This window comes from Anguilla rostrata, chromosome 18, assembly GCF_018555375.3.
Source record: "Anguilla rostrata isolate EN2019 chromosome 18, ASM1855537v3, whole genome shotgun sequence".
NCBI lineage: Eukaryota > Metazoa > Chordata > Actinopteri > Anguilliformes > Anguillidae > Anguilla > Anguilla rostrata.
The window spans coordinates 17,846,434-17,918,522 of NC_057950.1; the positions used below are offsets into that span (position 1 = coordinate 17,846,434).

Genomic DNA, 72,089 nt, shown 5'->3' on the forward strand with positions numbered 1-72,089 from the left:
CATGTGCTGCACGTATTGTGGTGAAATCATTAAACGTGCACTGACATGGATTATTTACACTTGATTACATCACAGTAACAATAAGGCAACCAGGCCGTTTCTGTCAGTTCATCCGCGCTGAAAGCAACAAGCAAAGCCAAGTCAACCCACATCTATCTTCATAAGTGAATGTAAATTATTTATATCATATAAGTAATATAAGACCTCGCAACAAATCCTGTATATTGTATGTAAGATTTCCATCCATATTTTACCTTCCGACATATAATGGAATTACAGCGCATGGCCCTACACTGTGACAGAGCGAATGATTCATTTTTATATTTGCGCGCGCCTTCATCGCTAATTATACCGTTCGCCGCGCAGTAAGTGTACACATCAATCGTAATCGATCGCCACTGATTGATGATAAATATTTTGAGCTAGTATGCCTTCATCTACGTCAAAGGCTGTTTAAAAAACATTAGAAGAAAAATACTTCAATAGTTTAATATGTGTGCTGTCACTGAGCCAGTTATAGATGGATCCGTTTTATAAAGTATTTTTTTTATTGTGAAGTCAGATGAAAGGTGTGCAGCGCGTTTGGTACACATTAAAATGTCTTTACTAGTTAAATCTAACATCTGTGGCTGCTTTTCGGCTACGTCAGTCTCCATCTCCAACTGTTGGAGGGTCCGACAGCGTGCGCACAGAGCGTCGTCAGAAAGGCAGCTTACAGTGGTGCCCGAAGTCTCCCCTCGCAGTGCCAGAGAACGCGGTGGGCTTGTCTCCACAACCATTTGTTTTTGAAGACAGATGTGCACGGACCAACTGCTTTAGCTGGAGCTCCTTGGATACACTGGGGTTGAAGTACGGGCAACAATCGTCCACATTATTTAAGTACGGGCAATAATCGTCCACATTATTTATTTATTTATTTTGCTAAGCTGAACTCCATATAACGGATCCGCTGCTTACCGCACTTTCGAGTCATATGGGTAATACTAGCACCCACGACGGATGAAATCTTTATGAAATGCTCCCTGGTACGCATAGTCACGGGTAAGTAAATGTCTGCGTGATTTTAACTTTAGTGCGCCTTAGGAGCACCGCATATGCGTTGCTAGCGCGTGCACATCTGTAAGTGCGTTTCAAAAACCCAACTCTGCTTGTCAGCGTGTACAGTGGAATATAGAAAGAACTATCGCGTGCGAGTCAGCGTAAGCAAACCAAAATCGTTTAAAGGTTATGTAAAAAAAAATCCATCTGAACATTGTATTGCGCAGTGCATATACTTTAACATCGGTTCGTAAGTTACACTATAGCCTTTTAACAGACTACAAATAAGTATCTGTATCTAGGTCTCCTTTGAATTGTTAATTGTGGCTATTACATTTCGTAAAGTTAAAGGTATGTGACACGACAGAGATATAAAATTCCATAGAGATGATACACATAGAAAAACAGTAAGGCTTGGCTCTCTTTCATACTTTAATATAAACTGAATTTAATCTCTTTAGAATTGTATTACAGTTGCATATTAATGTTACTTGGACCTGGACTATGTAGTGGCTTTTCATTCTGTGCTCACTTCAGTGGTTGGGCTAAATGGGGGGGGGGGGGGGAAGGGGGAGGCAGTTGTGGCTTTGAAATGGCATGGCTGGATGGGCAAGAGCGAACACACAGATGACAGGTGAAGGTTATAGTTACATACTGCACAAACAGCCAAGTAAGACTCGAGGTGTTAGGTAGGTAGATTGATTATGTGGTCAACCTTGAATGTTTAATCCATTCATCCATACATTACTTTATGTGATGTATATTTCACTGGCCTTTGACCAGGCAAAACATAGGCGGGTGGGGCCCTGTACTGGGTAAAATTTATAACTTACATTTATAAATTGCAAGATTTTTCCCTGAGCACAAATTAAACAGAATATCTTTCCAAAATACGAAAAAGGACAGCCCGTTTAGATTGTAACCCTGCATGTCCAGAGAGTCTAGAGCCACATAATGACTGTCCTCATGTGGTTTCATTTCACAGTAATTACCAGGAAACACATGGTGGATTTATTGGGTTGTGCCCATAAGACCTGTAAGCAGTGAATGTGGACCTGTGGTTCTGCCAGATGGGTCAGGAGGTTGTTCATTTGGATAAAGCTGTGAACACAGCTGGCAGCATCACACCTATTCAGTGTGAGGCACTGATTTGGCAAAAAGTCAGGTACAAAGCAGGTTAGATTGTATGGATCTATGTCTACGGTTTAACAGTCTTACTTGGCTTATCTTATGAGAGGTGAATGCCCCAGATCCCCTCCCTCCACCACACACACGCACACAAACCGCACACACACGTACACACACACACACATTCACGCACACACATGCACACACGCTGACACACACATGCACGTATGAACGCATGCACACACGCATGCATGCGTGCACACAGGAATGTATGTGCAAACACACAAGTGCACATATGTATGTATGCACAGGTACAGAATACACACATTCATGTACATATATTCCCACCCACTCACAAGCATACATACCACTGCCATCGTGACAGCCAAACTATGAAAAAGGACCCCTTTAGAGAAAGGCAGAAATGGCTACAAGTGCGAAAGGAATTCTGGGTAATAAGATCTGGGCGTGGCAGTTTAAACCTGTGCACAGTGGGGCAGCTGGACCGCAGATTCACCCCCCAATCAAGCGTGACATTAAAAGTAGGTGCACAGGCTAAAGCGAACAGGATTAACATAAATGGATTTGGGAAACGAGGGAGAGTGCAGTTGCCACTATCAGAAACCCAGCACCACCCTGCTTGCAATTTTTGGAGTAAAGAATGTGAGCGATTGAAAGAGAAAAGGATTGTGAAAGTCAAGCGGGTTGCGGGTGATGGAATAGGTGAGTCTACGCAAACTGGCATGTTCGTAAGTGGGGCGGGGTGTGCACACCCTCGTACGGCTCCCGTCCGCTCAGCACACTTCTCACTCCCGTATTCACAGGGCGTGTATCCACATTTTCTCCGGAGCTGCTGTACGCAGTTGTGTGTAACTTCACTGCACGTAAACTACACTGTATATAGAGCATTGTAGAAGGTTTCTGTTTATGATGATGAAACACAGCAAACTGTTATTTGGAGTTTGGGTGTTAAACTGTGAATGGGAGAGTACATTTAAATCAAGTTGGCATTCCAGTGTGCTGACTCTGGTAGTTGTGTAGGTGCAGAGTTCTTGGCATGTCAAAATATTATGGCCGTCTGTAAGGTTGGAATGCAAATGTGCAGAATTGTGTTAATAAACACCAAACCAACCCCCCACCCCTTCTCTCCCTTGCTCTCCCTCTGGCGATCTCTCTCTCTCTCTCTCTCTCTCTCTCTCTCTCTCTCTATCACACACACACACAAACTCATACATCTATTATTTTTTTATTTATATGTAATATGTGTGGCATGCTATGCCATGACATTGCAACCAATAGGGTGATAACTTCTCCAGACTTAATAGCATAATAATGATTAATAATTAATCGACACTCGCTTGCTTTGCTGTAGGGAGCTGCAGGCTATAATTCTCTTTTGTAAGCAGTCTTAGGAATTAATTACAGAGAATGAGGATACCATTAAATCATCATTTCTGTTTTAGCATTAACTGAAATAATGAATTGGAATGACCTACACTATTCGGCTTCACCTTTAGCTGTTAATTAACAAATATACTATATGTGGACAATGTACGCCTGTTTAAGGTTAAAGTAGTGACAGAGAAGCAGAGAAGGGCAACTGTTAGGGTAGTAGCCAGTTAACTATAGTGATGAACGATCAGCTTAAAACTACATTAAAAGTCAGGAAATGTGGGCCAACAGTCAGGTAATGGTCAAGCCCGCACCCAGGTAATGCATTGGTGAATTGCCTGGGAAGAATCCAGGGAGTTCACCTGTAGTGAGTGAGGGAGCCGCCAGGTGAAGAGCTGGGGTAACTACCAGGTGAAGAAGGAGTAGGGCCGTTTCACAGTTCCACCATCGGGATCAGAGAGCGGGGCGCACACTCATCTGCATTAATGAATAAGCCCAAGCCCCTGAACCGTGGCGATGAATCAGCCGTCAGCCGAGGGAGCGCTCTGACAGGACGTCGGGGCCCGGGATGCGTAGCGGCGGGAGACGCAGGGGCGCTCGCGTTCCCGCCAGGGGATGTCCTTTTTGTGCCTGGCTGAAAATCAGGAGAGAACGAAGCTCAAGCAGAAGGGCCATAAGGAGAAATGACAGGGCGGTGACTAATTCCTGAGCTGTGGAGCAAAAGGGCAGCAGATGAACTCACATGTCATGTGTCTGGAAATCTCGTTATTTTAAAAAAGGAAAATATATATATGTATATACATTTTATTTATTTATATATAAAATATAAATATATATATTATGTTTCAGCCATTATAGAGTAATAATCCTGAGAATGTTGTGGAGAAAACAATCTGTCAGGCTTTTTTCTGCTGCATTTGATCATTCTGTCAGCGTCAGCCCCTCCCTTAACCCCCCCATCCCCCCCCCCGTCCCCCAACTAACACGCATCTGCACAGCTGCAAAGAAAAGATTACCCAACATGTTTCAAGAAAACAAGTAAAATGATGAGACAAAGAGAAAGAGAAAGGGAGGGAGGAAAATTTGTCATTGAATCTCGAAATTGAAGTGGCCATGTTTTGTGGCGAGGGGATTAAAGTGCTGTTTTACTTGACCTTTGGCGGGACCCTGTTAAGATCTTGTTGCAAAGAAAATGAGGTTTCATGTGCTTTGTGTGTGTCCATGCATGTATGCATGTGTATGTGTGTGTGCTTGTGCGTGTGTGTGTGCGTGGGTGTGCATGCATGTGCGTGTGTTTTTGTGCGTACAATATGTGTATCTGTTGATGTTTTACAGAAACACTCCCCCCTGGCGTGTATTTTAGGTGGCCGATTGGTGATGGGTGGGAGTGGCCTGTGGCTGTCTGGGGGCGGGATTAGCACATGGAGCTGTATCTCAGGGGCAGACGTGGTAATCCGTGGATCTGTGGGTGGAGTTCTCAAGAGGAATTGATCCACACTCCTCAACAGAGATTACAGTATCAAAATCCACTATAGAGGAAGAAAAGACGAGATGGAGGACTGATGGGCGGATGTTTGTTTATGTTATGGGTTGCTATTTTTGCCCCTATCTCATTCCTTCTCAATTGGATTTATTCATCTGTTTGTTTGTTTGTTTTTCTGTTTGTTTAGCTAGTTCCTTTTGCCCGTTGGCGGAGTCTAATAATTTGCCTCCAGTCAATAGAATAGTCTAACATTCAACCATATCTGCAACTGCGCTAGAATGCTAATTGATTTGATGAAAACTGCAGGTGACGCCATCCATTGCTCAATACCGTATCATTGAGTAATGTGGGCCAGGGGATTTGGAAGGTCCAGGGTCAGTTCGATTTGAGTAATTTGTTTTATAAAACTTAACCCCGACAGCCCAACTCCTTGACCCCAATGTGCCACAGTGTATCAGCTACATATGTCAAAACAGGACAGAAAATGTCCTCATTGAGTCATATATCATTCCTTTCCAGTGGATTCACAATTGCTTTCCCAATGGGATCATGGAGTCTGGAGAAATCACATTACCAAGGTTACTGGAAGCATGCGTGCATAGTTTCACCTGGGACTGCTCTGAGGTCTCAGCAATTTTTTAAAATAGACATTCAGATGACATCTGCACCAGTGATTTTCCAATATTACATGACATCAGCTGTGTATCCTTCAGTAATGAGAAGAACTGCATACTTTCAATACTTCCTAACAAATTATTGCAATCATTTTGTTTGGCTGGGCTAGCTAGCTGAATATCCTCACGTAATGTGTGGTATCTGTCCCACCCCGGCAACCTCAGGCAGTTTTGGAAGAGCACAGACTTGTACAGGTGTCCTTTGAAACACATGCAGGCAGCCACCTGTTCTTTTACGGTCTGAAATATACCAGTTCAGTGTGCAGAAAAATTAATATTTTTGCCAATTAATAGAGTTGGGTGTTACTGAGCTCCCCCTTCTCTGAAAAGCACTTTACAAAATGATATAAATGCAATAAATAATAATAATAATAATAATAATTATTATTATAAGGATATTTAAAATTCTGACTCCGGGTGAAAATGAAATAACTTTTCAGTTTAAAACACACTAAATTCAACTTAAGCACACATTGTATTTTATTTTAATTAAAGTTGGCACTCAGTATTCTGATTTGAAAGACGTGCTGCTCTTGGAATACATCAACTCCCCCGGCCCTCGCCGTGCTTTCATATTGCAATCTCATTTCACAGTTTCACCAGGCTAATCAGATACTTGGAAATGATTATCACCCAAATCTTGTGCTTTTTAATTCTTTTTTTAAATTCCCTGTTCATAGGATCCATGGTTTTTATGTGAGTTGGCTGAAAACATGTCTCTAGGTCTAATGAATATCTATTCCAATGAGCTTAGTACACAAGAAAACAGCAATCCTGTTTTCCATACTGTAATACACTTAAACCCAGTCAGTGATGTGAAGTGGGAGACATTTATTCTGACCTGGGAGCAAGTTTATCTTATGAGAATCAGCTCCTGTATGGAGTCATGACCGGCATTCCAGCGATCTGGAAATAAGTCCATTTCCTGTGTTTGCAAACCTAATGACCCCGGACTCTGATGAACCCTTTGGGATTTAGAGGATTCACCCACTTGTCTGTTTTCATCTTATCAGAGTAGGACTACAGAGGGAGGCGGAGAGAAAGTGAGCAAGCAGGGGAGAGGGAGGGAAGCATTTTCTTTGATTGCTTTTTCCTTAACGCGGTGATTACCAGTTGGCCAGAGTTTCACTGGATATTACAGAGGAGCGGGTGTGTGTGCAAGGAGTGGGTGTGCGTGTGCAGGCACGCGTTTGTGTGTGTGTGTGTGTGTTTACATGTGTTAGCAGACTGATGGGAAAATGGAATCTTTCTGAAGGGAGGCAGTAAATGATTATAAAAACACTTAATGTAAAAAAATAAAACAATGGTATATAAATAGTTCAGGAGGCTGTGACCATCTGTGATACCCTGTAGCCAATTTATCTCTCAAAATAGAACTCGAGTAGGCCCAGTTAGGAAGAAACGTCCATCAGTGGAGACACATTCACTGCTCTTCGTACGATTCACAAGAAGCCGATGCTGAGTCTCTCAGTAATGGGCATTGATTTGTCTTTGTTGCTAATTGGACACATTTCACCCATGTTAGACACAGTGTTGAGTTTTCTGTCTGGTTTCCCTGTTTCAGATAGACACCCTCAGTCCCGACAACTGCTCCTGCAGCCATGTGCACATTGGCCTCACCAGGGACTGCATTTGCGGTCCTTGTCTTCCTCAGCGGGTAAGAGATACCTTAAAATCCTTATGGGCTTTATACGAGAGTTTATGGAGCTAATGTTAAATTTTATATGGTTTATGCTGAAATGTATGGGGTTTATGTGACACTTTATTGGGGTTATGCTAAACTTTATGCCATTCATACAAAAGCCTATGGGGTTTGTGCTTGTCATGGTTTGGGGTGTAGTGGCCGTCTTTGGCTCTTGCCTCTTTAATTGACGCACCTGTTCTGCGTTCATGCCACTTTTGGCTTAATTTGGATCACCTGCTCCCACCTATATAAGCTCCGGCTGACTTTCAGTCAGGGCTTCTGTGTAAACTCACGTTTTCATAGAGCCGGTAAGGTAAAGAAAAAACCTTCAAGAGAGTTTATCTTAGTATTTAGACTTTGTTCAAAATATTCTACAACGGTCTCTTTATTAAGGTTTGTATAGGTCTGTTTTTAGGGCACAAAGTTGCCGGCAGACCACCTTAGACTTTCTGTTTTTGGTGGTGACTCTTTTCAGCCTTTTTGCCTTTTGGGCTGTTTGTTTTTGAGAGTTCACCTCCTCGCTTTTGCGCTGTTACATTACAGCCTTTCAGTTTTTTCTTTATTTTCCGCCCTTGGGGTTTTCTCAGGGTTGTTTTCTGTTAGCTGTACTCGGCTGGACCATTTGTCCTAGGAGTATTGCTTGCTTTAGGCTACTCCCTTCTTCAATTTTCTTTCTTTTTGGGCCCGTGGTTCCGGGAGATTTCCCGTGGGACCTTTCTGTTGAGTTTGCTGTCCATTCCTCAGTCTTCCTAGACCTTGTGGCTAGCTCACCTGTGTGAGTAGCTTTTAGTTCCCTATTCGGTCGCATCTGGTTCTCTAACATCCCGCGCCCTCGCAGTGCTTTGGTTTATGGGGCGTATGCTAAAAATAAATGTAACTTTATTGGGCTTACGCTAAACTGTATGGTGTTCATGCTAAATTTTATGGAGTTTATGCTAAACTTTTTTATGCTAAGGCTTATGTGGTTTATGCAAAAGTTCATTGGGTTTATGCTAGACCTTATTGGCTATGCTAAAGTTAGGTACGGAAGGTGCAGCTGAATCCAGCTGTTGTGTGGATGCCTTTTCCCCTGTTCTTGGAATATCAGACAGTAACATATGGAGACTTTATTATTCTTCTCTCCCTTTAACTGAGTGGCCAGCTTGTGGAGAGCCACAGGGTTTGTTGCTTTCATTGTTACTCAACATTTAATTGATTAATGAAAGCAGCTGTCACACTGTTAAATCTAATGACTTGCTTTCTTGGGCCTAAATTGTTTGCCCGTTTTAAAGTGAGTGTCAAAAACCAGCAAACTTCGGCTGTGAGTCTCCCAGGCCAGGCCTGGGGTACCATGGCTTCGAGAGACTGCACAGTTCATGGTGTCGTGCTGGTTGATGCAGCAGACCTGTTTTTCATGGGTTTAAATTTCACACTAAGGTACCCCCCAGGTTCTCCATAAGAAATGAGTATGCATATCCAGCTCACTGAATGCACAGCATGAGCTCATCTAATGAACCGCTGCACAGATAGGGTACTGCACGTCTGCCGCCGATAGTTATGAGATTTTTAATATGATGAAGTATCCTGAGGGCGCTAAACCCTGGTCCTCCTGATCTGTGCTGAGCAGGAGGTGCTGTGTGGATCTGAAAGCAGAGCCATCTGCCTTTGTGCCGGGCCCAGGGGGAAGGGGAACAGGGGAGGGGCCAGGGACCCAGAGCATTCTGGAGCCCTGCCATCCACACCTGGAGCATCAAGGAGAGCTTACATAATCACCTCACGGTGTCCCGACCATCGGGGGTGCTGCTGGTTGGGAATGGTGAGGATCGGAGGAATCTGAGAGTGTATCCTTGTGTGACTATTTCATGGTTTCAGTTTAGCGTTCTGTGTTTATTGCGTGCATCATTTAAAACCATGCTTTATCGTTCTGATGCAGTATATAATGAGATTATGATTGAGAAGACTAATTAGAAAATTCTTGATTGAATTAATTATCTGACACATGGATGTCTGTACTGTGAAAATCAGTACACCATGTCAGCCATGTGTAGCCATAAGTCATTTGTCATAAATCATTTTTAGTGGGTGTGTATGTTTTGGTGGTCTGAGCTTACAGCTGAAAGGGTCTGTCCCTGACTGTGTTCCTGGCAGAAAAGGGAGGCATGGGCATGCTGTGGAGCGGGCCTGCTCTTCACAAACACTGCCTCATTTCACGGAGGGGGAATTCTGGGGGGAATTTGTCTGATACATGCTATCCCGTTCTCGCCTGGAAGATCAAATAAGGCCTCTCGCCAGTGTAAATTGCCTTTGTCTGTTCTTTTGTTGATATGACCAGGCTGAGGGGCAGATTTTCCACATTTCTAATTGACTAAAGCTGCATGGCTGAAGTTGCGGCCCTCTTTCCAACAGCCAGGCCAAAGCTGCTTCTACTTGCAGATACGAAAAAACACCAAACAAAGCAATTAAGGTTTGAGTGTTCACCGCTGCTTTTCTGTGTGAACAACTGCGGTCAAGTGGGTTTGTTACGGGTTGTTAATACGTTGCGTGTTTGGTCTGAGATACATGCGTAGGTTTAAAACATGATTTGGAAGCAATATTAACGTTAGAGTACTATTCAAAGCAAAGGTTCACATTTGTGGGAGTATTTTTGGGTCATTGATATTGTAAAAGATATAACATTGCCAAAACAAAATACTTAAAGGAATCTATGAAACTGTTAGCTAATAAACTAGAGAATTAGGCCTCCTGCTTCATGATTTTGGAAATGAGCAAAGCTGGAAGCTAAGGATATGCACAGCCATCTTGCAACACCCAGAGCGAATTGTGTTTGTCTACAGTGGATTTCTTTATTGAATAATCTTCTCAGTAAGAGGCTCATTTTATGGCTTATTGCACAGGAGCCATTTTCTTCCTGTGATGGTCACATCCGCACAGGATTATACAGGCTCTTGAAACAGTAAACATAAGATGGGATAAGAGTTAATCCTTGAAGGCTGTCAGCTGTTTGTGAATGACAGCGTGCCACCGAAGGTGTGCGGATGTGGAAATGAAAACGTCAGACGTGCGTTCCTGTTTCCATCCTCAGTGTGCTTGATCTCCCTTATCCCTACTGTGGAGAGAGCCTGAATGGGTGACCTCATTGTGGCTTAAGCCGAAGGCAATGCCCCATTTGCTGCTGGCAACTCAAGTCAAGTTCTTTTTGCCTGTTTTCAGGCTCCCAGTAAATGGAAATTGCATATAAACAGCGGGGTAGCTTTCACTGTTAAGATTTGTTTTTTTGTTTGGCTTTTTTGTCTCCATAAAGCGTGCAGTGCAGAGGTGCATTGCAGCTACGCTGTCTTCCTCCGGATGCTTTGTTGAGCCAAAATGTGCCTGTGAAATCCCTGCGTTATAAAAAGAGTATTTGCTGTGAGCGCTTTTTTTTTGCTAGTGATACTTTTGTCATAAGGATTTAGCTACTTTAAAAAGACAAATCACTGTGAGATGTAACAGTTTTTTATATATGTAATCTCTTCATGACATTTTTATTATATTCGTTATTATAAGAATCATAAGATTATGAGTATTGAAAATTCATTGATTCGTTATGTTTCTTATCCAGTGAATCTGTGCACTGTACTTGGATCTTCTATCAATTATTTAATGTTTATATAGCTGGGCTATTTATTCAAGAAATTCTGCCTGTACCACACCTGATGCTCAATATGCACGCGGTTCTGTCTCCTGTTCCTCGAGCCTACTCTCCTACATTTGAGTAATCGTTCTGTCTCATGTTACTGAGCACATGATAACATAATTTTAGTGAATTAATATCAATGGAAGCTTGTATATATTTGGTTGGTATGTATGAACAGATGAGTACAGTGCAGTGTACTCCAGGCAGAGTTAAGGCAAGGGATCGCAAACCTTTTTAGGGAAAAACCTCTAGCCCTCCTGAATTGACCACGCAGTGGCTGATATCCCCTGACCTCAGTGAACTGTCTGTTTAATGCTTGTTACTTTTGCGTAACACCTGCTACAGGCTGAAATGTGGTTGCTATGTAGCACACAAGAACATCTAAATCTTGATGACATTATTGTTCTGTGTCTTATTTGACTTTGATGTTTAGCGCAATCCACATATTTACTATTACAGAGGGTATATTGGTAAATGTATGCAATTATCCTGTATAAATCATGTATAATAAATGTATAATGTATAAATCTGTTGGCACTTTCCCCTCTGGGTGTTTCACTGTTACTCGAGAAGAATGAATGGCAGCTCTTCCAGGAGTCCAGTTAATTATTTGTTCCATTCTTAGTCCGCAGTACATTCGTTGAACCTGCCACGCGACATGGGATTGCCATGGAGACGGAAGTGTCTCCTACCTTACCCAAAATCAAGCTGGCATATTGACCGGCTGCATCCTCACCGGTCATATCTGTTCTATTTACAGCGACGCTCAAACCAAGGCTTTCTCTGCGTAACCATGGCAATGCATACTTAAATTTGCTTTCTAACTGAACCGAAGAGGGAACAACTTTCATTTGAGCTCATTACTTAACTTCATTTGCATTATTTTAAAGGAAATTAAGGCAAAATATGAAGGCTATTATCTTTTTTTGACATGAATTTCTGCATAAATGATCAGCAAAGTTTTATCTAGTAGGGCCTTTGGGAATGGTAAACTCAACATAACAGAGAATATTGCATGAAACTGAAGCAGAGGGGGGCGATAATGTCTACATGTACTTATGATAATGATGACAATATTTTGGCTGTTTGAGCTCCCCACAAATGGTATATCAGGTTTTAATTTTTTAACCATAAAGACCTTTATGGCTGCAGAGCCTTCTTGATAGATAGCATCAGCTCTGGATCACTTTAAAATAAAAAAATAACAAATCCATCTGCACCCTTCTGTCTTCCAGATAACTGATCATTTTGAATGCATGGCTTGACAGGCTGTCAACACTGCTTTGGGAAAGGCATAGTGGTGAGCCAGGCTGTGGAGAAGCCAATTCTTTCATTACGCTGGAAGATGGACGCTGTGCTAGGTCATACAAATTGTAAAGTGTGAACACAGTCCCCATTAGACATGGGGGGGCGAATGATGGTTTTATGGACCATAGAGATTCGATCATGGTTGTCCTTAAATGTTGGATGGATGTTCACAAATCAAAGCACTGTTGAGATGTTTAACAATTCAACATGATAGCAGTCTGTCAATTAAAATAGGGGGGAAATTTGGGGAAATTTCTTCTGAGGTTGCTGAATGCTGCCTTTTTTCAAGCATACTTTCAGTTTCAGATAGGACTAGAAGGCTAATTTCCTGCTGCCATTTGTGTTATCTAGGTGACAGTGTAGCACAATGGGCAGGGAACTGGGTTTGTAACATAAAGATGGCTGGTTTGATTTCCAGGTAGGACACTACCAACATTACTCCAGTATATATTTGGCTGCAAAAATTATACTCTGTAAAAATACAAAAGTTGGGTAAGTTGCTCTGGATAAGAGTATCTACCAAATGCCAGTAATGTTAATGATACATTAGAACTCAAGGCACGTTTTTGGTCGCCATTAGGAGCTGTCTGCATGATCAGAGGCATCCTTGGCTGAACCCGTCTGGAAGGCTTATTGCACGTCCTTTCAGCTGCTCTGGCCTGCCGTCCCAGAGGCGCTCTTTAACATGTGGCTGCGAAGATCTGGCTGATCATGATCTAACAACTCCGACTCCGCGGCTGCAGCGCACGCGCGTGCCTGGCTCTGTCCATGTCTCCTTGGATGTGCGCGCTATTCGCAATGTGCCTTGCGTGGTCGGCATGCACGATACCCATGGTTACTGCGGACATTTCAAAGAGAAATATATGAATTTTCAGTTCCAGATGTGTGGTAACTGGTCATGTTTGGTCAATGTTCATAAACATATTGATGGGTATGCAAGGCCCTTGTTAAATCATGGGCTTGTTTAAATAACCAAAATGTTTTGTTCTTCGATGAGACTGTGATCATAATCAGTGTTCAAGTCAGCAATCAGCAGTCACATTTCTGTTCCAACTGAATGTGTTCACCAATAATGATAATACTTCAATGCTGTTAATTACATGTTTCAGACCATTTAGACTGGTGAAGTTGAAACCAGACTTCAGGTCTATATACATTATATATACATTACATATACATATTATGTTCCTGTTTCTGCTCCTGTTTTTTTTTTCCTTCTTGGATACTGCCCTTCTGCCTATAGGTGGCACTGCAGAGGGAAATTAAGGGTTTATGACGAACACCTGTCTACCTGCATTCCAGGGGATAAAACAGCCCAACCACACCAGCAAGGCTCTCTTCTTTACTGATCTAGCACACCAGATTGCTGGTGTGTATATTTTGACAATGTTTGATACCTTTTAAGTTCTAGCCTTTGATTTTCTTTTGGGTGTGTGTTGTTGCTTTGTACAGGCAGTGTTCATTTTATTCTTTTTGTTCATTTTTTCTTTTCTAGTGACCTTTTTAGATTTTAGATTTTGTGTGAGAGTAGTTATCCTGTGGGAAGAAAAATAACTACTAGTGTTTGATTAGAGTAGTCGTCTTCTATAGACCCCACTTTGGTCTGGCTTTTGTCCTGTCCACTTCCACATCCAACACCTGTTTATTTGTATGTATTTCGTGATTTTGGTTTGTTTTGTTGTTTTGTGTCTGCCATTTTGTAACAAGCTTTGTTTGGATTAAACTTGCAGGGCTTTCAGCCCTGTGTTTCATTGTCCCCCAGTTAATATAAAGCAGGTGGATTTTGGGACGTAAGAACACGTAGCACTCTAAGTTAGACATCGCCTCCTTTTTAAAAACATCCCTGAAATGGCTGACTTTGCACCCTGTGTCAGAAGTGTTGAGTGTGTGTCCCAGTGTGATTAGTGAGAGAGCTCTGAGCTCGGAGGAAACTACGCTTTAATGTGTGACACACTTAAAGGAGCGCAGAGGGGGTTTGTTTTGCCAGGGGAATTAAATATGGCATTACGAGCGACAGGCTTGGGGAACGTGAGCTGCTCTGCAAGCGATAAGACGGGTGCTGGAATCTGGGGGATCTTCGGAGATATGATTCACGAAAGACTGCAGCTTATTCTGCGGGAGGGTGCTGGGGGTGGGGAGGGGAGGGGGTTGTGATGATCCGTGGACATTTACAGCAGCTCATCGAAACGAGTTTAATTATGTCGGTGCGGGAAGGGAGCTAAATCCCTGTTTCCTCAGCTGGAGTGAATATCCGGAGGGGGGGGGGAGAACGACAGAGTTTCCCTCAGATCTCCCCTTCCTCTCTGAGCCCGTGCCGGCATGCCTCTTTCCCCAGAGTGGCAGTTTCCCAACCGCTGTAGGGGGAAGAGGAGGGGGGTGAGGCAGCAGGATGGTATGGTGATGAGCGGCAGGATGATTTGAGGGTGCCGGAGCAGAGCGGAGAGAGGGGGAACAGCGTGGATCTCTGCAGGGGGAAACGGCACACAGTAATCTCTTCTGATATGTGTGCCACATCCCTGCAGAGAGAGAGAGAGAGAGAGAGAATGCGTACATACTGTATATGGAGAGAGGGCTCCAGACTATCTCCTTCACAGAAACCAAACCTGAAATTTATTCTTAAGTCTCCACCTTGGGAGAAACTAACCCTTACCATGTGCACAATAATGCTGTGCTGCTGCCAACTGTAAAGCACCCTGCCCCCCCCCCCAAAAAAAAAAAAACACAATTAAAATTTTCCTTCATTAGCTTTCTATTAAATTAGCACTTCAAACACATCTACTGCTTGTTTAAATGTTGATAAATGCCTATTATTGCCCTATTTAAAGAGGTAAAACCATAATAACCATAATAAATTAGTGTGACAATTACATTTGTATGAGAATCTGAAATGGCCCAAAATAATGATGCAGATGCTTCACATAGTTATATTTGCCATGTAAATACAGTGCTGGTGCTATGCTGTATGTTTCAGTTTGGTTTTCAGTCTTCCCAGCATATCACGCAAAGAACAGAACACCTTTAAATGCTGGAATGAACACAGTACAGGGTAACGGCATGTGATTGGTGAATGTGACCTCCTATAATTGTGCAACTCTTACCATATAGGGAGTGTACTGAACCTTTTTTTAAACTGTGAGACAGAGCATATTATTCCACGTTTTAGAATAATTCTGGCAGCCATTTCTATTGTAGGTGGGCGGCCCTACCTGCTGCTGGTCGACAGGGCCAATGAAACTGAGCTTTCAGAGAGGAACGTGCTCAAAGGCCAATGAAAACTGGCCGGCTTCTCTGTTTATAATCTACTTTTACAGGAAAAAAAACACTTCACTGTAGTCCGATCCGTTCTGGTCCAGTTCATAGAACCATCTTATGTCCTTGACATCCTCACTCAGTTAGGAAGAGCGTAGAAGGGCATGTGCTCTCCTCTGAAGTAACTGCTGCCAGTCCCCGTTTATTTTCACTCTGCAGTCCACCAGCTGAGCTATGTGGACACTGTGTGGGAGAAGTGCACTTCCTGTAAAGGCTGCTGCCACCCAGTTGATAGTGAGCACTGTCTCTTGGATCGTACTGCTTTCCTCCCAGGGAAACGTTGCGGCCAATCACGTGCCTCTCTGCAGTGCTGCCAGTCACAATCGCCGCTCATCATGGCAGCTCACTGCCTAACCGGTCAGCGGCAGACGGCGGGATGTCATGCAGTGTGGCCCGTTCCTTTGCTGACAAGCAGAGCGTTGGAATAAAATTAAATGCGATCCATTACGTCATCAGAATAAATTCCTGGCGACATCGGTGAGTCTCTATAATGCTCCATTCACTGATAACAAGTGCTTCAGTAAGGTTGTGATCCACTTTAGTTGATGGGTAGAACATATATCCCGAATCCTTATTTCAGTGAGAGAGAGAGAGAAAGAGAGTGAGAGGAGAGAAATTATGTGATTTTGATTACTGCCGTGGAAATTGCTTGAGTGGTGATTTTGTTCCAAGTTCTCAGTTCTAATTTGGGGGGAGGATAGGGGGTTGTGTGTACATTAAATTCATCTGTTCTCCCAAGTGTCTGAAAACGATGAATATGTTTCAGCTGCTTGGACAGGGAAACAAGCGAGGGAAATTAGCACATTAAGAAGTGTTAGTTAGGATACACACGGTGTCAGACATTCACATAGATCTGACAAATTATTATAAAAATGTACCTAATTGGCCTGTTTCCGATAATTTTATGGGAGGGAAGATGAACTGCAAATGTTCCTTTGATCTGAACAGCACGTGCTCATTTCTGTCAGCTGTGGCTGGTAACGGGTCGTTACAGGGTGTTGAGAAGCTGGGTCAGTTTCCAGGAATCGGTTCCAAAGTAATGGACATTTGGTTTTATCCCTCTTCATCCTCCTGTTGGCCAGTTTGAACCTCTGTAACAGTAATCATTTCTCAAGATGGTTGCATTTATAAAGTGAGCAAGCTTGCAAAACCACATCCTTGTACTGAGTATCAGATTCACTGGTTATGTTACTGTACAGTCTCCCTCACATCATTTAAAGATTGACACATTGCACATGGGGTGCAATGGTATAAACATCCTTCTCCACTTTAAAATGCTGCCAATGCATTGAAAGTGGAGAAATGCTACCTCCCAGGTCCTCTTGCTTGGTATGGCTAGCGCACCATCCGTTGGATTTGTGTTTGCAGTCACTTCATGGGTGCCATGTTGAACCTCCTCCACTAGTGCAATGTGACTGCTTTCACTTCCTCACCTATTGTGCTCCTGTTCTGGAGACTGTCGTGTCGAGAGGCTCCTTGGTCTCCTCTATAGTCGCCTGTGTGTGGCCTGCCAAATATTCCACATTAGCAGCGGAATGTCATTAAATCTGCAGACAGTGTGGTTTCTTGGTTTTCTGATGTATCCGATGTCCTTCTGGTCACAGTCAAATAAGACAGCTGGAATTTTTTTCACTTCTGCTAATAGGTCCTATGCCTGAGGGAATATCCTGGCTCATGCTATCAATGTACATTCCTTCATCATCTCTATCAGGGTATGGTTTTATCCATTTCATGATGACATGTGATTTCCTATGCGGCAGCTGCAACACTCATAATTGTCTTTACAAAAAAAAAGTTTGGTTGCACTTTCCTTTCCAGTTTTTCTTTCTGAAAACTCAAGAGGAAACTCGGTGGAAGAATCTTTATGATGACTCGTGTGATGTCTCACGAAATGTGATCTTTTGAGCCGAGCAGCGGGACCACCATGTGACAGGCAGGCGCCTTTACGTCTGCTGCTGGGTATGAAGAACTCATCCTCCCACTCTGTCAAAAACCTGTCTCCATTAGAACGCTGCCTCATAGCATGGCGACAGCGAGCACAGGATCATGTAGTGTGTGTGCTCATAGCAGTCATGACCATTACTGACTAGATATGTTGGTGGCGTGGCAGGGGGGGATGTCTAGTATGCACTGCATGATTGGAAAAGTAGTTTTATTATCAGTGATACTGACAGTGATGCAGATGTCCGCTTGTTAGTTCAACAAACAAATAATAATTTTTATTGACCTTTTAAGAGCCACAGCTCACAGTCAAAGAGCCATGCGCTGGAGATGAGTACAGCAATATGAGTACCTCTGCTGTATATCTACAGTGTCCTCAAAATGATTCATGGCCTTGATAGAGATGCACCAAGAAGGGTGCATAAAATGAACAGTACATGTATGGAGCTATATTGTAAGGGGGGTATTTATAAAAGTTTATGCAAAAACAATATGGTGGTGGCACTTTGGTGTTATCAGGTAGTTTTGCATGTACTGGGGTTGGAGGGGTTAATGTCAGTGGAATCATGGACTCCAACAAGTGCCAAGGCCAAGGGGAAGAGCTTCCTCTTCAGCCCTTGAGGATTCTGTGGATGACCCCGGATGCGAGCGTGGGTGCGGACACACAGGCAGCAGTAAGCAGGGAGGGTGAAGTGATCTTGGCTTGACGGCACATTTTCGGTGTCGGAAGGCGGCTTCAGGACTCAGTGTGAGCCACGCGCTCGGGGGACTCCTGCTTCAGGAAAAGGGATCACAGAGTTCCACAATGCATAATGCAAAGTGGGAAAGCAAAATGAAGGAGGTGGAGAGACAACTAAAAGAATGAATTATATGAGACAACTGGGGTAAAACTTAGTGAAAACTCAGCATGTTCCCAGGCTTGCTTTGTATTCTCATGCAGCATTTCATTAAGCTCCAACTCTGGCCTGGAGGGCTGTAGTTATTTTTTGGAGCAGTGGGTTTTTTTATCCCTCAAAGCTCAGCCGTCGCAGGATCAGGGGTAAACCTTCGATTTCTGTCACTCAGGTATTCGATATCAGTCAAAACCTCCTGGTCTGTCTCCATGTAGAAGAAACAATACATCCACGAATACAGCCTAATACTGTCCCATAATGCACTCTCTGTTTTTTTTCTCACATGTTCTCTTGCCCTGTGTGAATAGCAAGGCTTGTATTACACAAAGTATCTGTCCCTTCAGATGGAAGCACATTAAAGTAGTTCAGATTTAGAACAGTACCTTGCTCAAGGGTGCACCACCTGGGTCCCACTGCTCTTGTGAACTCTGACTCCACATTGAGGAAATAGGCCCCTGCCTAACATTGACAGCATTTCAATATTTAGTGGAGGGGGAAGTGCCTCAGAGGATAAGCAGTCGTGGTGTAAATTGGTGAGCCGTAGTATTTACTAGGTACAGTATAGCCTACACCTGACCTGGTGAAAACATGACTACACCATGGCAATTTTGTTAAATAGAGCCACTATGCCTTTTTTCCCCTTCTGAGCCTGAGGTTTTATTGATTTTTCTCTTATAGTTGCGAACGCGCTCGTAAATTCAGTGGAGGTACAGTGCCTCCACTATTAATAACTGGGGGAAACCCTGCATTTAGCACCTGTGTTGAATACTGAGCAGAAACAGTTGACCTGTTACAGTTCTGCACAATTATTTAGATTTTGCTCATGATTGTTTTTGGAGACAGCAACGTCACGTGTTTTTAGTGTGGCAGTGATTTAGAGAGGGCTAGCCTGGTCAGCGATGGCTTTCCCCTGTGAGCATGGAAGAAGGCTGCGGTTGTGCTTGTGGTTGTGTTTGGTGCTGTGTCCACTGGGTTGCCAGGTTCTATAATCAGCATTGTGGTGGTGACGCGCTGTGGCAGGCGAGCTTCTCCATCTGTGGACTGGAGGACGGCAGCACTCATGCTACACATTTACCAAGGCACTGTGGTGCTTAGCACATGAATAAACAACTACACACAAACACAGACGCACACACACACACACACACACACACACACGCGCGTGCGCGTGCGCGCACTCGCACACACACACACACACACACACGCACGCTGCTTTGGTCCTAAACGTTCCCACTCTAATTTCCTTGCGATCAAAGCCCTGGAACAGACTCAGTTGTGACAGTAAAACACAGGGACCTTCTTGCTGAATAACTTGATGTCAGGTCTTGTTCTTTTTATTTTTACTTTTTTTTACTGAATTTATTTATTTATTTTTCTCCTTGCTGTGGAGCTGGGGGAAAGCATTAAATTAGCAAGGTAAACTGTTAATTGAAGTCCCCAAAACTCTTTGTGGTGTCACATGAAAGATACACCAAGGCATGTGTCCATGGGCTGGCCTATGTACTCTCTACTCGTGGAGGGTGTGGATGGCAGCAGGGTGGGGTAGAGAGGGTCAGCCCAGTATCATCCCTACTATGGAGTCATTTCCCTGCATATACACTGTAATACTATTCATGGGTGGCACAGTGGTAGAGTGGGTAGCATTGCCACCTCATAGCAAGAAGGTTTGAATCCGAGTCTGGGCCTTTCTGTATAGAGTTTTCATGTTCTTACTGTGTCCACGTGGGTTTCCTCTGGTTTCCCCCGAAAGTCCAAAGACATGCAGGTAGGCTAATTGGAGGCTCTAAATTGATGTGAGTGAATGGTGCATGTACCCTGCGATAGATTGGCGGCCTGTCCAGGGTGTAATCTGGCTTCTCACCCAATGCACGCTGGGATAGGCTCCAGCACCCCCCCGTGACCCTGCCCAGGACAGTGGGTATAGATAATGGATGGATAGAAGACTATACATGCAGTGCGTCATTGAAGGCTTCTGCTTGTCTGTAGCTCTCCGTCAGCACTGTTCACGCATCTCCCACCCTCTGGGGCCAGTTTCTCCTTTTATGTGGAACCTCCTTTTGAAAGCTCAGAATGTTCCGGCGGCTTGAGTTTGCAGAGACTCTGTGAATAGCACATTTGGCTCTTATGGGAATCGTTGGTAGTAAATGCTACCACTTGCCTTTGAATACTCAACCCCTTTAGTGGTAAACCCAGTATAAATCCAGATAAGAAATACAGACACCAAGGAAAATCAGAAACGGATGTGATAAGCGTGAAACTGCATAAAAGAAAAAAATAAATGAAAAGTCCAGGAATTTTAAAAAATGCTGATGGAGCATTTAAATGCGTTCTGTCCAAGAGTATCAGAGTTATCCAATTACATCTCTCTTTCATTCAAAGTTGTTTGAGCGGTTTAATCTGGGTTCACACGCCTTATCGCTATGTAACCGACTCTGGCTTCATTGTTCTGCCTCTCCGCAGACGTGTGGTCGGAAGGTCGGTAATTGGAATTAGAAATATCAGATCGGAAGTGCTGCATGAGTGCACCATTTTATTCTGCTTCTAAATCATTTCTCTCTTTCCTGCCTTCCCTTCCTACCCCCCCCAAAAAAAAAACTCTGCAGGATTATGAAAGACTTTCTGCTGTTGGCTGAAGTACAGGGCGAGATTCTCCCCCCCACCATTCAGAAGCTGATGAAAGGATACAACAAATACCTGCGCCCTTTCTTTGACAGTAAGAAGACATGCGTCCATCAGTATCACAACTACACAATGAGCTAAATTACTCTAATGGATGTATGCATGCGAGTGAGACAATTCACACTCACACCAGAGATACTATTATTATTACACCACAATTTTAGATTAGCAAGTAAAAAATGCACATTTGATTAAAATGCACATGCTCAGCTTTTATGGTTTCTCAACATTTTGGTTTCATCATATAGAAATTTCAGCACTTTTTATACATATAAATGGGTTTTCAGGGCACCATAACGAGTTCTGGAAAAAGGTCTTGTGGAACAGAGGAGACCAAGATTCACTTGGATCGGAGTATGGGGCACAAAGGGAACTGCTCAATATTGAAAGCATCCCCCTTATCTCTGAAACAGCCACAGATACTGGCTCACTTTTCTTCATTGATATAACTGCTGATAGCTGCAGCCAACTGAATTCTGAAGTGTACAGAAGCCTCTTATTTGGTCAAATTCAAGCAAATGCCTCCAAACACATTGGCTGGCACTTCATCCTACCGCAAGACCATGATCCAAATATATTGCTAAAGGAACAAAGGAGTTTTTCAAAGCCAAACCCTGGAAAATTCATGACTGGCAAAGTCATAGTGGTGTTTATGTTTCTAAGTACTCATATGGGAATTTAAAATATAGCACCTGCTTTTTGGATGTGGTTTGTAAATATCTGTATAGGTGTTCATTTAGAATAGTTCTGTTTTTTAGAGTGATCGCATGTCATTTTTGTTACAAGAAGATAGTGGTAGGATAGTATTTATCGATCGGCAGTGGAAAACATATTGCAGCAGTATTATGGAGAATAAAAGCTTAACTTGGTGCAGCATTTGTGTTTAAATACATTGCAGGGTCCATAGCCTTGTATTGACTCTTGGTTATAAATGGCAAAAACAATGCAGCTCAGAGCGATGAGTCTGCTCCTGTTTCAGGAAGGCAGGGCAAGCGTGGCTTAAGATTTCTCCTGGTTTGGCCATATGAATTTTCCTATGCTACAGGTTGCATGCTAATAAAGCTGCCTGTTTAAGTGATATGTGCACAGAACGGTTAACGGTCCCCTTAATGGCTGTTAATTACTGCAGATTCACTGCCCCTCACTGAACGTGTAGATGGAATGAACCGGAAGAATCACATCTGGATATAGTGTATATAACACGGGCAGGGACCCACCCTCAGACTCCTTTAAGGAACTAAGCAGAGTGTGTGCAGATTCATTTCTGTTTACTCTGTTACTGTGCCCTGTTGTTTGGGCGTAGACATTTTATTGTCCAGTGATCAAATAAGCTGTAGATCTCTGGGAAATGAAGGCACAGGCGACACGCTGCCAGGTGAATGTGAACCCGTATTTTAAATGGGCGTTGAGTTGTCCTGTCCTGTGAACGCCAGAAGATACACTGGAATAGATGTCCCGTGCAATCCAGTATGATAATAAATGTGCACATTAACTGAAGGTAGTTTTTAATCTTCCTGTAATTACACATTAATCTGATACTGTGCCCAGTTTGTGCCCACAGTCAGCAAGCACTGAATCTGTCCCCATGGTGAAGTAATCAGTAGATTGCTGAACGGTGCCGTGAGGTTCAATTAAGGCATAGGTGATAAACTGCCCACTGATGTGCATTATTCAGCTAATTAATTCCATGATTGCCAAATCAGAAAGAAACAAACTCTCAAATAAGCAGCTCGAGGGAAACTGTCAGTGATGAAGGGCAGATTTAAGCTTCTGTTGGGGGTGATTTTCTTAGTCTGGTCAAGTGTCTATGAGGAGCAACTGATCTTCAGCGAGTGACAGAGAGAGAGAAAGAGAGAGAGAGTGAGAGTGTGTTTGTGTGTGTGTTTGTGTGTGTGTGTGCATGCACACGTGTGTCATTGATATGTTGAGGGGCCCATGTTTTACTCCGTTTCTCCAACAGACGGACCGGTCACGGTCGGCATGAGTCTGGACATCGCCAGCATCGACACAATATCAGAAATCAACATGGTAGGACACAGTGGCCGGCCCAGTCTTGCAGTGCTGTGAGATGCATGCTAGCACTGATAGCATTAGCGTGCTAACATCAGCTTCATGTGCTTTTTTCCAATGTAAAACATTTTTACTTAACTGGGTCAACCTGTAGTGCCATCTGGATTTTCGAATGTGATGAGGGGGTAGCATATTTAAACCAAAATGTCTATGCAAACTGTGACCTAAATATAGAAAGCCAGCGTCAGCTTCACATAGCGGGAGGTCCAACCTCTGCCCTTTGTATCAGATTAGCTGTGCAATGAAATTAGAACCAAACACCAATATTGGTGATAGTGTTAGTACTATAATCATGGTTTCACACTAAACATGACATTGGCTCAAGGTTAATATTTAGAGATTACAACCAAACTTAACAGTTGGTTTCATGTCATTAGGTGGGATATACTGCTTTCTGTGCATTTCTGTAGGTCTGTGGTTCATTGCTTTGTGTGTTTTTACAGGAATACACATTGTTGTGTGGTGTGTGGGCCTGCGCTGTGTCAGATGCACTGACTGGTGTGCCCATCCAGTATTAAATGCTGCAAACCGTTTGTTGTGCCTTCATGAAGGACTACACTGCCACTATCTTCCTGAGGCAGCGGTGGACGGACGAGCGTCTGTGTTTCGACGGCAACAAGAGCCTGAGCCTGGATGGCCGGCTGGTGGAGCTGCTCTGGGTGCCGGATACTTTCATTGTGGACTCGAAGAAGTCCTTCCTCCACGACATCACCGTGGAGAACAGATTGATCCGGATCTTTCCAAACGGGACTGTTCTGTATGCCCTGAGGTACGTGCCCGTGCCAGAGTGTGCATGCGTGTCCCTGCCATGTGCTCATTTGTGCGTGCATATAATGTGTGTCCATCTGTGCATGCGAGTGTCTGTGTGTGTGTGTGTGTCTGTGTCCATTGGTGTATGTACATATTATGTGTCTTGGTCTGTGCACATATTTGTGCCTGTGCATTTATGTACTATGTGTGTGTGTGTGTGTGTATTTGGGTGGGGGGAGGGGGTGAGTGGGGTACAGGGGGGGTTTAGGCCAGTCACAGAGATGGGAGAAGAAGGGGTGGGTGGAAGGAGGGGTATCAGATGGAGAGAGCGGAACTGGAGGGGATGATGGAGAAAGGAGAGCAGCGCTCAGAGAGGGCAGCTGGCGGGAATCTCCCTGGAGACGGAAATGAGATCTACTCACAGGGAAAAACTAGGACGCTCCGGTGAGGTACAGTAAACCATATGTAACCAGTGACTCCCTCTTCACTGTCTCTACTGTAGGATCACAACCACAGTGGCCTGCAACATGGACCTGACCAAGTACCCTATGGACAAGCAGACCTGCACACTGCAACTGGAGAGCTGTAAGACCTCTGTACATGTCTTTGATGAAATGAGATGAGACGTGAAGAACTGGAGTTTAAGTGTCACTGTGGACTGCCCTTTCTCTGGGTCAGTGGGGTGGGAGGTGATAAGTGATGTAACAGCACAGGAACACAATGTAACATGATGTGTGCTTTTCTATGATTGGTGAGAGGGCTAATAGGTCACCCATTCAGATATCAGTATCCTCATTGATTGACTCAAAATGAGGGTGAGTCATGCAAATATCCATGTGGTAATTTAGCCGAATTAGCTGATGACCCGATTGGCTTCTCTGTGGATGGCCCCAGTGGGGTCCATTGTGTGTGTGTGTGTGTGTGTGTGTGTGTGTGTGTGTGTGTGTGTGTGCGTGTATAGGACTGTATGTTTATTTGTGCATGGGTACATATATGTTTGTGCATACACATGTATTTGTGCATGCATGCACATGTATGTGCGCGTGTACAGTATGTATGCCTGTTGACATGTCTGACTATTCATTTTGTCATTGTGCATGAGACCCTTGCGTGTCATGCAGATTTATGGAGGCCAGGTGCACATCTACGTGAAATCTGCCCCCTCGTTTCCTGCCTTTGCCCCTTTAATTCCTTCATCCCGCCCTATCTGCCCCCTGATTCCCCCGCTGGTTGGTTTTCCCTCTGACCGCGCTGTAGCTCGTTATGTAAGGACAGCCCATGTAGAGCAGGAGGCGGGGCTCTGGGAGAGCGCGGGGCGCTCGGTATGTGCTGCTCCACGGAGCCAGCCCACAGTGAGATCCCTACTGAACCTGTATGCCCTTTCCAAACTCCCCTCACCCTCCTTCCCCTGCGCTGGGAAAGCGCTGTGAATGTGGTGATTTTAACCAGCCTAGGGTGCCAGATTCAGCACTCCTGCACCTCCGCCTCGCCGCAGAGCCGACTGGAACAGGCCACGCTCAGACGCTGTTCCTTTGATGAAGTGCCATGGAAAGTGTGCGGCTTTTTAAGCCAATGTTTGCAGAGCACGGGCGAATAAAAACGCCGGTGAAATATTTATTTGACACTTACAAGACTGAGGAAGCCAAGCCGTAAAAAATGGAATTGTTACACAGTACTTGTGTGTGTGTGTGCCTGTGTGTGCGAGTGCGTGTGCGTGTGTGTGTGTGTGGGATGGTGCTGCTGTAGGGGGTGTGGATGGAGAAATGCAGGTTCTGTGAGAGTGTCAGAAGTTTAGCTCGGGAGTTCCTGCAGGCTTTTAAATCTCTGCTGTTTAGTTGTCAGAACATTTTTGTTCCCCCAAGTTGCCCCACTCCAGAGCTCTTCACAGAGAGCCAGCGGAGGCAGAAAAGCCTGGGGTCTGTGCAAACTTTATAACTCATTTTCACGACCTCGCATGTTTTTTTCCCACTAACTCACCGTCAGCAGTTTACACAATGCATTTGCAATGTTGCAGTCCCATGCTCAGGGAAATTATTTATGTTCTCTCTGGTGTGGTGACCAGGAAGTGCAGGAAATAGGAAATTATAGAGAGTCACAATTTACTTTCTCTCGTCCCTTGTGCAATACAAGGAATCAATAATGCATGCCTCATGTGTGTTCTGTCCTAAGGGGGAAAGAGAGGGAGGAAGGGATGGAGAGAGGGACAGAGAGAGAGAGAGAGCAATCTGAGTGAAAAGGTTTCATGTGGTTGGCTGGCATCTGACAGCCTGTGAGATCTGTGAACCTTTGATTCTGCAGCACCCTCTTGGGGCTAAAAGCTGAAAATGCACCTCAATAATCTTTCTATTACAGAGCGCTGTGAAACGGATGAATATGCATGAAGCAACCTAATATCTGAAGTAAAACTTGTTGTGGGATGATTTGAGAATGCAAGGTCGAACCCCAATCCCAAAACACTGGACAGATACGTTTTGATAATTAATACCGGAATCATAATATACTTAATTTACCCTGCTCAAGAGGCCTGCAAGAATGGTTCCCAGTGCACTCGTGATCCAGGCCACGAATAAAAACTCACATTTTCTGTTGACTCAAACATCCCTTTAACTGTCCCCCCTGAGGAACCTGACATTAACTGTGCGCTGATTTATTTTATCATGCCTGCAGGGGGATATAATATAAATGATGTGATGTTCTACTGGACCAGAGGAAATGACTCGGTGAGCGGCCTGGACACGCTGCGCTTGGCCCAGTACACAGTGGAGGACCACTACACCTCTGTCTCTGAGGCCATCTATGAGACAGGTACAGGCTGCTGTCGCATCGCAGGTTACCCACAAGTACTGCGGAACCGTGACAGCCAATAGGATTCTACAAGCACTGGGGTGCTTTCCACTTTTACATTAATTGCCAACCTATTCCTTTAAGTTGCCGTTGATCGTCAATGTACTAATTACAATAGTTGATATTGCAGTAATACCTAATATTAACACCTAATCTTTTAATGTTTTTTTTAATTTTCTTTTATTTTTAAGTCAAGCTAATCATTTAAACAGCAGACAAATCAGCATGTGAATTCCTGCTGTGACACGAGTCATTATATATTAACCCCAAACTGATATTCCACTTTAATATAGCAGAGTGATTGTACGCCCCACAGGACACTACCCCAAGCTGATATTCCACTTTGAGCTGAAGAGGAGCATCCTGTATTTTATCTTGGAGACGTACGTTCCGTCCAGCCTGCTGGTGGTGCTGTCTTGGGTCTCCTTCTGGATCAGTCAATCTTCTGTCCCGGCCCGCATCTGCATAGGTACTGTACCCCATCTTACAGGTGCCCCATCCTGTGTGTATCCCATTACACCACAGGTATCAGAATCCGGGCCTGGAGGGCCGCAGTGTCTTCTGGTTTTAGATGTGCTTAAGCTTCTGTGGGTAGTGTTCATTTAACACTAGAAAGGCTGTGTTTTCTACTACCTTAAACCACCAAGGGGTGGCAGGCTGATCCAGCATTACAGCATTGATTTCAGAACCCACAGTGACCTCCTTTCATAAAGATTTTGAAACATGTTGCAAATCTATTTTCTTGAAAGAAAGGACATGCCTGTATCAATCTTGGTTTTGTTACAGTATATAGGTATGGGACAATACGCCAAGGCGTATTACAGGCAAATTGAGAAAAGTGCTGAAATGTGCAAAACAAGCGAAAATGGAGAAAGTATGTAGAGAAATACAGCAGGGACTGTACACAAATCAGTTGCGTTTCACGCAGTTGTCTTTAGCCTCATTCCGACTGCATTTGCCGACCTGGCACCGTGCTTTCATGCGTGGCTGCATTGGCAGCTGCTGCTTCTGTCTTTGACTTCATGTCATTTTCACGCAGCTCGCATGCCAGGTCCATGATGAGGTCATTCATCACTAATTGCAGTGCTTCCTCTGGTCCCATTCGCTTGCATGATTTTGCCATCCTGTCGTCTATTTAGAGTTAATCTGAAGTCACCATTTCAGTGAAAAATGTATGTCGGAGGAGTTATATCTCCACGGAGTTATAAACCCACAATTTCTAAGGATACAATGTCCGCAATTATTGATCCCCACGCTGAAGTCGATAGCACTTGGCCCAGTGATTCATATCAAAGTGTTGGTCATTCAGTTGCTGAATAGCATGCCGGAGGAGAGAGAAACCCATTCACACCTGGGTATCAGCACCTGTTACCTATTGTCTGTCAGGGGGTTTTGTGAAGAAAATGGCACAAAAAGCCTGTATTTCTTTAATCAGTTGATTTTTTTGGAATTCTAACAACACAGTTATTTTAAGCCCAGCTATTCGGGAAAAGTCGTGGAAGGAGGAGGGTATTGCATTTGTGGTGTTGGAGTAATTCGGATTGTTCAAATGCCTGATGGCATTGGCTCTCGCCTTTACAGTGTTAAGTTGTTGATTGGCTAACAAATCCACACACCTTGTTCTCAAGGCTGCTGATTGAAAGGAAATCACAAACACCTGCAGGCACTGCAGCCCCCCAGGACTTGAGTGACACCTCTATCCCTATCATGCAGGCAGCTTATTCCTCCATACCCTATTCTTCAGGCTCTGCTTCCTATAGCAGGAGGTGCCCAGTTGTGCTCTAGCCCACCCCAAAATGTTAAATATGAAACAGATTTTTTTGTTTTGTAGGCGTGACGACCGTGCTGACTATGACTACCCTGATGATGGGTGCCCGAACCTCGCTGCCCAACGCCAACTGCTTTATCAAGGCTATCGATGTCTACCTGGGAATCTGCTTCAGCTTCATCTTTGGGGCTCTGATCGAGTACGCAGTAGCTCACTTCTGTACTCTGCATCAACCCAACGGCACCAACGCACTCATGGTAAGACCGCTACAGAGCTGTGATAGGCATAGCGACGGAACTACATGTGAAGTGGAGGAGCTGTGGAGTCTACTTTATTTATTCATTTATTTTGCGTGGTTACGTAATTATGTAAATGTCGTTGTGCGTATATTTTTGGCTGGACCGCAACAGCGGGGCCAGCCCTACAAACGCGAATGTCTGTGACTGAGTGAGTGACTGAGTGAGTGAGTGATGAAGTTACACCATTGGTCGGCCGAATCACATGTGTTAGGTCCAGCCATATACTAGGTTTTAACCTGATCTTGTTTTTAACTGGACCGCAACAGCGGGGCCAGCCCTACAAATGCAAATGTCTGTGACTGAGTGACTGAGTGAGTGATGAAGTTACACCATTGGTCGGCCGGAGAGGTACAGCCATATACTCGGTTTTGACCTGGTCTTGTTGTTCAATCCACGAGCAGTACGGACAGCAGGTGCAGGAATGCGAAGACGAGATGAACGGCGTCGTGACCACCATCGCCAGCAACTCCACCCGTTTGAAGAAGCGTAAGGAAGCCCCGACCACCCCGGCGACGCCCACGACCCCGGCGACCCCGACGGGCACGGGCCCCGGGGCGGGCAGCAGCGAGGCGAACGCGGACATAGAGGCACCGAGCCTGTGTGAGCAGTCCCTCAGCACCGTGAGGAAGTGCCTGCGTTTCATCAACTGCTGCCACGTGGAGAACCCGCACTACATAGACAACTACTCACGCATGTCCTTCCCACTCTCCTTCATCGCCGTCAACCTGCTGTACTGGACATATTACTTATACTTTTAACACCTGAGTGCGTGTGTGTTTGTGTGTGCGTGTTCATATGTGTGTGTGTGCGTGTGCGTGTATGCATGTGCGTGTGTGTGTCTGCACATGCGCATGTGTGTTTGTGTGTGTGTGTGTGTGTGTGTGTGCGTCTGCTCATTCTGTTGTTTTCCACTTAGAGCGCATTTGTTTGAATGAAAAGTTTGGCGATCAGACTTTGCCGAAGAACCCCAAGAAGTTACAGAACTGAGTGGTGACTGTTTACGCTACGAGAGTGCCATCCAACACCACATTTCTAAACAAAAAAGGCAGCGTTATAGAAGTGTGTGTGTGTGTGTGTGTTTGAGGGAAGGGGGACGGTCATATAATCTTTTATATGCAGTTCTATTATTTATTTATTTATTTATTTATTCCCCGTATTTCCTTTGTACCAAACAAAGGACTGAGAACGCAAAACTCAGACCTGACATCTTCTGACAGCCGCATGTCCAACAGTAAGTCTTCCAGGTAAAAACCATGAAAGGTATAAAGTGCAGAACCACACAACTATACAACAACTGCTGTACGTCTGTATTTCCACCATTTCCACTGAGTCCCCTTGGAGGTGCGTCAGCTTGAGGCATTTTCACTGCAAACTGAGCATGGCTGACAGCCCTGGACGTGATATTAGATTTAGCGCCAGTCCTGGGGAGTGAGAGGAAAGGAGTCTTTATCCTCCGGGAGAGTGTCTTTGGCAGCTTACTGCTAATCATGCTTTACTTTTACTGTATGTTACGTCCGTTTGGCTGTAGATGTCCTTATCTGGAGTGACTTACAGTGCAAACACAAGCTCAAAGATCAGGGATCGGTGCGCTAATTTAGTCCCAGGAGGCATGGCGCAATCTCGCAACTAGCCTGTTAAACATGAAACAGTTTCACAAGAATAATGAGCCCTAATGTGCAATAAACTACATTCATCGAACAACATGAGTAAGCACAGATTCTGCAAAAAAAAATAAAGAATAAATAAAATAATAAATGCTGGTTTTATGCAAGTATTATAGACTTCACACTAGAAAACACTTTACCTTCCCGACTGTTTGGATCCCGTATCATTCCATGGATATGGGGATTCTGAAACAGGCATAATGAAAGCATCGTCAGCCAATGCACATATTTTAGCTACAACCTCACTTGTTCAGTATCAACCATCTCTAAACATAAAACCAGTATTCATGTATTTCTTGGTGATATCAGCTTCTTTTGTCTTGGTTGATACTGCAGCTCTAAGACTACTACATGGTCCATGCAGACTATTAACTGGGTCAGTGAATATTTTGACAAATGATCTCTATATAACCACATTACACATCTATTTCCATCACTAGAGATTATTACAAAATTTTATATCATCGGCATTTAACAAGCTGTGTTGTGAAAACAACAGATTCTCATAATCTTAAAATGAATAAACAGCTTAATCAACAGTACAACTGTCTGTGCAACTATAGTCTGTAGAATTTTTTTTTGGTACCTTTTACCCTTGAATAAATTACAAGGACAGTTTCTCACAGAAGCCTGTGTTTTGAATGTAGACTGATTTTGAGGCCTCTATGAGTATCAATACCATGAACATTTTGATGTAATTGGTATGTAATCTTGCCATACAGAGGAAAATGGATCTTCATCTTCTTAACTGAACCACCGCTCACCACTGTTTATGTTTTGTTCAGTACATCCTGTTTCAGGAATGAGAAGCGTACAACTGAAGGACCAAAGATATTATTTGACATTTTATGTCTTACTCCATTCTCTCTCTCATCTTAATTCATCCAATTTTTTTTAAATTGTGTAATTTTGAAGTTAAACTGAGCTTTGTTACATTTTAATAACAGCAAGGAATGTTTAGATCAGTGAAATTAGCTAGACGTTATAATATTTTTAAAAAAAACAAATCCTGTTAAACAAGAATACATGTAACTTAATAGATGCATTGTCAGAGGGCAGTTCTCACACCATGGTTCTGGATTTCTGCAAGTGTAACTTTCCTTTGAGGGAACTGATGTTTTTAGCTTAAATGCTAATGCAAATAAGCAGAATCCATTTCCCCATGTTTATTACTTTTGAAATGAGCCTTCCGTACAACTGGGATATTCTCAAAGTTCCTTGTTTATTTGCTGCATGCCTTTCTATCGTTTTTCTGTCCTTCTGGGCCTTCAGTTTTCCTTTCCTGTATTTATACAAAAACGATGGGAAGGATGGCTCTTCTTCATAACTGTCACGAAATTCGCCAAGTGTATTCAAATCAAGCGTAGCTTCTCTCTTGTGCAACTTCATGATTGAGGTTAAACTGATATACACTGATCACTGGCAATACTTTTATTATGATTAGCATTTATAAATATATTCAACATATTACAAGAAATCTACCTGTTCAAAACGACTGTCTTGTTGACATGAACTGAAGTCTGCTACCATACTGTTATCTTACTGCACAGAAATTTTGCTTACCTGATCAATTAATTGATTGAATTAACTAAGTGTAAACATGTTTTATGATTAACTATTGTTAAAACTGAGAAGATCTAAACATTTAACTAGTTGCGTTTGTATGATGCACGATTAATATACATGTACAAGGACTCTTCATATATTTTTGACTGCACTGGGTAAGTTTTGAGTTTTGAATCTGCATGTTATTTTAAGGGTTGAAATTTATGTAAGTTGGGACGCAATCTATCTATCGATCTCCCGTCGTAGATGGGTAAAGTAGATAAAGAAACTTTGATCTGCAAAGTACAGGCTGTACTGTACAGACTAAAATATGACTGCAGGTACTCTAGGTCTCAGACTTGAGAGGCAGTAAACTCGTACACCATGTAGGTCTCCATGTTATAAAATTGTCAGACTCTTGGACATACATGCCATTTTTTCCAGTTATCAGTACGAAGGAAAAACAAGCATTTACCTGCTGGTTTATTTTTACATCATGTTTTATGCTTGATATTGTTTTGAAGATGCTGAAAAAAATCAGCACCCAGGTGTCAGAGTACTTATGCAGGATTTAATGCAAATGTAACTGCCTCCTCTTTAAGCCATTAGACCACTGGGAGGCAGCCTCTCTCTGTGCATCCTGACAAGAAAACAAAGGCAAACCCAGCTTGCTAAATATCAGTTAATGTTTTTTTTGTGTTTTTTTTTTTAGGTTATGGAAAACATTGTTCTCTCTTGATATTGGGTTGTGAACACATCTTTAAATCATATTGACAGTGTATCTGGAAAGTTATGGGTTGAACAAGAAACAAAACAAAAATATTCCTGCAGTCATGTTATTCCCCACAATATTACAGTATGTTGCAAAAAAAACCCACTAAGAACGAGCTGGACGACAAAGCCTCCATCGACTCGTTTCAACAAAATTAATATTATTATTATTAATTACATTTATATAGCACTTTTCCAAATGCTCAAAGTGCTTTACAGTGAAGGGGAACTCACCTCACCCACCACCAATGTGTAGCACCCACCTGGGTGATGCACGGCAGCCAATTTGCGCCAGAACGCTCACCACACATTAGCGAAGGTGGAGAGGGAGAGAACATTTACTTAGCCAATTAAGTCTGGGGATGATTTTTAGTGGCAAGTTTGCGAGAGCCAGATCTGGGATTTGGCCAGGACACCGGGGAACCCCCTACTCTTAGCGATAAGTGTCATGGGATCTTTAGTGACCACAGAGAGTCAGGACCTCGGTTTAACGTCTCATCCGAAAGACGGCATCTCCTACAGCACAGTGTCCCCGTCACTGCACTGGGGCATTGGGGTTTATTTGTACTAGAGGGAAGATTGCCCCCTGCTGGCCCACCCAACACCACTTCCAGCAGCAACTCAGTACTCCCATGGTGGAAGAAGTACTATTAGCCCATAACTGGGGATTGTAGCATTGCGAGCCATTTGGCAGGAGCAGAGTGCATGGAGGTATGGCTGCTGGCAAATGTATTTGCATCTCTGCAGAGTTATAATGGTCAGTCACCTGAGATCACGTCTGGTGATTCAAAATACAGATGGACAGCATCTCTGAGTGCTGGTCCAGGACTGGCTTGCCTGACCCTAAGCTGTCCCAAAACCTTTTTGCATGAAAATGCGCTGTTTGTTTTATCAACACCTTTTATTTACTTGGTGCCAAACATGAAGCCAAAGCCAGCTATTTTAAAAACTTTAGTCATGGCAACCCATGGATTTTTTAGAAAAAAAAAAAAAAAAGGCTCTGGAGTTCGCCTTGATGCCTCATCCAATTACACACAGCCTACTGCGCTCCCCCCTCCCGTAATATCACTGCCCTAAGGCATCACTGATAGCCCCCTTGCTCTGCAATAACTGGAGGCAATACAGTATTGAGAGCAGTTGTGGTGACTGCGCCTTACGACGAAGCACAATCCTGAAAGGAAGCGGGAAACAGAACCTGCTCTGATTTCAGGAGAACTCCTTTTCCATCTTACAGGGTAGAGCCACAGGTTCTCTTACAAATTGATCAGCTCCATGTTCTTAACAGTGAAAAAGGTCTGGTCTCTGTACGACTGAAGCCTCACCTTGGAAATGTTCAATTTAGTTTTATCTTTGCAAACTCGAAGGTCAGTCACACCGGAAACTCCTGAGGCCAGCCGGAACCTCATTTAGTTTTGGAAGTAAAGAGGAGAGGAGGGACTCAGGTGCTGACCTTCTGGTAACCATACAGAATGTGTGGTGTTCTTCAAGTACTCTTTTCTTTTGAACCCAGCTCAAATAAAACCGTTATTCATCAGCACCTAACATCTTCATAATGGCGCTGTGGCGTTGTTGGAACGTGACCGTGCTATGCGTTAGCATCAGAAGTAGTGGCTGTGGAACAGTGTCCTCCCTCAACGACTGTGAACAGACACTGTAACATGTATTTATACTGTACACTCCAGGATGGATACTTCTGTTTGTTTAAAACTAATGTAAATATCAATAGCTATGCATGTTTATTTGATGTTAACTATGATAATAAAATAAACGAATCCTTGTTTACTTTATGGGACTACATGCATAACAGAGCTGGTGTTTTTATTCGGTCATGGTGTAGACGACAGCCTTGCACTCGGAGTGTGTTGCGGAAGTACACACATCCTCCTCTTAATCAGAGCTTTTGTGGTTCAGGTACTGTGGGTTAACAGTATAGGTACTGTAGCTGTAAAAAAGACATTTACATGTATCATGATGGTGCAGTGTATATCAATACCCATTATGTCTGCACAGATCATTTTGTACCAGATCCACAGAAAATAACATTTTATGTTACAGCTGTTTGTGACTTCATCAAGGTGTGAGCTGTCACACATAAATCCATTTGAGTGTCTAAGGCAACCACCCCCCCCCACACCCTCCCCAAAAAAAGATGTCAGTCATCATCAAGCATCTCCAGTTCTTGTTGCAAATGACGCCCTGAAAATGTAGTCCTATAGAGGCCTCCACTTATTTATAGATTTATTAATACTTGGATCAGTGCTAATGAAACACAGATCCATGTACGCAATTTGAGATATTATAGCTTAATAATAATAATAATAATAATAGTAAGTCTCTCTGCTCAATTCCTCATCCATTAGGCACACATTCGGCTGCCAATAGCTGACACTGGCAAGGTTCTGTGTCACATAGCTTTCACACCACGCTACGATGCCCAGGGGAATTATGGGAAGGCAGAAAGCGTGTAATCACCCAAACAACCTGCCCGCTTTCAGCGCATTAACACTTTGGCAAGCCAGCGTCAAAAATGGCACAAAAACAGGCCGGAAACATTTGGCTTTCTTCAAATTATAGTAGCAAATATTTTCAGAAATCAAATGCCTAACATATGTTGACAATATTGTTCAAGATTGAACATACTGTGTGCTGGGGGTTCTGAGATGGATGTACTGTATGTATAATTATGTATTTCATGGTCCATAGAGTATTAACTGTGACTTAATTCCTAGTGTTTCTGGGGCATGGGCTGTAAATGATTAGGATCGTATAGACAGAGCAAGGCAAACATTGTGCTTTTAAAGATTAATGTATTTACTTGTAAATGGTAAATGGACTGCATTTATATAGCGCTTTTATCCAAAGCGTTTTACAATTGCCGCCTCTCATTCACACACACACTCACACACCAGCGGTGAAAGGCTGCCATGCAAGGTACCAATCAGCTCGTTGGGAGCAATTAGGGGTTAGGTGTCTTGCTCAGGGACACTTCGACACGCCCAGGGCGGGGGAATCAAACCGGCAACCCTCCGACTGTCAGACAAACGCTCTTACCTCCTGAGCTATGTTGCTTGTTTTACCGCATCAAAGTTTATATTGTATCTGTACATACAGTAGCACAATAGGACCTGTAGATATTATATTATACAGAGGATATCTGTTCAATAGTCATTATTATATTTTATGCTGCAGCAGTAAGATATATTGGCTCAGGACTCACTGAGCTCCCTGCCTGTATTTTATGTTTTACTTTAATGTTTTTGAGTGCAGTCGCTCTGCTGTACTAGTTCTAATAGATCTTAGGTGTGGAGCTTTATGTAAGATGACAGGTGGCTTTGGACATTTAATTATCTGTGTCGGACTAAATGGATCTGAGGATGAAGATGGAGTACTGAGAACAGAGTACGGGTGGAATTAGTGTGTGCGCTCACAAATGGGTATGTTATTTAAAATAGTAATGAAAAAAATGAGTGAAATCTCTCCAACTTAAGTAGGAGAGATTGTGTAGCTAATTGTACCATTCGGCAGGATAAATACATGAATCATTATAGTCATAGGCTGGGATTTCAGAACTATAATAATCACACTAAAGAGACAAGTCTCAGTGTAACACATGAGAGTGTTCTGTAATGTGACTGCATTTCTTCAACAGAATAATGAATGTCCTTTTTGGCTGTTAGTGACTGCAATACTAAAATTTTAACATGAGGTGGTGCTACAGAATCATGTTTAACAAAAAAACAAACAAAAAAATGAACTGACTGGGGATTGTGCACTTCAGTTCACTGTCAGACATAATGTGATTATAAAATACATTTACGTGGGGAAAAAACAATACTAGTGAAAGTGCATCTAGGGAGAATTATAACCAGTACATTAAAAAATGTTTATTAATAATCCTTTCTAATATTTTAAGGAGCTTATGTTTTCTACAACTTTCTCCTGCTTCTTACATCATTAGTTGATGTAGGACACTTTTTTCGAGGGATGCTGGCACACAAGAGCGCACTACCGTGCTGAGCCTGAGTAATTTCCTCTCAGAAGGTTTACAGAGGCTTATGAACCCACATTTGTCCATTTGCCCCCTATGCCAGGCCTTTATCTCCCCACTGGGCATCTGATTAGGACAGCATTGCAGACCAGAATCCTCAGTAAAAACCTCTGTCTCTCCAGTTAGATCCTATCTTGTGTTATCCTCTTAGAGGAATGACTTCCAGTTACCTAAAAGAATTCTCCTTGCCAGGACTTCATAGGGCCACTGCCTTTGATATGGTTTCCAGACCCGCAAGTGTGCTTATTTGCTATTAAAGAAATGAAATTACTGCTAGAATTTTATTTCCCCTTTTTATTTATTCATTTTTTTCATTATTATTTCACCCCTGCAAAAAGGACAGTATGGTTTGAGGAGTTTGAAGGCTCTTTTTTTTATTTTTTATTTTTTTTGGAAATGTGCTATAGTTTCCAGAACATTCCAGCAGACTAGCCTGCTTCCCCATGGTGTAATGGAACTGATTATATCCGTTCCCCTCATTAATAAATATAAAATACCCACGACGTCATCAGAATCTCAATTGTGACTTTCATTCTCGGGCCATGTGTTATGAACAGCAGTGGAATGTGGTCCCGCAGCGTTAGGACTGAACTGCATGGAACAGAAGCCAAGACACCCCCTCCCCCCCACCCCCACCAACCTGTGTTCAAACCCTGGGTCAAAGGTCATCCCCTACCCAATGAGCAGTGTTCCTCGTTTTCTGTGCTTTCTCTTTTATTGTGACAGTGGTAATACGTCAGTCTGTTTTGGGGGTGGTCTCTGGAGAATCCATGCCTCTCTTGTCTTCACAGCATGCACTGTCCCTGGATGAGGGATGTCTTGTTTCACAGGGAGGTTAGGATTGGGGTTCAGACTGGGAGAGCAGACGCTGGCTCAGACGTTCCCTCTCCGGCACAGCTTCTCTCGTTGCTGCAACACGTTCTGCCGCTTGGAGAAAAACAGAAGGCATCTTTCACCAGCCAAGCCACAGGCCCCGTCAAAAATAAACCAAACACTCCACTTTTGTTGCCTCTTTTTATCAGCTGCAGAAGGAAGTTAGGAAACCACACACAGGAAAAAAAATTATGAAAATAGACAGCAGCTGCCTCAAAAACAAGTGAGGGACATCATTAAAAGCCTTTTATTTTCATTTTCTTTCCATACAACCCCTACTGACCATATTGGCTGGCTTTATTTTTATCTGCCATGTAGTATTCTACTAAAGGTTTTTAGGCAAAAATGGAATGCATGTGCATCTTTGGCTGATTAGTTTTTCCAACAATGTTACTGACCAGTCGACAGAGCTGGGTATGAACTCCAAAATAACTTGAGCAATTATGCATGGAAAGAGGATATTCAGAGATCCAGCTTGTGGCTTGTTTGTTTATTGGTTATTAACTTATAACACTATTTTGCCAATAGCTACAAAATAAGAGCCTATTAAAAAAATAAGGCCAGGGGTTATAAAAAATAGAATTTATGCATTTTAACTTCATTTTCAGAGTTACGAACATTTGAAAGTTACAAACCACCCCCATTCCCGAAGGGTCCAATTTCTGCTGTTTAGTAATGGCACTGAGATTTTAAAACCTTGACACAAACAACAGAAGGCCCTTTACCCCACCTCACCCCCCGACTATCTCACTGTCCTTCTGCTTTAGTTCTGAAGGTCATGGGATCATTGTTAAAGTGATGATGTGAAATTCAGTAACTTATAACATGGTTACAGGTAAGGACCAGAGTTTAGAAATATCTTTGTCCCTTTTCTTCTTTCTGTGCCTCTGGCCTCTGCCTCATAGGCTCCCTCTCTTTCTCGCTCTCTCTGAGGCAAGTTGAGCAAATTTTAATCAGCACTTAAATCTGAGCTGTTCCCCATTCTCTAAAAAGTCGTATAATTGGACTAAAATGAGATGTAGAAACAGACCCTGTGTATGTTGTTGGAGGTGTGACAATACAACCGCTTTACTGCATTCTCTCTCTCTGTCTCTCTGTCTCTCTGTCTCTCTGTCTCTCTCTCTCTCTCTCTCTCTCCCTCTCTCACTCTCTCGACCTTGGGCAGTGATCCATGGGCTCTTTCTCAGTGTGACTGATTGAGATGAAGAGGGATTATCCATCACAGCAGAAGCTGACTTTAAACCCACTGTACCTGCTGCTAAAATAACCACATTGCAGGTGAAGACTCAAGGCTTTGTGTTGGGCCTGCAGGCATTATAATCAAACGCTACCTGGGGATTTGCTGATTAGCGATAACTGAATTATACATAGCTCAGAGTTTACACGTGATCTACTTATTCCAGTGATGTAGTGCAGGGATTCTAGTCGAATGCCTTGAGCAAGCCTAAAACACCACTGCAGCCAGAGAATGAATCGCTGCTTTCCTTTGCGCTATTGGCATTTACACTGGAACTACCACTTCTACCTGCATCTGTGTGAAAATCGTAATTTCAGGCCCATTAACTTGGTTGAGGGACCTCTTACAAATTAATGAGTCTACATGCTGTAGTCGCTCCCCAGTGCAATACAATGATTAGCGCCAAATATCAGTTACACTTTGAGTCATTATGAGTCTTCCTCAGACATATTCTTTTCACACATTTTTTCCAAAGTTGAAAAATTTTGGGAAACACAAATGCAATTAGTATTCCAATTAGTATGTGCACCTAAATAATCTTTCCAGTTTTCACATCAGTTTTCAGGGGCAAATTCTCTGAAAAATGAGAGCACTGTAAAGTCTTGTGTATGTTCCATTTTTGAGGTGAGAAGTAATACCACAGATTGTGTAAACTAAGCAGATATTCAACTTCACATTCATAACTTTGAACGTATTGTCTCACTACCATTGTACTTATCCCACCACAAACTCATTTCTTGCATAGACAGAGTAGCCGGGTCTCTAAAGTCAACATACATCTCTCTTGTGGTTAGCTAGCACTGTTGCCATTGTGTGTACACTGCCTCTGTCTTGTTATGACAGAAGTGAAAACCTGTGCTTGTCTCTTTCAGACTGCCATCTCCACTGAACACTCAGGCAAGCTAACCAAACAATGCAGACGGCATGTGCACACATACAGTTCAGTCCGCACAAACCGCAGGTGGGCGACTATTTAACAGTTCCTACCGCAAACTCTTCAGTAGCAGGATTGTACACACACGTGCACACACACACACACAATAGCGAGCTGGGTTTTATGGTTCATCAAACCAAACGGCATGCTTGTGTGGTAACTGGGATGCATTTAACCCTGAAATCGCTCACTGTTTTCCATTCAAGCTTCGTCTGCACCGGCCGACCTCTGGGTTTCCCACCAGGGGACTGATGACTCACTCTCCAGGCTGTGGCTGGAGCTGCTTTTTAAAGTGTGAGCAATTCATTACAGTTTAAACAGGATACACGTCAGGCCAGCATTCTCATTAACAGCCAAAGTGGGGGTGGAGGGGGGGGGCTGAACGCTAAGAGATGCCGAGGTAAAGGAACTGTGAGTCATTCCACTTAGTTAGCAAAAAATAAAATAATCCAAACACACACACACACACACACACATGCATGGACACACACACACACACGTACACACACACACACGCATACACACAGCTGTAAACCTGTACATCAGTGAGGAGCACACAGGCATATACTGCATGTGTCAGGGATCACACCACTCTGTTCTGTAATTCAGTGACACAAGCTATGAATTCCCCATCATTCCACCTCAAGTGGCTCCTTTTCTTCAATTACAGCAATCTCAGTATCCCAGCAATTAGGTTCAAAAATGACACCACACACAGATCAACGAGCACTTACAGAATTTATATAAAGACACGGCGCTATACTGTTTCCTGTAACACATGTGACCTTCCCAGATAAAAGCAGTGCAACAGACAACTTGTATATATGGCTTTTGACACAAGGAATCCCTGTCTGAGGATTAAGACAGCCTTGATTATTTATACGCTCATCATTCCGTCACAGCAAATTGCAGGTTTGCCATGACACACTAACTGTTCCGGAAATCATTTTTATTCATTTTCTTTTGGGTAAAACATGAGAAGTCTTCTGATGACCATCCCTCTCTGCCTCTTCCTTCCTCTCTCTCTTACCCCTGGAACCGAGAGACCAGGCGGTCCTCTGATGTATATTTTAGAGGTTCCTTCAGCGGAGTTGATTTTAAAAGGCTTTTTCTGCCGTCTCTGAAATACACTTTTCATCTCTGAGGCTTCACACTTTACTGATCAAAGCACCGGTTTTGGCTTCTGGGAGTTACAGAAGGGGACTGCCTCTCATGAAAGAGAATGCAGGTGTACTTTTGTTGGGCATTTCAGCTTACAAAAAATGTTAACTTCCATTTCTTGGAAAGACAACATCTAGTCAGTTCTCTGAGTGTTGCACTGATATTCATTGGCAGCTGTCATGATGACGAGTGTCAATATTGTTCAAAAGATTTATCAAATGTTTCATTATAAAGAGACCAGCACTGTGAACAAGAGAATATGCTCAAAAAACCTTTCCCAGAAGAAATGTAAGATGTTGAAGAATATTTTAGTGCATGAGAATGCCCACTATGTGCAGAGAATACCATAACAAACAACAGTAAGTTAAACTAATTTCTCAGCCGATAATGTGTTAAGATAAAATCCTGTCTGTGTCGCCAGTGCCGTTCCTGATTAGCCAGTAGCTCAGAGCTCTGATTTAATTCCACCCTCTGGGTGTTCCCCGAGTGGACCACAAGCTGCGAACATGAGGCCATTAGAGGCTTCTTGTAGCCGCTGTAGCTGTGTGTGCTTTTTAGAGAGAGTCTGGGGAAGAGGGGGTACTCAAACACAAACAACATGATTCAGTGCATCTGATTGGACCTGGATCAATCCTGTTCATTTTCACAGGGAGCATTCTGTACATGAACTTTGATGTAACAGTATCTGTTCGCACTGACACAGCATTGGAAGATACTTGCTGAGATAGGGGTAGGACCTGAGCTTGAACCAACCTATTCCCTGGGTTGGGGTTTGGTTGGGGGGTTTATTTCTTTACCTTCTCAAACAGAGTGTCAGCCAACCACAGACCTCTAGTGGGAAGGCACTCTAAGACACTGAAAGGAGAACAACCCAGCTGTAAAATAACACCTTATCTGGATCTATAGCACAGACAATCATCGCTAACCACAAACCTCGGACACCTCGTACGGTTTCCAGCCTGTTCTCTGTTGAAGTAGTACATATTGCCAGAACAAACACTGAACCTGTGCAGGGGTGACATATGATAATAATCTCTGTGACCCAAAATGGATGGTTAAACATGAGCCTGAACAATGCTGGGCTCTAAACAAGAGTTGTTTTAAAGATTGGCTTTGGATATTCTCTTGCTGAACAATGCAAGATTAAATGCAAATTAACAGACCGATGTGGTTGAGTAGAGTTCTATCTGCATGAGAAAATGAAATGCGGTTTTGATTCCCTGATGAATGAAATCTTATTTAGGTAAAAGAGGGACACCCGTTGGCTGGTTCCTTTTGTAGAGGTCTGTTAAAGCTCAGTTCTAAGGCCTAGTGTGTACGTGTTTGTGTGTGTGTGCGTGTGTGTGCATATGTGTGAATGTCCATGGTGAGGATGCAGTATTTGTCAATCTTCTATAAACACAGTCAAACTTAACTCCAAATGTTGTTGCAAGATCAGAGAATGCCGATGCATTATGCACTGTAAACATGCCTGTGAATGTATTACACAAATATGAAGCATGTTGGCCCCCTTTTGGACTATCAGTCTCAACTTCCTGTTACCAAATGTTCCCCTTTCACCTTTTCACCTCTCTCTGAATTTACTGCAACAAGCAGTGAAAGGATTTAAGAGTCATCGACCTTCAGCAGTCAGTGTCTTTGATGTAAGGTGGCATTTTTCATAAATCACAATTATTTTTAGCAGCATATCATTCTCAAAAAAAAAACAATTTAAGAAAAGCTTCTCGTCTTTGTTTTTCCATGAGGAGTACACTGTTTGAAATATTATATAAATACACAGCATACATTGCATGTGAAAATGATTTAATGTAGCCTGCATGCAGGGTTTCTTTATGCTCATGTTTTGCGCAGATAATGACAACTGCACAGTAAATCCATATTAAAGCATAATGTAGTGTGGAATAGTTAGCTATGCAGACATAAATATTATTTTCACAGATCCAAAATACAGTATCTGTGCATTTCATATCAATAGTTTTGGCTCTCTCTCTTAATATGGATGCAGTAAAGAAACACACAGAACAACAGGAAGCAAGCAAACAAACAAAAACAGTAAGAAACTAGCTGCTGTGCAATCCCCACTTTGAATATAAAAAAGCACAAAAGATAGCAGGGTAAGTTCCCTGGGATTTAACCTCACAACCTGGTGGTCCCAGCCCTGCTGACTTTTGATCCCTCTGTTTGTTGTTCTCAGTTTCTTGGGTACAACTTCAGAGTGTCTTGAAGGGCAAAGTTTATAATGAACCAAAATCCTACTGATCCCCCTGGGCCACAGTCTAATTAACAGACACACACACACGCACACACGCACGCACGCGTGCAAGCACGCACGCACGCGTGTGAGTGCACACACACACACACACACACACACACGCACACGCACACACAGGCACACAGCTGAAAAGGTATTTGACCTTATTGAGGTTTAAAGCCACGATCATTTAGCTCCATTCAGATTGCAGCAGAGAAGCACTCCCCAGGGACAGTTTCTCTACGAAGCAAATGTGATTGTATTGATCCATAAAGGATGCTTAGCAGAGGCCTTCTACAAATGGCCTTCAGACACTAGAATACCTAAAGGACACTGAGGTTTACTCTAAAACACCCTCACGCTGAGGTCTACAGTAAGCGCACACAGACGTTTACACAAAAACCTCAGTGGAAATGCAAGAAAAGCATTCTTCACTGAAAACACTGGTGAGTGACAAAAGCAAATTAAGAACAATCTGAAGAAACCTAGACACCTACAAAAAGAAAAAAACAGGAGGAACTAATAGCGATGAAAAAGAAGTTTGAAAGTTCTTTTTCATCACTAAAAAAAACACGTCCTATTAGGGGTGTCCTATTAAGTTTGAAAGAGACATGCCTCTAAAGGGACATGTCAAACTACGTCATCCAATACCTACTGGTCGTACTCTTTTTTATTTGAAATGGATTCAAAAATATGTGAAACTGAAGTTTGGAATCACTCCTTGTCAACGTGGGCTCATTCCATTCTCTCGTTTTATTTCTGTGCTTCCTTTCCTTGTATCTAGTTCCACCCATCAGAGCATGTGGCAGATGGTGAGAGGTCGATCCACAGGTCAATCCTTATACATACAGTTTTCTCTCGATTCTAGGAAAATACTGTAAAGAACTGTTGAAAAAATAAAATTACTTGCAGTGAGACCTAGACTGTATATGAAAAGGAGAATGAAAATAAAAACAGCTGAGATGTTAAAAAAATCCTGATAAAAAGGAAAAGGGAATAAATAATAATTCTGAGGACACGCCATATCTAATGCATTCAAATACAACGACAATACTACACCCAGTGAATTCACACATGTAACTCACACACATACACACACACACATGCACGTACGCACGCGCACACACACACACACACACACACACACACGAGCGCATACCAACTGATGCCAACACACACACACACAGACGCATGCACACACACACACTGATGCACACACACACACACACACACACACACAGACGCATGCACACACACACACTGATGCACACACACACACACACACACATACACACACACTGCGCCACACACACACACACACACACACACAGACGCATACACACACACACACTGATGCACACACACACACACACACACACACACGTAATATCACTTTTAACACTTGCATTGCTATTTGCTGCTGGCTCCAGTCGTTTTATAGTTGTTTATGGCTGTGAGCAGCAGGCAGCATTGGCGCCTTGGCTCCCCTGTGTTATTTAGACTGATTTTCTAAGAGCAAAACAAGCAGAGATAAATATTTTTCTTGATAGAGAGCACTCAATCCAGACATATCATCTGCGAGTCCTGTTTTTATAGAGCCAGGACAAAGCATTTGCCCTCTCCATCTGTGTCTGTGTATCCCTCTTTCCCTCCTACTTCCCCTCCTGCCCTCCTCTTTCTGATTCCCTCCATCACTTTAATAGCATCTATGTGTTCTCTGCCTTTTTAAAGAGCTTCTCTGCAGCTCTCTCCTTAAAATATTGAAGAGAGCACATCCTGGGGTCCTCTAAATAAACTATATAATCAGTGAGTCAAGAGTCCAAAGAATAGAAAAATTACAGACACATAAATTGTTATTGTGTTCCATTCACTACAGCCTAAATTCAACCAACCAGTCAACAGTGACAAGTAAACTATTTCTCCATTACTGTACACAAATGAGCAAAAATGTAGCTTACCATGTATGCAGAGTTGCACAGGGGTCAGTGTATGAGTGCATATGAAATCAGTGATGTTGGAGTATTATTAAATGTGGGTGGAGTAGTGTTAAACAGAAGAGGCGTGGTGTATGATCTGACTGAAAGGAACCACATACTCCAGGGTTTGTATTGGCAACAGGGGGAAAGTCAGATTAGGACTCTGCTCTTTTACTCAAATTTAAACAGTCATCATTCCCTCAACTTCTCATGAATATTCATAAACACCTATTTCAGGCACATAATTCAATGTACAACATATCCATACAGCATCCGACCAATCATATACAGCCAAACACAGTCTACAAAGCAAAACCAACAAATCCCATGCAATACAACTTATCAATTACTGTTCATTCTATCAGAGGAACATTGATCTAAATGCAGATCAGTCACTGTTCCCATTGAGACAATAGCCAGTTGAGCAGTCTTTGTGGCTGAAGCTCCTACCATCCATGCCTCAATACTGAACCATCTTTCAAAGTCACTTAACCCTCTTGCCATCTTGATCCAAGTTCGAGGTCAACTGGACCTGCTCAACATTTCTATACATGCCACAGAGCATGATAGGATGTAAATTGCTTAATTGTATTATGCAGTACACCTGCATTCTTTATGTTCGCATTTATTAGTTTTGTTAACTGTCACCATCTGTAATTCTATGTTAGATAGAACTCAGTCTTGAGAGCTTATCTTACCAGAGACCATGAGAGACTTACGTGAGTGTTTCTCCTAATTTAATTTAAAATGGCATATAACTTACTCGTCAAGGTATTCCTCTTAGCTTGTAAACTATAATGTAATTAAAACATGTACATCTAGGTAAATGCATTATGCATTAGCTTTCTTTTTGATGATTTTATCTGAAAAAAAAGAATCCGTAAGTTTGTCTTCATTCCTTTGGGCAACTAAGGATTTTGTTATATAATATTCTCACTAAAGCAAAATATAGTTCTTAGAGTTGAGAGATATGTTCTGAACACTGATAAAAAGAATAAACAATCTATTTTTTATGGATGCTACACATGCAGCACATTTATGCTTCTGTTTTTAAGGTAGAGAACAGGAGAGAGGCATTTGCTACAAAGCTCATCTGACCTGCAGACAGAGCAGAACGACAGGAAGTGATGTCAGCGTGGGCCAGAGCAGCTGACAGCACCCATTTCCTGTCTGCAGTGTGGGGACCTTCCCAAGTTCCCAAGTGTGGGCTGCAGTGGCTGCTGGACAGGAGATTTGGTGTGGTGAGGAGTTTTTCAGGTTTTTGTTTACCATGAAAACAGGAATACCACCAAGTCCCAGCTCTCTAAGAAATTAAGTCTGAAAGAGTTTGAACTGGGCTGCTATCAAGGTCTCATAATATGCTAAAAACAATGAAACAGAATTTTCTGTCATTATGTCGAATTTCTTGTGCTCATTTCCATGTGCTGTGGAAGAAGTGGATATTTTTGGAACAACCCGATGCAAAGGGCCTCCACCCTGGCGATGACAGCTGACCTCTCTCTCGCTCTGCACATTAGAAATTATTCCTCTGGCTTCCCTGAGCGTAAATCAGCCACCCATCCGATTTTCCGCTGCATTTCCTGGGGGGGGAGGCTTGTTCAGTGAACCGCAGAGACGATGAGATGTTGATAGCTGCTTGGATAGAGGAATACACCAATGTGTAAACTTGAGTGGATTCCATAGAATGCATTAATCTTTCACCGAGTCTGAAATACTAAAACCGCTGAAATCCATGAGCTTAGCTAAGATAAGCGTGCACAGACCGCCCTCTAATTGCAGCCAGTAGCTTTGCCACAAATTACCACATTGTTCTATATGTAATGGAAAATGCGCTCAGGACTCAATGTTTACATGGGTGACACATCTGCTGCTGTTAATTATTGTGCTTTCTGTGCATGCATTATTTCTGTGCAGAGTAGGATTGTCTCTGGCTGTGCTTATTAGACACGGCACAAGACACCCCTCCACATCCTGACGTGGGAAAGCCACTGCAAACAAATGCAAACAAAAGACGTATTTTGACATTACGCAATGTGGTCTGGGGTAGGGAGGGGGTAGGGGCGTGTCATTATATAGGATCTTCCCCAGACAGCTCTCTAGAGACTACCTCCTGTTCATAGCAATGCAGCCAGTGTTGCGACAATACTGCCGGGTAATAATTAAGTCACAATCAAGTCGTAATCTAAACTGACATGTAGGTGGAGTTTCAGATAATCTCTCTCTCTCTCTCTGTCTCTCTGTCTCTCTCTCTCTCACTCTCTCTCTTTCATACTCTCTGTATGATTTATTGTTTCATTACTACTTCACAGTGTAGTCTTTGTTCACGCGGCCCTTGGAAGACATGTGTTTTAATTGGTGTGTTTTAAAGTGAGAACAGCAGTCAGCCGGCTCGATCTAGAACATGCTGACTCAGCTGGCGGCTGACTGCATTTGACGCTCTATTGACAGCCTCTATCACAAACTGCTGTGTTTTAATCATGACTCGATAAGGTCAGGCTACCGGATGAAAGGGAGAACACACATTCTTACGGCCTGGGGGGGAAGGGGATGGGGGGGGGGGGACTGTTGGGGCTGACTCGAAGATGCTGCTTACGAAGTATTGGTGCTTGAGAGCCATTTGAGAGAAATGTGGAAAAGCAAGGGTGTGTGTTGACTTTAAATGGTGGCAGCAGGTCCTGACAGACAGCAGAGGGGAAGACTGTAAAAAGCGAAGGCAGTTCTGAAATGGTGTTTTATTTCATGCTCAGTCAGGGTGGCCCAGAGGATTGGGGTTTTTATTTTTTCATCTTGAGCCTGGATCTTTGTTCTCCTGTACCTGCTGTCCTCTCCCAGTTTCTCCACAAGCACAAGGACCTCATTAGAGAAAGACATGCTGAATAGAGGCCTTTATGGCATTCATCCAACCAGAACATAACACACACACACACACGCAAGCGCATGCATGCACACACACGCACACACTTTCACATGCACCCACACGCACACACACACACGCATGCACACACATGCACACACACTCTCGCATGCACCCACACACATACACATACACACATGCATGCACACTTGCATGCACCCACACAAACATGCACACACACACACACACACACACATACACAGATACAGGCACCCACACTCTTGCATGCATGCACACACACACACTCCATGCATGCACCCACCCACATGCACACACACACACACACATGCACACGCACTCTCACACACAGATACACACATACTCAAACTATGGATGAAAACCACATTAATAAAGTGTAACAGAGGCATGTAAGCCGCTGTCACACTTTAAGATGTAAGAGGCATGTAAGAGGCATGCACACACATGCCTGTGCACGCTCTCAGATGCACACATGCAAACACACACACACGGATACATGCATGTATGACTTATTTTATACATTTCAACAAAATGGCCTTACCTTGAGTTAAATATAACAATAAATGCCAATTCCTTGTCCTGAACAAAACACCAGAAGCCTGCACACAACCTGTGCAGCTCCTTGCATGCGAGCAGTATTAAAATAAGTGATAGTGACAGTAATCATTATTAACATTATTGATATGCTCCGCAGCCATTTGCATATAGAACACTCGTGGGTACATGAGTCCTGGTTGACCCCCATGCTCTGCTGGACTGGGGGAAAGAAGAGAATGGCTCGAGCTCAGAGATGCCAGGTCACTCACTTTTTGGATGACGGAGAGGCCACTTGCTTCTCTGAGAGCTGAATTTATTTTTCTCTCTGGCAGACAGCCAGGGTAAGCCCTGGTGGTCCCGTGGTATTATATTGCATTGTCCTTCTCTCTTTCTCTCTCCATCTCTCTCTCTCTCTTTCTTTCTGTCTGTCTCTCAGTGTCTCTCTCCCCAATCTCACTCAATTTCTCTCTTCCTCCTCAGTATATTTTGTCCTTCTCTCTTTCTGTCTACATCTATCTCTCTCTTTCTGTCTGTCTGTCTGTCTGTCTCTCAGTCTCTCTGTCCCCAATCTCACTCTCAGTTTCTCTCTTCGTACGGTTCTATCTCTCCTTAGTAATATTTTACATAAATAAAACAGAAGCTTAACACCGGCACAGAGAGAAAAAAGAGATAAATTATGGATATAAGAAAAATACCCCTTGATTAGGAAATTATTCAGAGGCCACAGAAAGCGCTGCAGTGGGTCTAAATAAGATGTTTCTGAATAGTGCTAAAAATCAGCCCTTTAATATAGATGGAAAACAGGCTTTAACTGACAGCTGGCCTGTGCTGCGTGAAATTACAGTCGTGGGGGGGAAGAAGGACTTCACAGGCAGCCTGACAGTTTATACGGGTCCGTTTCACACCAGCGAATAACTGGCAATTATAGCCGGGACAGAACCGCCGCACTGGGCGTGCGTAGCGGTGTGCGCTGTGGCGTGGGATAGCGCTACGGCCGTCCGAGACCAGAGAGAGCGAGCCGCGGCCGTACTGTTCTCACGCTAGGAATCGCAGAGAACACGCTAATGTTGCGTCTCAATACAGCGCCCTTTGTGTTCTGCTAATGCGCGGCTGAGAATAACTGCAGCAGATAAACAGCCCTTCAGCTGCTCAAGTCTACGTTCTCTTTGTTCCAGTTTCTACCCAAATGTATTTATTTATTTATTTGTTTGTTTTTAAACTTTTTGGGATGAAAGAAGGGATTATGTGAAGATCCACTACAATTAATGCGTGTCCTGAATGGTGAAATTGTCAGAGCCTGGGGGGATGGAGAGGGAGGAGGGGGGAGGGGTTAATTTATGGATTTTTTTTCTGAACGCATCAAGCAGCAGAGAGATAGTTACAAAGAGGGAAACAGGAAGATGCTGTAAAACCACTTAGCTTCCTTCCCAGGATTCCCTGGTTTTGGAGTGGCAGCTCTCCCAGTTGTCGGTAACAGTGGCCTGTGTGTCTGACTGTAGTGACTATGGAGGGATGCCGGGAGGGGGAGAGGGTGACAGTTCTTTCCTTTCCCAGCCTGCATAGTTGTCCATAGTGGGAATCCAGGATGATCATAGGCATGCTTTATAGGGGTTCCAATGACAGAGAATTAAAGGAAAACAAGTATCTGCAAAAACGTAACCCCCCCCCAGAAAAAAAACCTAGAGCTAGGCCAGACTCATCACTGCAGTGTCCTCCATATCGGATGTGCAAATAAAAATGCAGATTCTTTACCCACTTTCTTCAGGATGGGGAACCCAGAGCATGTCTGGCCAGCTTTTCTGGGCAGTCACTGCATTGTGAGATCCCACAATGCATCAGATCATCACAGGTAATGGGTATCATGGCTCTTTCAATGAAATAAGCCATAAGCCTCTCTGCTATTGAGCAGGTCCGAAGGAGGTACAGTATATCATAAATTTGAGACGTTCTCTAGAAATGCATCTCATAGATACTCAAGGTGCGTGGCCAGACATAAGAGTATTGGCAACACACTATTACGTCTATCCATGGGCACACCTCCTCAAAAATAAGAAACTGCAAACACGGCACAGGAAACCCCTGTTGGCCCCTGTAAACCTTTTTACAACAAGGAGCTAGAGAGAGCGAGCCAACCGTCAACCTGCTATGGGCTGGAGAATCTGTGGAAGTATGAGATGGCATTTAAAAGTGGTTTATGGGCCAAAGGCAGGTTGCCAAGGCCTGGAGAATGGTGTCAGCGAAGGTGAAGGTGTTCCTGGCACTGCAGAGGTAAATGATGCACTGTGTGCATTGGGTACAAATGACCATGGAAGATTACTTCCAAACACATTCATTACCTCATGTCAGTATCTGAATGGCAGTCTTTTTTTATTATAACAGCTACCAGTACATGGAAGTTATCGATTATGAACCATGTACTTCTTCTCTCCAGTTGATCTGCATAAAGACGTGATTTGCTATAGTTTTTTAAATTATTATTATCAGGGTGATTCTCAGACAAAGACAGCAATTTATCTACTGGTTTTGCTGATATTGGTTCTGTGATGTTCAGCATGTGTAAGCACGTTAAACATCACAGAGCCCATATCAGAAAAACTCTGATAATATTCAGCTCAGATCACTGAGCTGGGATGCACAGTAATAAAGACAGCATCATACAGGGCATTGTGTGATATCAGCCTGCCGTGTCCTCACTCCTTTGAGTTTGATCACCTGGAATAACCCCCTCAGCATCTTTCTCTATTTTTGTTTCAGTACACATTCAGAACTAGAGCCAGAACCTTGAGCTCCAGTCTCCTCGAAAGGTTTTTCACAGTCACAACCAGTGCTTTCTGCTTATGGGTCTCTATAATTCTTTGCCCCTTCAGTGACCTATGCATTTATGAAATTCTATTTGTAAGACAGTGTAATCCAACAATTCAATGTTTCAGTTTGAAAGTTTCTAGATTGTTGACTCCGGCACCGCAAGTGGGCTCAATACCAGACCAAAACCCGAACAGTCAGCACTGCTGTGTCACATTGCAGAAACTTAAAAAAGAAAACATTTAAACATCATTGAAAAAAGATCGGAAAATAAAAGATAGAAACATTAAAGTCTTGTTTATGTGGTTCTGTAAAGAAATGCCAAAAAGATGCTTCAATTACTGACAATTTTAAATGAAAGAAATTGTGAATTTGGCTATGGACCGGTGAAATGGTGAGAAACACTTTTGCTCTAACAGACTAGTAAGGTCACATGGGTGCGCGTGTTAAATTGTTATATTAGTATTATAATAATAATAATAATAATAATAATAATAGTCTTGTCAATTATTATTATTATAGTAATTGACTAGTCTATTGCAGTACATTATTTCTTACTCAAATAAACAGTTTTATTTTGTTAAGCTTCCCACCATTGCTTGTGTGTAATCATTGTTTACACATGCAAGGTTTTTTTCCCCCCGACTCATGCCCTTGGTTTTTCACTGCAGGTATAATGGGAATTATATTTATGACTTAGGAACAAAAAAACAATATTATCTATAATGGACTGTTTGAATGCCAAAATTCCTATGTTCTTGGTGTCTAACACTTACCATCAGGTTTGTGGCCAGTTATGAAATTATGGGAATATCAAATGAAACAAACCCAGATTTAGATTATCTTTATATTATACATATTCATATTAATTAGACAATAGAAAATTAAAAACACACACACAGATGGTGTCACAGTGCAGAGAGGTATATGCTTATCTTTAAGTTGAATTGAGTTTATTTTGCTATCATCTCATTGTTTGTAGACAGGAAAATCTGTTTCTCTGCTGCTAAGCAAATATTTACAAAATCTGGAGGCAGCGAAAGCCCTGCTTTCTATTAGAGTCAAGCAAACGGCCAAGCAAAAGCCTGTGGCCTGCGTCCAAAGAGCGCTTCTGTCTCCGCACTCCATCAAAGATTTATCTTTATGAACGATGAAGTCAGCCAGCCTGAGTTAGACCCTAAGCATTTTAGGGCTGAGCTCCCAGCAGGACCTGCCAACCTCCAGCCCCCTTTTCCTCTAAGTAAAGGTGTGGGGAACGAACAGAAAAAAATAGGCAAGAACATGTCTTTGGCTTTACTGGAAGTCTGTGTTTTTTTTCTTTTTTCTTTTTTTGCCTGAACAGAATCAGTCTGGGCCCGGCATGTCGCTGTGAAAGATTGTGAATGCTGAGTGTTCGGTGGGTCAGGGAGCAGTGTTAAATTCTTTGGGTCTCCCCAGAGAAAATGGCGTTAATGGGGACAGAATTCAGAGCACAGCAGTGAGGGCGTGGAAGGGGGTGTGGTGGTGGGTTTGTGTCGGGGGACACCTCACCCCTTATGGAAAGCTGATCCAGCTGCCTTTGACTCTTCTGGGCTGGGTTAAGGCATTCTGATCACATAAGCAGACCTTGATAAAGATCTACACCATACTTACAACTTCTGCAGTTTTTGCTAATCAAACCAGGTTTCTGTGCTCTTCTCTTAATATACTGATTGACAAGTGTGTTTTTATACAGTGGTATTTTCAAGATATTTGACAAAAACCTGAAACAGTATAATAATGTTATAACATTTTTTCGTTTTTGGTTTTATAGTAAACTATTGTTGTCACAACTCTCAGTTCATCTCTTGTACTTATGCTTGCTATCATCTCAAATGCTACAGTGCACCTTGCTTTCAGTCAAAAGTAATTGTCATCAGACGTCACTTTTAGCTTGGTTAGCTTGGTTGCCATGAGAAACAGTGAACTATTGCCCAGAAATAGATTTAGAGCTCAAATGGTAGCAGAGCATCAATTACCCACAATATTGACTCTAATATTTCTCAGTGTAGCTTTCTGCTTGTAACCTAGAAACAGACGTAGGGGGGTGAGGGTGGGGAGGGGGGGGGGCGGATAACTAGTGGGGAGCTGTCAGTCCAGGAGTACTGCTGATGTTAAGACAGCTGCATGTATTCTCCTATGAACCTGCTCTTTTTTGTTACCCTGTTTGTTTTAGCTGCGTCGGACATGATCACTGAGCAGGCCCTCTACGGTCAGGCCATACAGTACAGATGGATGGATGAAATCTGCCATCGCGTTATCTTTGAAACAGATTTCCCTTCAGGTTTTTAAAGAGCTGACGATGACAGGGTAGACCATATACAGACGGGCCTACTGTGACAGGCGCATGGAGTCAGCTAAGGTGTCACTTCAGAGAAATCACAGAAAGTCCCTGAGGTGTGAACACCAAAAAAAAAAGAAAATGTTATTGTGAGCTTTTATTTATTTATTTTGTTCTGATATGGTGTCTGCTTACAAAACAGAAGCATCCCAGATGCCTGGAGCTATCAGTGCTCGGACGGACTCTGAGGTACTGTCAATCCAAATACAAGTGCTGTTCAGTTTTCCTTCAGTTTCCTACATTACTGCCCACTAACTAGACAAGCCTATGGACTGTATGAGACTGACTACTACTGCTACTATGACTAATAATAATAATAATAATAAAAAATAAAAAATAATATATAATAATAATAATAATAATATGCATTATTATTATAATAATAATTGTTGTTGTTACAATTATGTATTATTATGTATTATTATTATTATTATTATCATCATCATCATCACTGTCATCATCAGATATTTTATTGTGCTGGATAAATAAATGAGATGTGAGTTTTCGATGAAATCCAAACCAAACGAATAGTGAAACAAAACAGATCAAAATGGAACAGAGAAGAAAGCATGAACAAAACAAGCAATTGACTGGGCCTAAGGAAAGAAAGGCAGTTACAAAAAATGGGTTTTATGGGTCATTCACAATACCTTAATATGTGTATAATTAACAAGTATGAGGGTTAAAATAAGTCAACAGTTCATTATATTTCATTATGTTGGATGTTGCTGTCATGGTATCTGAAATGGTGTCATCAGATGGCAAATCTCACTGATGTAATTTCTTGACATTTTTTTTAACAGAACACAAATTGTGTCTTTGTTCACAAAGGACTATCGATGAATTACAAAGTGAGCAAGACAAACACACAGTAATTAGAACTACAAGCCAAAACAAACAGAATGCAAATTGTACATCCATTCACAGCAAGCACTCATGAAAAATGGAACAAATGAATAGAAAACAGCTGGATTAATAGCAGAGAGCAGAATACAGTAGAACAGAGTAGAGAAGAGGCAATACAGAGTATCCTCCCTATAAGAAGCATTGCTCTGCAACTCATAGATAATTAGCATTGATAAAGGAAAATTACAAAAAAAAAAAAAAAAAAATACAGATTCCATTCAAGTAATTATCGACAGTATAACAACATACACACAAAAAACAGACCTCTCAGCCAAATTTGCTACCTTTGGGATAGGGCCATTTCCAGGTTAAATATTAATGTCAGTGACTGGAGTATCCATGCAATAAGGATGGAAAGAAATAGCACACACTATAAAATAATGCCATTTGCGGCGTTTGGAGAGTAGTAACTTAGTCTTTTAAAACATACTCCTTAAAATGCCAAAGGGAAATAGCCTACATGTGATCTGGTCAAGTACTGCATACGCACTAATTCGTCATGTGGCTATTCTTAAGCCAATCAAAATACGGAACCCACTTCCCTCCGGCTTGGAAAGGGCGGTGAGACGAGAATCATATCTGCTGGATCCGATGTTGAGAGTGGGCGAATAGGCATTACTGACGGGCGCTAAATCCCAAGCAAGCTCGGTAACCTGTTGCTAGCGGAGTTCATACAAGCTTTGCAACTTTTTCTTCGCTTGGATTCGGCAAAGAAAGACCAAACAATGCTAAGAGGGGTTTGATTGACAGCTTGTGTGCATACTCAGGAACATTGAAGATGGAATCATACTTTTAAATTTTATCTGAGGAAACCGTAACAAAAACAAACCAAAAAAGGATATAGCAATCTATTCAATGCGTGTCATGACTTGCCGGTGTGTTTTCTTATTTCTTTTTAAATGTTTTAGTAGTGACATGTGCAGTTAGCCACTGAATTTATTACATTGTCGCTATAAATTTAGCAACAGAGCGTGTTTGTTAGATTGGCTACACATGGTTGTAAACTGTGATAGGGTGAAACCTGGATGCGGTGCGCACTTCACCGGGAAACGACCGCGCGACTCCGGGCAGATTAATTGGGTTTATTTAAGGAACTACCCGTCATACCGCACCTGGAGAGAACTCATTCACCCATGTATGTGAAACAGACGTGAAATGGTTTTCACTTTTTCCCCGAGTTGGGAAGGGATAACTTAGACACATTGCGCTCACAATGAAACTGTTGAACTTGTTTTGTGTAATTGCCGGGTTGTGGAGAACGCTTTCAGCCGGCAGAAGCTGTCCGGATCTCATTATTGACGGCTGTCGCTGTACTTCAGAAAGACACATGGAGCTAAGCAGACAAACAGTCCGGGTGAAAGTTGTGTGTAGCGGAGCGGAGTTAATGGACACCTTCCATGCCAGTTTTCTTCCGAATACCACGGTTTCGCTGTGAGTACACCCACTCCGCTGCACCAAACACCGACTTGATGGGTGACACTGCATGTGCTGTCCAGCGACAGTAAATAAATGATAGGTATCTGCAATGCCATATAGTTGACATATTAGACCTACATGTGACTAGGTAAGTAGAGGAAATTATTCATCTTACAGTAAATCAAGCGCTAGTGTCAGTTCACCTAGTGTCTGTCAAGCAACATAGCGTGTTAAACAAGTGCACTGTATTATTTTGAATGAATGAATGAATGAATGAATAAATAAATATTGCAAATAATTACTAATTAGATTACAAAAGTGATTTTATGGCTCTGTAATTTGGCTACCTGCAAGCCCCTTACCTGCTCTGAACAGCAGTAAATCACTATTCCAAATGAGAGGCACTTAATCATACTGCTAGGTAATCCCACAGTCATGGCTGGTCTTCTCCGCTTGGAATTTGGATGTCATTGGATGCCGGGGCTACTCATTTTGTACAGTTTGTGGACCATAACTTATTTAATATTTTGGATGATTTTGGGAATCTTGCACATTTGGTAATGAAACATATTCTCTTTTGATGTACCCTTTTGGGTTCAGTAGTTTTAAGTTCCTGATCATTAGTTTTCCTCAGTAGTGCGTTTGGTTTTGGACTATGTTGCATACTTCATATTTATTATGAGACTTTAATTGTACATTAGGTATTGCTGGATGGTTTAAATGGGGTTTGCCTTTTGTGTCTCTAAACAAAGATGCCAATGTTGTTGGCAGAACCTTGCAGTGTTGGTGTTCTCTGAGGGGCTTTGTCATGTGATTCTGCTTGGCCTCAATTACATGTCACTTGTCTCTTCTTTCTTTTTAACTGCATGTTATTAATATGGATTATTACATTCTCCCTCTGTCATCTAATCATTTTTCTTTATTCCCCTGTTCTTCACCAGCCCTCTTTCTCTTCCGTAAATTAGTCCACAAAGAATGATTTAAAGCACACAACATTTTTATCGTTCTTGAAATTAGATTATTTCTGTTGACTGCTTAATTTTTTTGTCATTCAGTCTTAATATTGGGGCTTGGGGTGAATTGCTAACCTCTACGAGTGTTTGATGCTATTCAGTTGACTCGCACATATCTGAGAAGATTGCATGTGCAGCAGGTGCTTTGTAGTGTTGATTAATATAGTCTGGCAGTGGTCTACCGTATAATGGCTTCTTTCTTACATGAGTACTGCTATATTGGGCAGGTAGAAAGCTTTGGGATGTTTTTTCCTGTCTGTTTTTACTGGATGTGACATTGTGTTAGCAGTCCTACAGATTGTTTGAAACAGCAGCTCTTGAAATGGGTGACCATAACTTTACCCCAAGTGTAAGACACTTACACAGATACGATGTGATGGCTCTGAGAAGCACAGTGACTTCCCTCAAGAGTTTTTCGATTGTGTAAGAACAAAAAGGCAGGAGGAGCGCACACTGAGGCAGTGACCTGCTGGATAAACGTGGGTTTTGTAACCCATTAAAGTTTGAAATTTTTGGCCATTTCTGTGGTGACTTTAGACTGCATTGAGAATTTGAGATAATGGTGTAAAGGAAACTTCTTGTCACCACACCTTGTTGTTGTGCAGTTGACCTAATCACTGAGCTCTGTATGCAATATTAACCCAGTCTGCCTCACTTGATATGGTCTTCCCTGGACTGGATGTTGATGGCTAGTATGGACTTGTGTGTCTTAAATGCTGCTTTGGAGGAAATATCAGAAATTCTTCAGGAAGGAGGTTTCTGAAAGGATCTGCATTTACTAGACAAACAATGTTGTTTTTTGGTACGAACTGGGGGAAGATCATGATAATGTCATGTATGAGTTTTGAATCGTATAGCCTATGATCATCTCCCTAACAAGCTTTTCTTTGGACGACCAAGGCCCAATAGTTGACTTATAGATATAATCTGAGGCCTAAATGTGTTCATTCAGACTCTTTATGAGTATTTATGAATTTGATTCCAGTTCTTATGGTTTCTTGTCCCTTGATACAGACAAATTGCATACTGTGTAAAACATAGTGAAATATGACCTTGATTACTTGGAGCTTCATTAAATGGAATGAATACAGCAGGGTGAATACAGCAGGGTTTTGGTTTGTTAGTTTGTAGAGCCAGTCTTACCTATTGCCCGCTCCACCCCCCCCCCCCGTCAAGTGCACATTCACTCTGCCTGTCCCGGCTCACAGAACCATGGGTGGCAGTCTTTCTCATCCGCAGCCTGCCGCTGGTGGTTTCGCTTGAAAGAAATCTTGTTTTCTGCAGAGAAAACCCTGTCTTAATTTATAAGCCCAGCCTTCAGCACGTCCACCCTGTGCGCTGTCTGCTCCACTCCTCTGAAATTCGCTTTGTTACCGACGCTCTGCGTTTGGCTGAGAGCTTTTCCTGCACTAGGAAATGTGACCTCCAGCAACCTGAAGTGGCTTTCCTCTGTTCTCTCTTTTGTTTTCGTTCGCAGTGAAAATAAACAGCGATAAGACGAAAGTGCACTCACGTATGATTGTACAAAGTGATTTTCAAGTGTATTTGCTTAACGTTTCCCTCCGGACACTAATTTTTCTTTTTTAATGCGGCTTTATGCTGATTCTCAATTTGTATTGTGTAGACAGAAGAGGTCTGTTCTGACAACAACTCAGCGGGTACTATTTTTATGCTGGTGAATTTGTTTTGCAAGTCTTCTAGAAGCCCATGGATGGTGGATTCTGTTACTCCAGTAGCCACTGACTTACTGACTCAGTGAGTGTGTCAGTCATTCAGTAAGTCAGAGTAAGAGAGTGAATGAAGGATGGCTCTTCAGTGAGTTGGGTGAGTTAGTGAGTCAATCAGTGAATGAGGAATCGGTGACTTGTTCAGTGAGTGAGGCACTGAGTCTCTCTTCCTTTTCTAGGGCTTATTTCTCCTGTTGTAGTCATGATTAAAATGAAGTCCAAAAAAATGCAAACACACCAATAAAAAAATAGTTGGAGGTGGTGGACAGATTTTGACTGGAGGGGTTTCCTTACTTTGACTAAGCTTTTGGAAGAAACCTTAAAAATTAAACCCCAGCTGCCCATTATCACCAGTATAGCTGAGCACCTGGCATCCTTTGTGTACACTCAGCCAAGTTCATGCAAACTCAGTCTTCAATTGAGCGTTAAACCGACCCCTACCACTGTGGTTCTCAGAGTCATGACACCAATCCCTATGACACAACTTTACCTAATCTTCCATATCCCAGCTTTCCCTGGCTGAACAAATAATTCACCATCTGATTTGCTTCTCTTTCGTCTGCGCTGTAGAGCACTTGGGACCCTTCTACAAAAAGCATGAGTGAGAATTCCACCCTTAAGCCTTGAAAGCACTGCTGAACAGGTCTCTTCAGCCCTGAGCAGGAAGCAGAATCATCAGCCAAAGTCTCCCCCTGCTTTTACGAAAGGACACCTCCGCCCCACCATTGAATGAAAGCGTGCGGCATGTCTCTTCAAAGCTATCGCTCCATGAATAACTGCACACTGTCGGCTGTACGCTTCTCTATGGGAGTTCGATTCAGAGCCCGGCAAGGTCCCCTCAGGGACAGATCCAGCCCAGGCAGCCCTGACCACCTTGTAACTTTGATGCAGATTGTACAGCCAGGCTTCTTGCTGCTCTCCTCAAAGTCCCCAAGTTCTGCTGTTATAAAGGAGCGGACCATGTCCTCCTAGTAGCACTAACAGAGAAATCAGAGGGATCAATCCAGGCCTTAGCCCCCTGAAAACGCCCCCCCCCTCCCCCCCGCACACCCAACCTGAGTCAAACTAGAGATGCCACTGCCACAGGGCTGTGGAACAAAGGCTTCGCCCTGACATGACCTAGTGTCTGAAAGAGGTCTCGCTGTACCTTGAATATGTTTTATTCTGTCTGCGGCACAGGACAGTATAACAATGTCGAAACCAGTCAAGTCCATAGCTTCCATTTTCAGTAAAAACAGGTGCTTATCATAGAGCAGACTCTTTGTCCTTTGCAGGGTAGAGCATGCTGTTCCAAGCACATTCATTACAAATGGTCACCTTTTTTTTTTCTTTGTGCGTTCTTTTATCTGATGCCTTACATCAGATGTCTTTCACTGTGCTTTTCAAGATAGGGGAATTATTAACGCTAGACTGAGATTTGCTGACATTAAATCAGAAGTCATTGACCCATCAGGTGAAGAGGGAGGATTTGCTACTGTGGAGCCGCCTTCTGTTGCAGATTAAAAAAGGAAGAGCTCTGGCTCGTCAGTGTCCTTTAAGTGTACATATGCTGTAAGAAGAACCCAAATACCTACCGCTTAAAATAAAATCACCACTCCTGCGCTAACACATGATCCATGGGTAAGAAACCGCCCCTCATCCCCCCCCCCGCCCCCATAAAAAAACTGCTCAGAGTACTTTGTTATGAGTTTCCACTGCTTAATAACCTCATAAACTACTACTTACTTTACCCCCATTAATGTTTACAGAGACCATTCTCAGAAGCTCCATAAAAAGGGTAAAATCTGTTTTATGGGGCAAGAAAGTGTTGAATAAACAGCACCCTGTCCGATCAATGTCTAATCATTTCCTGTTGGTCAGTATTTTTTTCAGCCTAAATCTCTTCTTACTGGCCACGTCATGCCTGACTGTTTTCTGAAACGTAACATCAGATGACACAAGTTTATCCTCAGCTGGGAACTAATCCGTTACCCTTACAGGCTCACAGAAAGTTCCCGTCAAGAAAAACATTAATTTCCTGGACTGTGTACAGTGGCTCGACGCCTACTTGACTGCCTAGGTCTGACACATTAGGAACTTCTGAAAAATTATCTTCTACCATCTCTAGCTCTCTGGCATCAGCTGCTAGATGTTCGCTGCACAACCCCAAAGCCTGATCCACTACACCCACGCTTACATGAGCTACGCTGTGACTTGCACTTTCAGTTACTGGAGACTGCTCTGCTGCAGACAGACCCTCGTGACCAAAGCCCCTCCCTCGCGTTTCTCACAAACTGCTTGTCAACCACTACTGATGCAACACCCTCTTCATTCCTGGAGTGACTCTCCGCACTCCCTCAAAACTGCACTTACCTGTGGCTTAGTTGTCACCGAGTTGTCCTCAACAGAGGTGCCTCCTTCCCCTACTGGTAGTGCTGGGTCCAGTGCCCTCCTGTGCTTGCTCCTAAAGGGCGTACAGACTGCCGCCTTTGTGCAACGTCACTGCATTCCAAATACTGCAAGCGGACGCATCACCTACACAGTATATAACATACTTGCAATTAATTATCTCGAGTCTGACTTGGCAGATCCAAAAACAAACACTTTTCCCCTAAAAGAAAACGCATGTTTCAGGGCTTTATTGCTTTATTTGTACAACTGAGAGGAATCTTAGTGATTGAGCTAGCAAATTTCCTAAAGTGCAACAGCTCACACTGTTGAGTTCCTCATTCAGAGAGACAGAGAGAGTGAGAAAAAGAGAAATCTAGGGACACAAAATTGAGAGTGGGGGAGAGAACTGCCAGGACTATGATATAAAACCTGTCCTGTGAAATAGTCCACTGTAAACAGCAGTATTTCATGTGACTGGAGTCGTGCTCTTGCATAACAAAACCCCAGAAGATGGAGAAGGGTGGAGTGTCTGCATGTGGGGGACAAAAGGGTATTCGGTGAACGAGAAGCAAATGCTATTAGTCATTTGTTCAGAAATTCCTCTGTAATGACCTGTGAAAAGGTTTTACAAGGTTAAGTGTGGATGGAATCGGTGATTACTATTCTGTGCGGTGTGTGAAATTTATATACAGGACAGCCACTGAAAGGTGATGGCACTTAAAGCATCTCTTTACAAGTAAATGTATTAAAGCTCTAAGATGAATGAAGAAGACAAGAATTTATGTCAAACCAAGCTTGGAAACTCATTGATACTCCAATATGGGCTCATAGTGCTTTCATTAAGTGTGAAACATACAACAATTAAGGCAACATCAAGGGTACAACAGCATTGTATTGAACGTAATGTTGTCTGAGCAGTGCTTGGATTTGTGAGGCCGTTGCTGTTTAGTGGATATTGCTGTCATCAGCTGTAGGTCTGCTGTGACTGGAGCACTCAGTGGCCAGTGTGGGCTGTGTTCGGTGATGTCATAGGCCCACATTCTTGTGCCTGGGCGGCTGTGATCTCGAGATGATAACTGCCAAACTTATAAAAGATGCTCCCCCAGTAATCACAAAAAGATGTGCTGTCTCCATCTTTCAGGAGCTATGCAATGCTTTGTGTGTGCTCATAAAACCACAGCCAACACAGAGTAACATGAGATATTAAGAGTGAAATAGGCAGATGTGATATAGAGAGAGATGGAGAGGAAGATACAGAAGGGGTATTTGAGGGGAGAGAGAGATGAACTTAGAAAAATGGACAGAGTAACAGGCGGACAGAGAAATAGACAGTTTTACGAAGTACTTTCCACAGTACTCATTGAGTGACAGGAGCTAGAAGCTATGCCATCACCATCACCAGGTTCTATAGACTATAAATTCTGCACAGATTCAGAATAGATGGTTTGGCTCCTGGTTGCCATTTTCCCTCCTAACATTTTAACTATAGGATGTTCCAGTTTGAACAGAAGCTTCCAATACTATATTTCAGTGTTTCATTATTCATGAAGAGGCACGCCCACGGACGGAATATCCTTTGCCAGGATATTGCCCGTAGTTACACTACGCCTGTTTGAATATTGATGCATCGGCTTCCGCAGTAGAGAATAAAAACTGTCAATTTTAAAAGGTCACTTTTCAGTTTTTTTTCTTCTTCTCCTCACTGCAGAGGCTTATTACGGTTGTCAGAGTGGAGCTGTGTGGAAATAGGATTTAAATTTCAAGGAACTGCCACTGGATTTTCCTGCAGTTTGGCCTGCCCTTGACTTGACCAATATTAAAGGGGAGTGAGGCTACTTTAATAAACAGTAAAAACTGCATTTATAGTATTGCTATTCATTATTTATCCTCTGTTTTAAAGGTAACGGGGCAACGTACATTATGCATTTTGTGAAATGAAAAAGATGCGGCTACCGCAGCACTGACTTTGGAAGTATGTTAGATCAGTTATGTGCTGGAGTAATAAAACAGTGCTAGAGTTCATGACCAGGGAAGAGAACACAAAAGATCATAAATCTCACATGCCTTGGAAAAACCCAAGAATGCGCCTGAATGTCAGCTGTCTAAAAATATTAAGAAAGAAAAATACGACGAGCGCCAAGGATACTTTTTCGGCGTGCTATCCCAAACCTCCCACTTTCTTCACAGAACAAACACAGGGGTTATTCAAACGGCTGCATGTCTGCTGGTGCAGAAAGTAGCTCGAGCGTTTCAATGTATGCTATGTTCTCACTTCATTAATGCTATTGTAAAAGAGGATCTTCACTCCCCAGGGTGTGTTCATTATACCTGGCTGTTCAGATGCTGCAAAGACTCATAATGTCATAATGGCCTATTATCCTTCCCAGTTAGGTCATTTACAGGTGTTCAGTAGTGTGGACTGGAACTTTCAACTTTGTGTGTGTGGGTATAGTCTAGGTCACCGGCTACATATTCTTCATATCTATTTAATATTGCATATTTGCTTAGTCTACTGTGCAGCTATTATGGGACATTGAATGGTCCTTAAATTGGTAGTAATGTATAGGTTCATTAAGTATGGTAACACCCTAGGGGCAGTTTAGAGTTCACAGCAGCACTGTAAAATGTATTGACTGTGAAGCTTTGTATCTGATGGGAGTGCTGGCCCAAGGAGTGGCATGCTTGTTGCCTAGATGAGCAACTGTTCTCAGAGATGGCTGAGGATTGACAGGAAGCAGAATGGCTTATGGAATTTGTAGCCCTTTTGTAAACAAAATGGAGTTAAGTAAATTTCACGTACAACAGTGGTGTATTGCCTGGGACCCCCCCTCTTTCTGGTGGTGAACAGTAGACACTTGGTGAGTAATTAGAGGGCACTTATGCAGTGGAAACCCGATAAACTCTGTCCACAGGGCTTCCACACTATGCTAGCAAGTTGAAGTTTATTGTATTCTTCAGCTGTGGACTCCTGGTTAAAGCCAGCTAATTGGATGTCCTGGGCTTAAAGCTGATTTATTGGGCTGGGCTAACGCTCAAACAAGAGTCTTTACTGAATACTCATCTGGAATTTTAACCAGTACACATCTGGCTGTACTTCCCATAGCACTACCGTTCCACACCACACCATACCGGATTGCACTGTAATATATTCTTTCAGAAGTTAAATTTCCTTTTTAGTGTTTCCAACTGTGGGCTTGGGACTTTATTCTGAAATGACACCTTTGACGTCAGCTTTAGGATTTAGCATTCTCTCATTCTCTCTCTCTCTCTCTTACTCTCTCTCTCTCTCCATCTCTCTCTTTGTTTTTCTTTATCTCACCTGGCCTTGAGATGGAAACAAAACGTAAGTGGGTATAAATCAAGATCTAACTTCAGAGCTCCTTAATGTGCCTGGATTGCTCAGCAGCTGTAGCAGACCATACATAGCCACATAACTGCAACCGAACATCTCTGTTCTTTGTATTACGCAGGACCCAGCGTGCCTGCCAGCAGGATGGCACATTCTCACAAACCACCTTACTGTCACCCTCCTTACTCTGCAGCAGCTTTTTACTGGATTCATTTATTTATTTCTTGTCCTATGTTTGACCAGATAGGTCAGCTGAGAACTCTATTCTTAGTGATGATTTGTGGAATCAATGTGAGTGGAGAATGTGAAGGATTGTGTTGCCAATCAGAATAGGATTACATGGCACAGTGTAGAGAAGTCCGTTTCATGGGATTTTGGCTAGGACGTTGAGATTAACGCTAGGACTCCTGTAGTTAAATGGAGTTAAATGGGATCTATAATGACCACAGGGATTTGAGACCTCAAAGAAGAGACAGAAATTGATTTAGGATTTTGTGGTGAAGGGACTGATTGTTCTTTTATGCAGTCATGCGTACGTAATGTTAATTTCTCTCAATATAATCTAAGCGATTGGCTGTTAAAGAGGTGAGCTCGAAGCTGCATTACCCCCTCCGTCCTGTAGGGCGGTAAGATGTGAAGAGCCACTCGGCTTTTGGCTGAGGTCTAATTGAAGCTCTCCTAATACCAACTTGAACTCCAGAACATTCTCTGTTTCGTGTCCAAGGTCAATGTTAGCCGATATGAAATATGTTATTTTGGTTTGCAGAGCCTAGCAACCCGATATTATAGAATAACAGCAGTTGGACGATGGAGGCGAGGCGGTCAGAGAACCTTGGTGCTGGCGGATCTGGGTGTTTAGAATAGTTTGCATTCTGATCTTTGCCCTACTTGGTTTCCTGTGATTGGTGCTTTTTGGATTATTGGAGTTATTTTTGCTTTAGTGTGTTGTTTTTTTTTTTTTAAATATATATAAATATATATATATTTCTGGGCTCTCATTAGTGTGTCGGTTGTGTGGTGAGTTAAATGAAAAACAGAAGTGACCCGTTTAGCAGATGGGACTGTTATCTTTCTGCAGTTGCTTGTTTAATTTATAGCTAATGACAGAGCGAATGGCAAAAGTCACGCTGACTTGTGTATCAGAAACATACAGAAAGAGGCATTCTCGCAGCATTCCTACAGATTCACCAGAGGAAAGAAAATGCATTTACACAATTTTTGCACGCCATTAAAATACCCCTTTATGTGTGTCGCTCATTGGTGTGCAGCTCATAGTCGTGCTATAAATTCCCAGTCTCCCATGCTGGAACTAATCGGAAAAACACAGTAAGGGATGACAGAGAATATTTACTCTGTCCCCACCAGACAGTATTTAATCAGTTGTTTTTTTTTTTTTTAACTGAAAGCCACTTAGGCTTGGAGAACATAATTGATAATGTAAGCAGAAAGTTGGAAGGACATTGTAGAATTCAGCTATGTGCTGTTTACATAACGTTCAGTCGTGTTTAGCTGCAGACTTCCTGGAGGCTGCGCAGCCGTCGGACGCGGGCGGGCTAGCGAGGTACGCGACCGCGACTGCGTCCGCGTGTGCCTCGCATAAACAGCGCGGGACCTACGGCTGGGAGTCTCCGAATAGAGCGGACCTGGGACACGCTCCTGAGCAGTCGGGGACGGGGGGGAGGGACGCAGGCAGATAAATACATTGAAAATGGAAGTCCAGAAACACCTTTTCTGCATTGCTTAAAATTCTCTACTGCGTTATGGCACGCTACAGTTTTCTCACGTTTTGTTTGTCCTACTTTAAAAACTTTTCCCCATTATTCTGTGCTTCGCTTCCTCTGTTTTCTTGTTGTCGCGAAGCGCACTGAGCGGAGTAGTTGAGAAGGGCTCTATAAATAACGTTTATTATTATATTATTAATGTTGTATAACCTTAAAGCTATCTTGCTCTAATGAACTGACAAAGAGAATGTTGTGTGTGCAGTTATAGTCATGTGTGTCGTTGACTGATATTATGCAGGATGATGATCAGAAGGCAAACTCCATCTGTTCCTTTAGGGCCTGCACCTGGTGCAGGATGTTGAGTCACTTCCTGCGCTTGTATATGATTGGTCAGCTGTGACCCCCGAGGAAGAGCGGGGCCTAGGGGCGAGTCTGCGTGCTTGCGATTGTTCAGTCATTAGATTTTTCAGCCACAAGGTCGCTGATTGATTTAGAAGTGCCATTTGAATGTAAGCTGGTAAACAAAGCAAAAATATAATCCTCGCTCATGGCAGAGGACATGAAATAACTGACTGATCATTGAAATTGGTGAGAGGGAGAATGTGAATTAGTGAGTTTGAGAATGCAGATATCTGCAATTGAGATAGATAGAGGTTCATGCAAGACGAAAGAGCAGTTTAATTATTCAAATATTCACTCTTGGGAGCCATTGAATGTATGAATATCAAATTAATATGAATCTGCATCCACAGTTGGGCTGTGCAGCTTGTCTAGGTTCAGGTACAGTATTCTCACGTAACATTTGAGTGTAAGTGTTTCACTGGAACTAAGACAACTAAAACAAATGTTCTAACTGATGTCCTTCTTGTTCTTTATGTATGTCGCTACACTGCTGTAAAGGAAAGACTGAGGATGCTTAACCTCTTCAGGCTCAGCAAAATGAGACTAAGGGGATTTCACTGAGACATTTTTTAAAGGGAATTAATAAGGAAGATGCCTCCGGTTATGTAAGAAGAACAAGGGAACATAGGTTGAAATTAGTTACAGGTGACATATAGGCATAGCTGGAAAATCCAAGTTCAGAAAGTAAAAGTCCTCTCCAGTATTTTTTCCAATTACCTGGATTTGCTAATTAGCATAATTCTTCAGCCAGGAGGTAGAAATAATTAGCAAAGTCAGCTGACTGAGTTTATGGGTGGAAGAAACATATGGCAGGACTTTTACATTCTGAGCCCTGGACTCTCCACCTCTGCATGCAGGTCAGTGTGCTGAAAGGCTTACCAGGTCATACAGTGTGGCATAAGATGCCATACTGGACGCTCTCTGGTTTCTCTTGTAAGCAAGTGCATGTTATTTTACTTGTCACCAGCACAAAAAAGGGGTTCAATATGAGCTGAGCAGTGATGATCCTAAACTGTGGTAAGGATTTCAGTGTCTGATATTTTTGGTACATTTTAATTGCTGTTTGATTTTGATTTCCCCGTTTAATCGATTTAATAATTCACTTCCTGTCTACCTCTGATGGTCTGGCCGTTCTGGCACAAAAGACTACCGTGCATCACCCACGTCGGTGCTACTCATCAGTTTTGATATGTTACAGTTTAAAATTTTAATTTTCCTCTTTGTATTTGGTGCTATAATAAGTAATAAAATTCCGGTCACTGTGCCTTGACCTTCTTCCTATCCTAAAATCCATGCAAACACCTCCACTGCTGGCAATTGTAGATGTTAATATTAATATTGTATGTGGAACAGAGAGGAGAGCCCTGGAGTACTGACAGGGAAATTAAGATTTTACCCCCAGACTGGACTAAATTTATCGGTATAAGTATGACCTCCATTAGGAGAGGTTTGGAGTGGGCAACTGGTTTATTTTATTTCTGCTGTTGAACTCTCATTTTTAACGAGTGTATTTGTTTGTTTTGTTTTAGATAGCTGTGCTGGCATGTGGTACACGCATGACTGTGTTAGCGGCGTTGCGAAACACATCTGTTCCATCTCCCCCATTTCATTTTAATTACATAAAATTTCCTTTTGCTCATTATAATGCTGCGCGTTAGACAAGTGCCCGATGCATCTGTTCCGTCGCTGCTGTTCATGTGTCTGCTGCAGGCCTCCAGGTCACGGGCTCTCTGGCTTCACCGTGACAAAGCCTGTTTGTGAGCCCCCCCCCGCTCCGCTGTGAAAAATGCGTCCGTAGCAAGACGCCGCACCTCACACCGGCATATATGCGCTACCCACTCCGTGACAAATCAGCGCTCCCTCACGGGCTCGAGCACCAGTCATGAATCTTTGTTTTAGTGCGGGAGAGCGGTGGCTCTCGAGTGCCGGGTCCGCGGGAGAAGACTTCATTAGTTTAGCCGGGCTTTCCCTGCCCTGACAGCCGCACAATGCACCGGCACGGATCCTCGGGAAAAAAAGCGCAGTCTGACTGAGCCGGTGATTTTCTTCTATTTTTTTCACGCCTCGTCTTTTTCTTCTGTGTTCAATCACGCGCACTGCGCTTCCACGGTGTGTTTAATGTATTTAAGTGCTGTTTTTTTTTTTTTAAAGCACGTTGCATTATTTATGAACATGAGTCACGGTTCACAGTTAGAGGAGTGTTTGTTGTTCAGGCGGAATGAAGTGTTTATTTAGCAGCGGAGATAATCCCGCACCACGCTGGCTGTATCAGGAATGATCAGTAATGCACTTTTTCTCCACGACGCTGAAGTTTCTGTTGACAGAGCCGCTCGCTGTTTTTAAGCAAAGTGGATCGTATTTATGGTGTAATTTTATATACTGCATTGTGATTACAATTTAAATTGAGCCAGTTTGACGTGCATGTGCAGGAAGACATTGCAGTTTAAAGCACATTTATCATCTACAAGATAGCTTTTCAAATCTGGGGTGCACACACCATGTTCTGTGAACCCAGAGGGTCTGATGGCTTTCCTAATTACTCACATAAAATAGATGGTAAAACAGTTTAATGCACCTCACCTGGTATCTTGGGTCTGAAGTCAAAAGCCAGCCGGCTTCAAGGCTGTCCAGGAGCAGGGTTGCAGACCCCTTGTTTAGATACAGTTCTTCTTGCTCAGCTCATTGATGGATTGCACTGTGCATACCTTGAACTACATATTCATTCATTCAAACAATAGAGTATTTTCCTTTGCTGTACAGGTAGCTTGTTTTACTGTACAGGTGTATTGGTGCTCTCTGGCTGTTTCCGGTAGCTGCGTATCAGGTGTGAGTGGGTTTCCCCCTGCCCTGGGAACTTTGGCTGATTGCCAATTAGGCTGGGTTGATTAATTATTTTCCATGCTTTAAAAATACTACACTGCCAAAATTGGTAACATAAGCAGTAAATAATGACTATCAATTTATGATGTGGGTGTCTGAGTATTTGTGTGTGTGTGTGTGTGTGTGTGTGTGTAAAATGTAAGGCTAGACTGCTCTAGCTCAGTATAACACACACTTGAACCAGTGCAAAGCACTTTAATCCTGACTGCTTTGTCTCACAATGGTACTGATGAGAGTGGAGAAATTGCAGTGACTACAGCCGGGATTCGGGTGGACAGACCTCGCTATTTGCCACACCTCCCAACCAAAACACAGCCAGCACTTGGTAACACAGGATCAAATATTCTATTACATTCCAGTCACCAGTTATTCACTTTTACTTTTTAAAAAATTCCTTGAAAAAATATTTTCAGTGCCCTTGTCCTATAACATCCTACCACCTGAATACCTAAACTACTTATCTAATATTGTGGAGTACAGAGCCAAATCTAGAAAGAAAACATATTTGTCCCAAACGTTATGGAGCTCACTGTAAATATGGTATGTCAAAATGATATACTGTGTCCACATAGGATTTTGTTTTATCAGTGCAAAGGATGAGACGAGTGGAGTTTCCCCAGTGATACTACATGCATTTATTTCACTCGCATTTTGCCCTCATTGTATTGCGAGCATAAACATCACGGGGCTTATCTTTTTATTGAGGCATTGGGATGTGAGGCACGTGCTGGCGTCTGCGCGGCGTCCCCTCCCAGCGTAGCGGCGACCGGCGGCACATCGTAATCAGGGCCCCTCTCGGGCCCCGGCTCCGGCCGCTCCCCCGAAACGGGCGCCAGCGCTCCGACCTTGCCGCGGCGGAGGAGGCGACGGAGCTCCGACCTTGGCGATCGGCGCCGGCGCGTAGTGGGAGCGCGGCCCGCAGCCGTATGGTGCATGTAAAAGACCCGCCCGCCTCCCACGCTAGCGGCCCGCCCGCCTCCCGTGGCCCACCCGCTTGCCCGCCCGCCCGCCTGCCCGCCCGGCCCGCCCTGGCAGAGACGGATTGATGCGACGCGCAGGAGCGAATCGATATGCTCGGCCCGTACGAAACCCCTTTAAAACGAGGCCCGTCTGGAGGTGTGTTTGGAACGATGCGGATCTCGTTGGGACTAATGGGGGTATTAATCACAGAGAGTTCTCTCCCCTGCTGCGCACTTAGTGTGTGTGTGTGTGTGTGTGAGTGGAGGGAGGTGGGGTGGGGTGGGGTGATGGAGGTTTGGGGTGTTTCTCTGTTCAAACTGTGAGTCATTTAAGTTGTCCTCTTTCTCAGCAGATCAATGACAGAACTCCTGTTTACCACTTTTATGGTTGGGCTGAGTTTATACTACAGGACACCTAGGCTATATGTTGATGTCTGTCTGCCTTCTCCTAAATGTGTTGTTGTGATGGGTCTCCAACACAAAAAAAGAGCGTGACCGGAGAAAGCATTGCTTAAAATGAGATAAATTACCTGCCAGTGGAGTTCGAATGACTGACTTTCTTAAAACAATGAATAAAATGTTAAATTAAACTAAATAATCTTGCTAGGTAAGAAGTTAAATCTTAGAACCACAATAAACAAGAGATAATGTCAAAATTTAAGCTTATAAAACCCTTTAAGATTTATTGCAGTGGAAGTGCAGGCCTCGAGATGGAACTAACTGTTGGGCAAGCTTCATGGGAGATGAGAGGTGACACTAGTTGAACTGACATTTTAACAACAAAAAGAGACTGAGCTGTTTGTGTCTTTCTGCTCCTGGGTGATGCGTCCATGTAAACTCTTGTGGAGTCGTGGCAATGCGTTCAGTCACGCAGAATGAATCGTCTCAGTGTGGGCTGTAGGTGGGCTCCCTAGGGGGCAGGGCTTGACATGAACTTTTTGGCTCACCAGACACTGTGGTTAGTGGATTTCCAAAGTCACTAGCTGCTCAGTATTTTCATCTGCCAACCGCCCCCCCCCAAAAATACACTGCCAGTTAAACTGAACACTGCATCAAGCCTACTTTTTTCTTTTTGGACGGCTAAATAAACGAAAGCAACTTTGAAGTCTGTTTATGCTCCTTGACCAAGCCATTGCTGTTTTCTGTGTTTGGTAGTTGTGGGCAGTTGTTGTCACTTACCTCGTTTTCTGATCCCTACTGGAGAATCTGAATCTGTGGAGTGTAACTTAACAGTCTGAAGCCTCAACGAGTAGCCTGTACTCCACTGAACTCTATGATATATTTTGATTGCGGCCAAGTTCGCCTTCTTATGAATTATACTCCCAGCTTGACTGACGAGGCAAGAGCGAGAGGGCGAAGTGGATGTCCCAATGGCATGAGCAC

The 72,089-nt window shown here is 43.0% G+C and overlaps 2 protein-coding genes across 5 annotated transcripts in view; both read left to right on the forward strand.

Annotated features, from left to right (window-relative positions):
* Positions 1-675: 675 nt before the first annotated feature.
* On the forward strand, positions 676-33,505 carry LOC135244963 (gamma-aminobutyric acid receptor subunit pi). Its single transcript, XM_064317682.1, has 10 exons — positions 676-1,041; positions 7,280-7,372; positions 21,106-21,215; positions 23,142-23,209; positions 23,803-24,020; positions 24,504-24,586; positions 26,669-26,806; positions 27,162-27,314; positions 28,677-28,870; positions 29,314-33,505. Exons 2-10 carry the CDS (start codon positions 7,317-7,319, stop codon positions 29,668-29,670), a joined length of 1,377 nt encoding a protein of 458 aa, XP_064173752.1. The 5' UTR covers positions 676-1,041; positions 7,280-7,316; the 3' UTR covers positions 29,671-33,505.
* A 21,921-nt stretch (positions 33,506-55,426) lies between these two features.
* Positions 55,427-72,089, forward strand: part of LOC135244453 (adhesion G protein-coupled receptor A1) — a 100,042-nt gene continuing 83,379 nt past the window's right edge. For 2 of the 4 annotated variants that reach the window (XM_064316740.1, XM_064316744.1), the window contains exon 1: positions 55,427-56,300. In XM_064316740.1, the coding sequence (XP_064172810.1) occupies positions 56,083-56,300 (218 nt within the window). In that variant the 5' untranslated portion in view covers positions 55,427-56,082. The remainder of the gene's footprint in view (positions 56,301-72,089) is intronic. The other 2 variants (XM_064316741.1, XM_064316742.1) reach the window with 2 other exon arrangements.

Excerpts from the sequence above, each read along its gene's own strand:
- LOC135244963 (XM_064317682.1), top strand. The coding sequence starts at position 7,317 with ATGTGCACATTGGCCTCACCAGGGACTGCATTTGCGGTCCTTGTCTTC. Across the intron at positions 21,216-23,141 it reads CCTGCGCCCTTTCTTTGACA|ACGGACCGGTCACGGTCGGC; the intron begins GTAAGAAGACAT and ends TTTCTCCAACAG. Across the intron at positions 24,587-26,668 it reads CACACTGCAACTGGAGAGCT|GGGGATATAATATAAATGAT; the intron begins GTAAGACCTCTG and ends TCATGCCTGCAG.